Raw genomic sequence first — 56,621 nt, forward strand, 5'->3', positions numbered from 1 at the left:
TAGTCACCTGAAATTCAAATGTTGTTTGATGCCTGATAGGTAACATCTCAACCTTTGATTTGTTGACACCTGTTTATTGAAATATAACTATTGGATATTTTCCATTTTAACTGTCCAATAAATGCCACCAATCCAACAATCAGATTATCAAAATGAGCTTGATGTTTGATTTATATGACATGCAAAATAAAAACCATAATATGGATAGCTACCAGAGTATCAAGGTTTTCCTTGAAAACATCAATGTGATTTTAGATGCCACATGGCATGCGCATTGATTGATCATATTAAGGGTGAATAGAATCTGCTCTGTCATTCTCTTGATACTCCGACTCTGTACCATGCTGGAGATGTACACACTAACTGTGCGCTTGGTATGCACTAACTCAAATCACCTATTGAAATGTGGAAGACAAAGTCACCGAGTTGTAGTCCCAATATCAGATTTCTTAGACAAACCCCTTATTCGTGGACACATGTTTTCTGAAATATAATCCGAGAATATCTTTCATTTCTAACCGTCTAATAAATATCCACCAATCCAATTGTCAGATAAACAAATCATCGCCATCCTTTGATCCACAATGACACATCTAGACCCATGTTTTGTACAGTTTATTTGGAATTGCTTGAATTCCATATGTACCATTAATAGATGATCCACAAGTGCCTGTGTATGATTCACCATGCTCTGACAGAGCATAAAAGTTTATTCTTTCTATTTGGACATACTCATCTTAATTGAGAGCGCTGACTACCACTGTTCCAGTATGCATGTGTAACTTGTGATATATCCAGGACGTTGATATGGACCTCCTTATATAAGCAGTGATATATTGACGCAGGGGAGGACGTGAGGTCGAGCACCATCTTCCTCAAGAGGATAACTATTCCGAATCAACGGAACTTCTCTGGACTCCTCACAGAGACTTCTCGAATCCACGAGGAAAGAAAGCAGAAAATAGAAATAAATTCTAATAAATTCGAAATTGATTAATGAATAATTGATAATCGTCTAATGCGTCTCCTTACACCATTAATAAAGAAAAAATAAACTAAAATTCGTAATTACTAGAAGTAGCAAAATTCTAACTCTAATAAAAATCTTAATTCTAATAAAATTCTTATAATGCCTAATTTCTAAAAATAAAAATTGCAAATAAACTTTCTCTAGAAGAGTCCTAGTATAACTAAAAGTTATTTCTAAAAGGAAAGAAAATTTAAAACTCTAAAAATATTTTAAAAGCGGAATTACTAAAAATAGTAAAATTTTCCTAAAAAATCATTTTTGAGCTGAAAGTGCCCGTTTTCTAACGAAACGGATAGATGCGACCCACTTTATAAGTCAATTCACCTCGGATGGCCCATTTCAGTAAAGATTGATAGGTTGTGCACCCCGTAACGATCCCCGGATCAAAAGTTATGGTCAATTCATGGTCCATCTTCTTTTGGCTTAACCATGCTAGGAACGTGTCTGTGACAGGTTCTACATCATACCCCTCCACTTGAAAAAACTCGTCCTCGAGTTACGCAAGAGACCTGACACATGAGTTTGAGATAACATCTGACACCGATGTTCATTAACCCTTTTTTTGTACTTGGCATTAAGCTCTTGAGCCAACACAACACATATACTCATGCTTTCCTTGACTTGACTAATATTGATTAGTTCCTTCACATCTGTCTTCAAGATTTCATATTTTTTTTATAACGTGGGCAATTAGGTGGACTTGCCCTTGAGACGGGATCAACGTGATTTTGTATATCTCCTATGGGAGGTAATTTATTAGGGAGTTCATCGAGCACAACCCCCTTGAACTCTTACGATACTGGTTCCAAATCTTCTAAGATATTCATAGGCTCCACATATTTTTTCTCTTCAACTAATGCATATATATCTCTTATTTCCTCAGATTGTTTAACAAAGGCCTGTTCAGTCATGAGAGATTGTTTCTCTACTTTAGAAGTCTTGAGTTGGTTCATCGTTCCCATAGGGGTCACATGTTCGCCACTGATGAATCCCGTGGTCTGTTGCAACTCCATTTTGACTCAGTCACCTCTCTCCGACAAATAATAGGATTTCTCTGCATAACCCTTTAATGATTGGTTATCTTGCCAATAATTTTGATTTTGTTGGAATAATACCTGATCGTAATTGGTAGGGAAGAATAGCATGCACAATAACTTCTTCATTCATGACCACATGCGGATTGACGCCTTCATCCGTCTCGTCCGCTTGAGTTGAAGTTGTTCCCACTAATCTGAAGCTCTGCCTGTCAACTTATAGGCCACGAGTTTAACTTTCTTTTCTTCTACAATGTTCATGTAGTTGAAGAAACGTTCGACTTCAAGCAACCAATCGAGGAAGTCCTTGAAGTAGAGTTGGCCATTAAAACTAGGAAAATCGACTTTCATCTTTCACTGATAATATCGCTCTACGATCAGTATAATTACGAATTCCAGTAATTCCTAGTGGTGGATCACCACCATGAACATAGATTTACCTTAGGGCCTCCACCAAATGATCCGCCATGCGATCGATAGAAGCCTGCAGCCCTTGCATGGCTTGCCGATTCTCTCGTCATGCTACTTTGAAAGCTGCCGCCGTTAAAGGTAAATTCTCCCGAGCACCGCCTATGGGATTGTTGCCCGACCCGTCGTTAGAAGCCATCAATCCGAGGAGAAACCTTAATTTGATACCAAACTGACATAGAGGAGGATGTGAGGTCGAGCACCGTCTTCCTCAAGAGGATAGCTATTCCGAATCCACGGAACTTCTCTGGACTCCTCACAGAGACTTCTCGAATCCATGAGGAAAGAAAGCAGAAAATAGAAATAAATTCTAATAAAATCGAAATTGATTAATGAATAATTGATAATCGTCTAATGCGTCTCCACATTAATAAAGAAAAAATAAACTAAAATTTGTAATTACTAAAAATAGAAAAATTCTAACTCTATTAAAAATCCTAATTCTAATAAAACTCTTCTGAGGCCTAATTTCTAAAAATAAAAATTGCAAATAAACTTTCTCTAGAAGACTCCTAGTATAACTAAAAGTTATTTCTAAAAGGAAAGAAAATCTAAAACTGTAAAAATATTTAAAAAATCGGAATTACTAAAAATAGTAAAATTTTTCTAAAAATTCATTTTTGAGTTGAAAGCGCGCGTTTTCTGACGAAACAGATAGATACGACCCACTATGTGGGTCGATTCACCTCGGATGGCCCATTTAAGTAAAGATTGATAGGTTGTGCGCCCCATAACGATACCCGGGTCAAAAGTTATGGTCAATTCACGGTTCATCTTCTTTTGGCTCAACCATGCTAGGAACGTGTTCGTGACAAGTTCTACATCATATATTCAGAGGAATAAGTGCCTTCTGATAGTGAAGGCAATATACACGAGCTTCATATGACCAAAAGCTCTGAGGTCCTTACTCCTACCTAGGGTTGTACATCGAGTTGAACCGAGTCGAGCTCGAATCGGCTCGGCCACTAGCTGACCTTAGCTTGAACTCGGTTCGGCTTGGTCCTCGAGCCTGACTGGCCAGCTCGACTCCGTTTGGTCAGCAACTCGGGCCAGTTCGGGCCGAGTTTGAGCAAAGATCAAGCCGAGTTAGCCATTGAGGCATTTTCACAAGCACCCGGACTACAACTTCAAAATCCCACTATATGTAAAATAGAAGTAATGGTTTTACAGGTATTTTATCAAACACCTTCTATGCAACATAAAAACTAAGAAAAAAAAGGGTATTCGTTTCATGTACATACCTTCCTTGCCACCAGCCACACTTGGTTGAGTCATTTCATCAAACACTTGGTGAGCAACATCAATAGCAAAGCATCCGAGTCACCGAACTAGTTCGATCCAAGTTCGATTTGAGTTGGATTCAATCTGAGTCTAGTCGAGTTGGGGCCAGCTCGAACTCGGCACGAACTCATTTTCGAGCTAAAAAAATCAGCTCGACTCGGCTCGAACTTAGCTTCGAACCGAGCTTTTTCGAGTTGAGTCGAGCGAGCTAACCGATCTAGCTCGGTTCGTGTACACCCCTACTCTTACCTAGGTGGTAGACTCACGAGAGTTTCAACTTGAGGTCATAGTTTCGAATGCCCATTGGGGTGAAATCTCATTGTGAGGTGAGTATGTTTGTAAATAAAACCAAAAGCTTTGGGGAGCCGACCAAGATATTCATGTGCATTAACCTACTCATATTAGGATGTGAACCTAAAAAACAAGAAATATTAGACACAGGAAACAGCGGGAATAGAAACACTCTCCATTGAATTGGAGCCCGCCCATCCATCATATTCATAGAGTGATTGTAAATAGGATGAATGGAAAACAAAAATATCATCATGATCCAAAACTTCAATAGGCTCCAGAAGGTTTCAATGGTGGGCATTCAATCCATGTTGGTTCTTGCAATGTGTCCAATTGAATTTAGGATTTACCTCGTTTCTAAGAACACTTCCTAACACGAGCTAGCGAAACTAATGGACATAGAGCGAAAGTCATGAGGACGGCTTGGTCGGCACATGTCTTTGACTTTTGTAATAGGAAACAGAAGTCCCAATCGTTGACAAACATTTGGTATTGTGAACGATATATGTGGGGCCTTTATCCCTTAAATGTTGGTCATAACACCATGATATAATCTATGTATTTGATAAGCCTCAATCTATGATAGACAGCAATAGCTTTCAATCGGATTATTTCAACCATTTGGTACTGGGGCTCTTTTGATTTGGACATGAATGATCACCATAGCCTATCACTATATCCTCTGCATAATTAAAGGACAAAATTTTCATTCCGAGAGTTTTTTGAGGCATTGCCCATCCCAAGGAGCCCCATCAACTAAGCAGTTTGGGTCATTGATAAAAACCCATACCCAACGACCAGTGTTTGCATTGAGCTTGGGATGCATTTGAGTAAACCATCTTAGAAAAAAAAAATATTTTTTAACACCTCCGATTTAAGGATAGGATGGGCCAGGTAGCTTGCCTGGCCTGATGAACCCAACCCAACTTTGGGCCTAGCTTTAGCTTCGCATGTAACACCCCATACTTTCCTGTACTCGAGTGTTACCATGATAATCTGACTAGGTATAGATGCAATCCCGATTTAAGTGAACATTCACACACTATGGCCTAAATCCAACCGTTAATGGTAATCTTCATTTGAGGACCAACCCATCTATCATTAGCTTTAGAAATGGGCGTGGATGATACGTGACTAGACTATAAAAAATAACCCTTAAATCCAACCGTCGTCTTTCAAGATGGACCATCATACTACCAGATGGGCCCGCGTTTGGGGTTTCAGCCCCCTTGATAAGCAAATCAAGCCACCTATTGTCAATGTTGAACTCCAGATGGTAAGATCTACCATGCATTTTATCCTTGATAGCCTAATGATCAAACCATGCCTAAACCATGCAAGCTAACTAATCAACACTTAACAATCCCTTTAAATCTGACTAGGAATCCATAAGAAGCACGAATATCAGATCTAGAGGCAACCTGACTGTCCAAACCGATAGATATCCATAATAAAACTAAAAAAAAAAAAAAACAAACATTATGTGGCTCATCCATGTAATATGACATCAATTTAAAATAGGTAGTGGCCTTAATCGGCTCACTAGTTAGGTGGATGGTTCTGATCACGAAAGTGGACCTCAGATCATCGTAAATTGATGGTGGTTGGCACTTAATGGCCATAATTCAGTTGATATGGCCCACCTAAGACTTGGATCTGCCTTGTTCTTTGGTATAGGCCCTAATAGGGGATGAAAAAATAAATTAACGAAGTGGATTAATTTACTGAAATCGTCATGTTGGACCCCATACGAGGGTGCGTGTGCACGGTTGGAACGCACCAGAGGTGCACTGGATTGGGGAGACCGGTCAAACCGGGTCTGACTCGTGAAATACAAAAGAGGAAGGGATTTCCTCCTTTTCTTTTCGAATTTACATCCACCAAAGCGGACAGACGGACAGACAGAGTCCGTTCTCAGCGAGTTGTGGCCCACCATCAGCATACCATTTGAAGATCCAAACCGTTCACATGATGGAGGACCCAAAACGTGTGTTTCTTTCCATTCCAAAAACAGAGAGACTCTCCCTCACAGCTGGACGATTCCGTGTGAAGAGCTCTCCGTTCATCTCAGCCGTCCAAACGGAGAAGTCCCAGCCGTTAGATCCAATTCACATGGATCGGTCGCTCGTGGATTTAAACGAGGGGATTTTTCACCTCTTTCTCTGCTGGTTTCTCTTCCAATCAATCGTAGCCATCCATTCATATTCATTTCCTTTGCAAAGAAGCCCTAGAAACTGACGGTCGAGCGCAACTTCTCCTTTCTCTGCAGCGGCAACAGAAAATGACTCGAAAATTCCTATTTCCGAACCCATTGAGAAAAACTCGTTGAAGCTTCGATCCTTCACATCCTCAAGCTTCCTGGGACAAATCCTCACTGTCCAGCAACTTCCGATCGAAGAAAAAGGTTAGGATCCCAAATCCGCCATTAACATCTTACTTATCTTCCTTGTTTAAGTGGTTCCTGTGAGATCGTATTGGAGCTCGAATCTCAGATCTGAAACACTCATAGGGTGGTCTCTGGTTCGACATTAAACCCCTGTAGCCATCCCAGGTGTATGAGGAAGATTCTTAGCTTTTGTGGGATGAAACTCATCAATGCTCGTTGATTTGCACCCAATCTGGTCATTGACTCGCTGAACCGAGTCGTTTCGAGTGTTGCCAAGTCAGGTCAAACTCTGCCCGAGTCCAGAACTTGTGGAAGTCCATATAGAGTGACTGAGAGTGACAGCAGAGGGAGAAACGAGAGAGAGAAGGAGAGGAGAGGGCGCAGTTGCCTGTTGCACGCACCCAACTCAATGAGTCAGCATGACTCAGGTGCTGGTTGGGTCCAGGTTTTGCTGGACGATACAAAAAAAAAAGAGAGAGAGAGAGAGAAGAAAAAGAAAGAAGGAAAAGACGAGGAAGAAAGAGAGGGAGAGAAACAGGGGAAGAAAGGGCAGAGAGAGAGAAGGTGGGTGCGAGTAGCACCCTGACTCGCTGCTGAGTTCAAGCCGAGTCTGGGTTCGAGTTGGGGCTTGGACCCGGTCCAGATTTGGGTCTGTCCAGACCGTTGCCGGACATTCCAGCAGGAAGGGGGAAGGAGAAGCAGGGAAGAAGAGAGAGAAGGGAGAGAGAGGTAGAGTTGCTGAGTCATGCCGAGTTGACTCGGTAACTTTCGAGTCCGAGTCCAGCACCAGGAATGTTTAAATGGGAGCTATATCAGCTCAACCATAGGTACCACTACAAAGTGGGGTAGCTGGACCCCTATGCTTGCACGCTGGGTGCATCGCTGGTTAGGATTACTAATTGGACTTGACAATTGCCGAATTCTCTAAGTTGTGGTTGTTTTATCTAAGTTAGGAGTTTGAATCTCTGGGCTCTAAATTTGGGTAATACCAAAGATATTCCCTAAAAGACTACCTTAGACCTTGTTGATTCCAAGTCAAATGGTGTGCACTCTGAGATTGGATTTATGCATTTTGAGGCGATTTAGGCTGATTTTATTCTATATTGATCTAGGTGAGGACTCACCCTTTGAGCTTCCCACTTAAATTCTCCAACCTGAACACAAACGATGCTTTAATTCTATGTAGTCAGTGACTCTAAATTATTTAGTTTACTTATTTCATCACATGAGTATGCTAATATGGTGCATGATTGGCTCATGTAATGTGTGATTGTTGTGTATCTCTAATGCTAATAACATGAATTATTCGGTTGCCACATGTTGTAGAGTTGCTAATTAACCAAATGTTGTTGTTTGTGATTATCTCATGGATTAAATATAACATGTTGAGGACTTACCATCTTGTGTGCCCTATTTGACTTATAAGGGCTTGATTGCATGCCTGCCCAATAACTTAGACCACACTTTTCCTTACATGGATTATTACTCCATGTGGCTTGGACCGTTAATTTGCCCTTAGTGGCCTTAATAGAACATTGGTGCTTTTTGTGGCTAGTTGATTCTCTCTTCATGTTGCCGCGTTCAATTGTATAGTGATTTCTGGGTGGAGCAGGTGTTCGCTTAGCGATTTGTTAGCCATCTTGCGGTGTTCACACACGATGTGACTTCTGAGTGAAGTAGAATTTTGCATGTTAGGTTGCTAACCATCTTGCGGTGTTCGGTCGTACTGTGATTTCTGGATGGAGCGGGTGCTCACTTAGCAATTTCCTAGCCATCTTGCGGTGTTCATGTATGGTACGATTTTCGGGTGGTCTAGAGTTTGTATGTTGCTTGCCTCTTCATCTTACGGTGTTTAGTCGTACCATGACTTCCGGGTGGAGCGGGTGTTCGCTTAACGATTTTTTAGTCATTTTACGGTGTTCACGTATGATATGATTTCCGAGTGAAGCAGACGTTTGAAGCTTGGTTTTCTAGTCATATTATGGAGGTCATAAGATTGACTGCTTTGACTACCTGGACATGTCCCTTTGCATTGTGGTTTTCATTACATTCCTTAAATGTTGAAATTGTGTTAACTAACTTAATTCTGAATGCATGATCATGATTCTTGAATTACGTTGTTTAAGATGCCCATTCTCATATATTACGATTCATGTTGGATTATGAATGATGAGTGCGAAATCTTAGAAGATGCTCCTCGCTATGATAGCCATTGACACTATCAAACCATAACAGTTGATGTAGGTGTAAAGCGAGCCGATGTTGTTCATTGGATTGCTATAGCAGATCGGATAGCTGAGGAGCTAGATGGGGTCCCTGCGGCCCATATTGAGCTCCACCACTAGTTGATAGATTTCTGTTTTGTTTAATGAACTTGGTTATTTGTGATTGTATAAGTCCTGTATGGACACTACATTTAAAATTTCATTATGGTTGGAATGTTTTTATTTAATGCATGGTTTATTCTAGCTTCGTTACTGTTAACTCTGATTACTGATAGGCGGTTCAAATTTACACTGGATTTCATATGCTAACACTTAGGTTTTTGGGAAACGGGTTATATACTCGGGTCCTGAAAAGTCGGGGCGTTACATCGAAGGGATAGGGTAGGATTTAAGTTTTAACTTTTATATATATATATATATATATATATATATATATATATATATATATATATATATATATATATATATATATATATATATATATATATATACACACATGAAATTGACTATCTAGTTCATATGTACTACATACGAACTTTTTTGAGAACTAATCATATCTGATGAGTCTCGAAAATTTGAACAGTCCACATGAAGCAGAGCCTCATGAAATCCCCTGGTATAAAATTTTACTTTGATGCAAAACTTCGGTGGGCCATGAAAAATGGCTCACCAGAATCTTAGATCAGGGTGAAAATTCACCCCCAAGGTTTCATGGGGTTCCGCATCTTATGGACCGTTTGGATTTGACACCCATGACATGTGTGCAAAGGTGCGCACGTGCGTAGGTGCGTAGGTGAGCATGCCTCTCTCTCTCTCTCTATATATATATATAATATGTTTTATATCTTATAAATATGTTATTCTAATTTTTATTTATATAATCATTAAACTTAAATATGGAATGTCCATCTTATTTCTTTGTGCATACTGTCTTACTTAATATAATAAAAATTATAATTTTATCAAATTTTGAGCTAGTTCTAATTCCAACTTTTTTTTCCTTCCTGAATTGAAGGCCTTATTGTTTTAGGCCCATGTCAAGCTTGGGTCTTGGATTTTTAAGTGTTGAATTGATGGTTGTGATCAAACTCGGCCATGCCCCATCCCTACCCTCATGTAAGGGTTATTATCACCATAATAAAAGCATAATAAAAGCCATAAACAAATATAATCTGTATGTAAATTTAATCAACTATATATGTGATGTCTTCCACATTGTCTATGCCATCAAACTTATATATTAAGTGAGTCCTACTAGGATGATAAAATGTCGAAAAATGAAATTGAGGCAATCATTAGGTGGGCCACAAGATGGAAAACAATGGACATCTATCCAAAAACTTCCAAATCACATGGCCCCTACGTAGAGGTGGGCATCAAGTCGAGTCAGACTAGATTGGGTCCAACTCAACTCGATCCGATTTCTCAAGAACCTGACCCGAACTCGATCCAATCCAGGACCGAGTCTAGTAGGGCTAACTCAATCCGATCCGAATCCTTGCTAGAGTCCGACTCAGTTTTGGGAAACCGAATCGAGTCGGATCGAGTTGAGTCTAATGTGAGAGAGAGAGAGAGAGAGAGAGAGAGAGAGAGAGAGAGAGAGAGAGAGAGAGAGATGTGGGAAACTAGGAGAGAAAGAAGGAGTGAAGGAAGGAGATGAGGGAAATCGGGAAAGAAAGAGGGAGAGATGGGTGGGTGCGACGCCTCCTTCGGATAGAGAAAGAGGGGTTAGGGTTCATTTAGATTTTGGATCGGATCAGTCCGGATTGACTACGATTCGAACTCGATCCGATGTACGATCGGATTTAAGTGGTCTTACTCAATTTGCACCAATGCAGGCCTTCCCTTCGGTTCGGATCGGGTCGGATCCACCGGATTGGGTTGGATTCTACCCAGCTCTACCCCTATGCAATGGTTGGATCAGTCTTTTTGGTCTTCCCATTTTATTTGAAGGAGAGATCCTTTGGACGGGTTGGATTTCATGCACAAACCACATGGCAATACAAGTAGAGTTATAGTTAACTGTTTTTATTTATTTATTTATTTTTTACACTAGCAGAGACCTCGAGGAACAAAAATGGAGAAGGTGGCTACAGAATGTCAAAATAAAGTTCCTCCGTGCCAACGGTAAGGACTACTTCTTTAAAATGATCCTTCAATCAACGGTCATGATTGTCGAATTATTGTGAACCTTGGTGGGATATGACCTATCAAATGCGGGGGCTAGCCCATGATCAGCTCGAATCTTGTACACATTTGCCATGTGTACAAGATACAAGGCATTGATAAGTTCAGTGAGGTCACATCACTACGTATGGAGTCGCAGCCTACGGTTAGAAAATGCAAGCCAGAAGTCAAAACACCCAAGTTAGAAGTTGCGGTGACTCAGCCATCATTCAGAGAGGGACAAGTGTTCGGATCATCGGCCATCCAAATTTATGGGATCTACCGTGGATGGGGTATAACCTAAAATTTACACTTATTGAGTGATCTTAACCGTCCGATTTTCTCGTTGAATTGCCCCGCGCTGTCCATCATTTTAATACCGTCTATATTGGATGGATGTGATCGTTTAATCAACTTGGTTGTTGGGAAAAAAAAAGAAGCTTGGTTGTAGGGACATCTCATCTACAACGGCGCCTACAATTTGGACCGTCTGGAACGAATTGCATATATGCCACGTGTAACACAGATTAAACACCCAGGACGGTAACAACGAAAATCCCAAACGTCACTCTTTCTTTCTGTTTTACCGTTTAACCGACCATTTAAAGCCGTTGATCGAGTGGTCTGGACCGTCTAATCCATTTGACTTTCGACACGGGTCCATACAGGGTGGGACCGACAGAAGGAGAGCCCACATCACCATATCGTCACCCACGTCCGTCGGACTTGGGCTGCTGGCTGTGTCAGGGTGAGTCGCCGCTGTCGTGGAAACTACTAACACGCGGGAAAATGCAAAAATGCATTGATACTATGAAAAGGGTGTGATTGATGATTCTGTACAGGCAGCATGTTTAATCTCGAACTAAACCGTCCAGATAGTGGGGCCCACTTTAGATATTTTATTAATCGAAATTTTATAGTGAGATGATACTTTAAACTTTCGATTAGTTGATATCTAATGGACGGTTTAGATGGCAAAACTCAACGGTTCATATTCAATAAATAAAAATTCAAACAGCAGAGATTAAAATCAATTTCTTAAAATTATTTAAAAATTGTAATTCATCTACAGTAGTTTGCATACAGTTCAATTTGAGTTTCGTGTATGTAACGCATACAATGCAAGTGCCCACGTGTCACCGATCTCCTCATGCTGAGAAAACGCAACCGTTTATGATCTTAGCCATCTGATTAGTGGCCACCAGATGAACGGTTTAGAAGGAAATGTTCAATACTCTCAATTCAACTAGGATCTTGCAGGAAAGGTAACTGCTAGGCAATTTCTGTTGTGGGTTCAGATAACGGTCTCGATTGATGTACATGCACAAGCTATGTATGGTGGATGCGTGCATACGTACATCCACCGTACTAAGCTATGGTATGGCGTGAGTTTGGGCGGCCGTCCTTCATTCGGACGCGGATTGCGTCGTACCCCCGCCCGGACGGTAATCCGGCCGGGCAGGGCTCTGTGGGGCCCACAGTAATGTAAGTTTTTTTATCCACACCGTTCATCGTTTTTCTGAGATCATTTTAATATGTGAACCAAAAACTGTGCAGGTACAGGTCTTAAGTGGACCATAAAGTGGGGATTGAACTTCCACCATTAAAAACTTCCTGGGAGATGGAGAAGTTTCGGATTAAGCTGATATTTGTGTTTTCACTTCATCCACGTCTACATGACCTTACGAATAGGTTGGATGGTAAAAACAATATCATGGTGGCCCTTAGAAAGGTTTCAACGATGAATCATTATCACTGCAGCTTCCTTTGGTGTGGTCCACCGGAGCTTTGGACCTGCTCCATTTTTAGGATCATTTCTTAAAATAATCTGATAAAAGGGATGAACGGTGTGGATAAAACATTTACATTAATGTGGGCCCCACAGAGCCCTGCCCGGCTGGATTACCGTCCGGGCGGGGGTAGGACGCAATCTGCGTCCCATTGGCTCTTACGTGCGATTTTCCGTTATGAGTTCGCTGTGCATGCGGGGAGACTCATGCCCAACCAGCATGCTCGGGGCCTACAGGATGGTGAAGTACAGGTGATCAGAACCGTTCATCAGCTGCGGAATGGATATCCAATGCGGAACGTTCACTTTCTGATCTCAACAGTCCATCTGAAACACAACTAATTGATGGCCATGATCTACTCTCAACCCCTTTTTTTTTAACATGGTCCACGGCTGTACTCCCAGAACACGGACATTTCTGATTCATGGATGGGACCCACAAGGATGGATTATCCAGTGACTGGCACTGTCTGCATTCCGGTTTCCACCCTTACAGGGCACGGGAAGAAAACCAGAATGGATTATCCTGACCACCATAAGTTTTGTGGAGCATAGGCGAATGAAAATTCTTTGGATCATGACTGTCCAAACTAGGCTGGAGACAATGGACGGTTCCGATTATTCAACCATCTTACACATGGGCTCCATCTCATGCTAATTATTCCAATTCCTGATGTGGGCAAAAGGAACTCTTACCAGGTGGGTGGTCGACAGATGACCAAAAGGCGGTGTTGTGAAGTCCAGTTCCGATGTGGTTCTGAACCAGGACGCTCGTGATGGCTCCCCTGATGGATGGATCATATGTTCCACACGTGTAACTGCTTGAAAAAAAAAAGAGATCTGGAGTAGGCATGCTCCAATTTTCCTTTATTTTCAATCATGAACAGCCATTAAAATCTCAGCTGCGATTTGGATGGAGCCTTTTTCATCACCCATACACGTGTGCCAGGTGTGGCCCACCTTAAGGGTAATGCTAACATCCTCAACCATTGCTCCAAGCTGGTTAAGAAAATTATCTCATTTAAACATCGATGCGTAGAACTGACAATTTACAATCCACGAGCAGCGAATAACTAGAGTGAGACTTCGTTGATTACGAACACCTCCGCAAAAAGTCGTATTAGTTGAGCTTCACATGCCCAGAAAAAAATGCGCCAAACGGATGGTGGAGGGCGTCTCGTGGCCCACCATCGGTAATGTAGCGTGGTCCACCTAAAAGCCTATACATCCAACCTATAACAAAGGATTTTAAACCATTGAGTTCAAGCAATTAGTGACGGTTTCGCCCGTCACCAGCCCGCCAAATCAACGGTCTAGAATTGCCACACCATTACACCTGAGGTTTTCCATGTTCCGGCAGTGTAATTGTTCGATTGTCGCTACCCCAAGAGCTCTCTAATCAACTAGCAATGGCTTCCCATATATGGAGCTGTTTTAATCTGTAGCAACAGTTCCCGATCAGCAAACCCCACCGTGGATGGGCCACACCTATGTTGCAGAATATCTGATGAACCATGGTCAGTATTTTCCATTCCCCATTTTATTTAGCAGTATCACCATATCCACATGTCGAGTTCTATTGCTTCGTGATTCATCCGCCGTGTGGCCCACCAGTTCAAGTTTGGGCCATTTACCAAACATATATAGCATGCTGGATTTTTATCCCCAGATTATCAGCCGATGCAACAATTAAATTGCAGGAATATCTAAATGCTTTTCCCTTAGTGGTTGATGATAAAGTGTGGAAGACCCAGAAACGTTTCGGACGGCCATGATTGAACCTCATCCCCACATGGGCCGCACAATATGGTCCCACTCGGCTATTCTCTATGATCGCACACATCGTACACCTCCCTCCACCACACTTCATCATTTCAGATGGTAGTTTGAGAAACGTATCCAGTTCTTGATTAGGGCGCGGTGCGTTTGGTTGCACCAAATATCATGATATCGCCTGCCTTCAGCCAGCGTAGGTTAACTTCATCTACTCATCTTTTTTTTTCTAAAAAAAAAGCGTGGCTCTTTGAAACTATATAATACTCTCAGGGGCAAAAGTGGAAACCAAAAAATTGAAGCATAAAAGACGGTGGTATGATGTTCTCATGCTTTGGTTGTAGGTAATTAGTTCTCTAAGGTGCGGAAAAAAGGCTGCGCGTTTGGGTGACACCGGCCGTCCGAATTTCTTCCGGCAGCTCAAATTGTGTCCACTGATGTGGTCCACCCGTTTAACGGACCGGCCAGAATTTGGCCGTCCATTTCGACGCTTTGGATTGCGCCGCCGGGAGTGGTAAATCGCCACCGCCAAATGATTTTTGCAATGACCATAGGAAGGTACTCTTTTATGGCATGATTGGGCGCTATCCAAACAGGCCCTGAATATTCCACACCGAGCTTATCATATACACACAACACACGAGGAGAAGATGACTGAGAGACTCATGTTTACGCCTTAGGAATTTTTATTTTTCCAATCTTGCCCCTGAAAATATATGACATTTTCAGGGGTGATACATGCTTATAAAAAAGTGCTGCAAGGGTTGTAAGTTGCAAGCTATCTACACCAGGATGTAGGTGTACTTTCCCTTATTCCTGCACTGAAAAGAACCCAAACACAGGCTAGTAACATGAAAAAAAAGGTTTAGGGCATGTTTGGATACAACCCAAAATGCGAATTGCAGCCCGAAACGGGAAGATACGGATGAACGGTGACATTCTCATCTCAGGCAACGGATGGCCATCGGGCCATCAGCGAATTAGTACAGTGAAAAATTAATTGTAGAGCCCACTTGAATGTGGAATGACGCCTCGGCATCTTCACAATCGGAAGGTGTTTGGTGCATCGCACGAAATGCAGATCGAAGGATGTGCATCATCTTCCCACCTGCAACAAAGAGCCAAAAATTGGAAACTGGTGATCAACGGCCAGATCTCATATCACAGCATTCTCATTTCAAGCGATGGACGGTGGTCATGGGTCAATTGAAAAAGCATCACATGAATCAAGCACGAGGAGAGCCCGTAAGAAACAAATTAGAGGAATTGATCAAACCAAAGCCTCCGAGCCCAAGGGCGGTGCTCGTGCTGGGTGCTCCATATCCCACAATCGATATTCCGGTTCAATCCTCACCGTACATTTAGAAGAAAATTCAAAGAAAATCTACTAAAAAGATTCAAATAAGAGGAAACGAGGAAAGATGTATCAGTGACCCATCTTTGATGTCAGTGCAAAGAGAAAAGAGTGACGTCATCCGGACCATTGTGCATCGAACCAGCCTCGCCATGGTTGTGGGGTCAAGCGAATCCGGACCGGCGATCTTCTGGGTCGCTGTCCATGACCCACCAAATGGACGATCACACGTGCATGATGAATGGCCAGCATCAAATCAGGACCGGCTCCCCTGAAACCTCTTGTTCACCTGAATCCCGCCCGCTATCATTGAAAGAGAGAAGGAAAGAGTACCAGTCCCCGCGCACGGAAGAATCTGCTAATTTGCGCCTCGATCGTGTCCAATTGAGCGTCGTAACCCACACCTTCCCATTAGAAATAGAAAATCCAAACCATCGAATTACCAAATCTTCCCTACCGAAAACCACACCGCCTTCCAAAATCACCAAACACGTAAACGATTACAACCTAACATAGCACGCGCAAGTTAGAATCAGGCACACATACCAAACAAAAGTCAAAAAAAAAAAAAAAAACAAGAAAAATAAAAAACTACGAGCAGCCTCCCATTTCCTTGTTACGACCACTTTCATCACACCAAAGCTCTACAAAAACCCATTGATACGTTAGAAATAGAAAATCGAAACCATCGAATTACCGATTCTTCCCTTCCAATTCTTATCACCGAAATCCGCATCGCCCTTCCAAATTCACCCAACATGCGTAAACGATTAGAGCCTAACATAGCACGCGCAAGTTAGAATCAGGCACACATACCCCAAAAAAGTCGAAAAAAAAAAAAAAAAAACTACAAGTAGTCTCTTATTTCCTTACTACTGCCACACTCATCACACCAAAACTCTACAAAAACCCAATAAGCCATGGAGACGAAGTCTCATTCCCAGCGACACGGCTCAAAAAGGGCCCTGCGCATAGGATTAGACGCTACCCATCCAATGCGCAAGTTAGCATTATTAAATATAAAAAATAATAATTACGCCGGCCTTTCTCCAATAAATTCGGTGTATAATACCCATTCCCACACGAACCCAAAAATCTCCCTTTTCCGCCTTCTAACCTTCTTCGCTTCGGATTGGGATTTTTGGAACAGAAAAACCAAAGAAAACTCGAGAAATGAAAACGAGATAATATATTTTATTTCTTTACGCATATATACACCGAAACTCCTGTATATCTTCGATGCAGAGACAAAAGCAGCGGTTCCGACCCATTCGCGAAAATTCCCAAATCTCAGAATCCTTGAAATTCGGCCGCTGCGATTCCAATCTGCGGCTGCCTGTGGCGATTTCCACTTCTTCGCCAACGGAATTCCGACGCGTTTCCTCTCCGGCATTCGCCGGAATTCCCGCCCGCTCGATCTCTGCCATCAGTACCGAAATTTAGGGTTTTGATTTGTCGAAAGGGGAATTAGGGTTTCCTTTCGGGGGCTTTTCAGGATGATTATAAAGCGAAGCCAGAAATCGGAAATGCCGACTATGAAGCGGTGCAGAGTTGAGGAGTCGGACGATGAATCCCCGAAGAACCGGAAGAAACGGAAGAAGGGGAACGGATTCTACCCGCTCGATCTGCTCGGACGCTTGCCGTTCGCTTCCAGCGGGCTGCTCTGGCCCAGGTTCTGCCGAGACCATGAGGATTTCAGCAGCGCCATCATCGCTGCCGCATCTTTGTGCACCGAGGTGTCGTACACCTCTGGTGAAGTGGAGGCGGATTCAAAGGAGCGTGGGGAAGAGAGGAACGCCTGCGAGGCCCCGCGGCCTCCACTCGTGAAGACATCGAGGGGGCGTGTCCAGGTACTCCCGTCCCGTTTCAATGATTCTGTGCTCATTGATCCCTGGAAAAAAGATAAGACGAGGTCAAAAGATCCTGACCCGCTGTTTGACTCCGAAATTGAGGTGAAAGAATGCAAAAAAGATAAATTTGGCTGCAAGAAGCCAAAATCTGATGTCCGGACTGTCAAATATCAGCTCAAGAAGGAGAAATTCTATGCATTGCATGAAGAAGATGAAGAATTGGGTTATGTGGGGTTTAGAAGTCACTATGATGTCAAGAAGAATTCGACTTCGCGTAGTACTCTTACATCCATTCACGAGCACTTGATTGAAGTCGAGGCAAAATCTCAGCCATTGATTGGAATTGAGGAGTCACGGAAGAGTTTCAATTTGGCACCAGAGGAAAGATTGCCTAGGGAAGGCATTGAGAGGAGAAAGGATGTCTATCTGCCAGAAGACTTCGCACTGGGTGACATTGTGTGGGCGAAACCCGGGAAGATGTACCCCGCGTGGCCTGCGGTCGTGATAGATCCGATGTTGCAGGCTCCTGCGACAGTTCTGAATTATTGTGTTGCGGGAGCTGTTTGTGTCATGTTCTTTGGGAATGCCGGGAATGAAAATGAAAGGGTAAAGATAAATGTATCCTAAACATGAGTTTTGTAAAGATAAATGTATCCTAAACATGCGTTTCCTCTGTTTTAGGCTGCATTTGAATGCACAACTGAGCTGAGTTGAGGAAATTCAGTTTGGTGAGGAGGAAATGACCAAATTGTAATGATATTTCCTAATATTTACAATAAGGGAGTAACTCTTGAATTGCAATTGTGTTTCCTTCCAAGTCCAACTTGAAAGTAACGTAATTGCAATTTGTGTCCTAAACCCTCGACAATAATTCTAAGATAACACAAATTGGTAATTTCCTCTCTATTGAACTAGAGTATTCTAATTTAATTAAATACAGTTCTATTTATCTAGGTGTGTCGGATCAGTTTCTTACTTCCTTCGATTGTATGGTGACAAACAGGACTATGCATGGGTGAGACGTGGTATGATCTTTCCATTTATAGAATACCTAGAAAGGTTTGTATGTTGTCAGAAGTTACTTTTTGTAGTGCTTAAATTGAGAGTGAGAGAAACTTTTTTGAAGTGGGTTTTTGACAAAATGCCTGTTTGTTCAGGTTTCAGGGGCAGACCCAGTTGTACAAGAGCAAGCCTAGTGATTTTCGGATGGCTATAGAGGAGGCATTCTTAGCAGAGCATGGTTTTCCGCTGACACCGATGGTCGAGGAGATGAATGCATCAGAGCAGCAGGCTTATCATCAGCCTGCCCTTAGAGGGGTACAAGAGGCCACAGATTCAAACCAGGATCAGGAGTGTATTTCTCAGAATCAGGCAAGTTAGCTCAGTACTTAATTGCATGTTGCTTAGTCTTTTGTGTGTGTGTGTGTGTGCGCGTGCGCTGGATTCCAGGGACCACATTATATTTATGATACCTAGAATCAGAATTTCATGAATGGAAGTAAGATTTTGGACCATGTTGCAGAGCAGATTGACTTGGTTAATATGTTGTGCATTGGAAAATTTGGTTTCGGGTTTGGTGTGAGTTAGAACACAAGGAGGGATTTACAGAACGTATGTTAGTTGAGCATGGAAATTGGAAAGATAAAGCCAAAAAATGTTAGCTGAAGTAGGTTCCTAGGTTGCTTTGTCCTATGCTCTACCTAGACCAACATTGTGGTAAGAAAGAAATGCAAGGTGTTTCAGAGGCGAAAGCAAGTTGGTGGAGGGTATATCTCAAAGGGTCAGATTGCTCACTGTAGATTGGGCTTCTAATGTTGATAATCTTAAGGGTTGTAATCCTAATTTTCTTGGGATGTAGATGTGATGCAGGACATGAAATTCAAATATGATGTGCAAGATTTTCAAGCTTTAGATCACGTTAGTTCAGAAACAATTACACAAAATTCCATATCCCACACAAAAGTTCAAGCATTCAATCAAGGGAAATCTATGCATGCCCAGGCCTACACAAGCTAGGGTTGGATCAATCAAAATTGTAGACCAAGCAATAATCAAAGGAGGGTAAATTCATTCACACATGCATAGAAATAATTCCCCAATCCAAGGGGTTCACAGATTTCAATTCGAGGAACCCTAAGGTTGAAGAAAGGGTATAAAATTGGGGATTTGAGTAATTTAGGGTTAGAGTTAGGGATTTGAGGCGAAAGAGGGGTGAAAGAGAGGAGAGAGACGAATTAGAAAAGCGTCACATGCATGGACAACAGTGAAGGCCCAGATGCACGTGTGCTGGAGGTGTCCCGCACGTGTGTGGGGCCCACAAATCGGAATATGGCTAGCTTGGCCTTGGTTGGCCAGGGTGGGCCACAAAACCTCCAAATTTCAGCCTGATTCGATGCACGGTCTGTGCGTGCTACTTCGCTGAAGTTTCAGCCCTCTTGCACGGTCAGTTTCTGGAAATCTGCTGTAGAGAGAAAAACAGCAGCAATAGAGGATGAATTTGAAGCGTACATGATTGTAGGAGAAGAGAAATATGGATGGTTGAAGGTGGGGGCGAATCGAGATAGGTGTGGCTTTGGACCATGGTAGTCAGCCCTTTGAGGAAGGGAGTGTTTCACACCCAATTTAATCTCCACAACTCAGAAATTTAGAGGAGCAGAAAAATGCAGAAATTTTATTAATCTTCAATGAGGAAAAAAAGACTACAAGGGGTGCCTATTTATAATAAAATCCTATACCCCAAAACTCGGGCCATGTGCGCAACCTATTACTTGGAAACGAAGTAATAAAAAATAACAACTAATCAAAGCAATCTAAACCGTCCATGATATTCTTAATAACAATAATAAGCAAAACCCAAAGTACTAGATTAATTAGAATAGTGGGTCACGATCATGAGAACCCATGGTGGGATTCACATGACTATCAGGTCCACTCCAATGAACCAAAACACATCACTCTAACTAGGAGGCCCTCCCTGGACGTCGTCATTGATCCAGATCGATAGTGGGGCCCTCCTCCTCCTTGCGTTTGGGGTGTGTGCGCATGTGCGCGTGATGTCCCCATCAAGATGGATGATTGTTTTTGTCTTCCGTTTGCTTTGCTTTAATAAAATTCTAGTTATCTCTCAAAAAAAATAAAAAAAATAAAATCAGAATATGGGATAAGCTCATCATTCTCAACTGCTTGAATGCCCTAATGCACTTCATGTTGACAATTGACCATAATTGCATGGCTGCGGACCATTTGTAGACCAGCCATTCAGCCAGATTTCTCTCTATTTTCACACTTCACGAAGATCTTAATTTTTGGTCCTGTGTTGGTTGGCTTAGATTTACTTTCAAGGCTTGTAGATTCTAGGAGATTGGGCATATGTCATGGGGGTTATCTTTCTGCTTTATACTCAGGTCTGCCCATTCAATTGTGAGCAGTATTTGATGGGGAACTAATTTATTTTAGTTTTCCTGTGCAGGCTGTACTTAAAAAAAACAAATTGGATCAATGTTGTGAAGGCTGCGGCCTGAGGTTTCCAAAGAAAACAAAGGGTTCTGTGCCTGAAGGCCAGTTACTGTGTAAACATTGTACCAGGGTTTGTATTTCATACCTTATCTAGAGTACTTCAAATAGAACTTTTGAGTACAACACTTTGATTTTTATTGCTATTTTGAACTGTATTCTTGATCATGTCTATTGTTTTGTTCATGATTGCATATTGCATTGTCATTGCAGTTATTGAAATCAAAGCAATATTGCGGCATATGCAAGAAGATTTGGCATCATTCTGATGGTGGGAGTTGGGTGAGACTTTATGATCCCTACACAAGAAATTTGATGCTTTCCTATTCACAAAATAAAACATAATTGTTCATGAGGCTGTTGCTTGGTCCCGTTCACTGAAAATAGGTACGTTGTGATTCATGTAAAGTTTGGGTTCATGCGGAGTGTGACAAGATTTGCAGCAAAGTTTTCAAGGTTTGACCTTATGTAATGCTGATTTCATCCCATGTTCATAACAATGCACAATGTTTATAAATCACTTTCTCTCAATGTTTATCTCTATGAAAAATGTGAAAGACTGTTTACTGACTGAGTTTTTCATACGTGCAAGGATTTGGTGGACACTGATTACTTCTGCCCTGATTGTAAGGCAAAGTTCAATTTTGGATTGTCAGATAGTGAAAAATGGCATCCGCAAATTCGGTATCTCTACTGACTTTTGCTTGCTCATTGTTTTGTTTTAAGAATTTCCTTCAGTTATTTTCTAACTAATGATGCTGTAACTTTAAAACAGATCTAATAAGAGCAAAGGACTATTTGTGATGCCGAACAAGATAGCCATTGTATGTTCTGGTGTGGAAGGGATATACTTCCCGAGTCTCCATTCGTAAGCACTGAACGTTTTATAACCTATTGGTTTGCATTGCTAACTGAAAAGGGATTTTTTTTTTTTTTTTGAAATTTTAATTCTCAAGCATTTATATAGCTGATCACCATTTCTTTCCTCTTACTTCAATTCCTTCTTGAGAATCTTCTTTTTGAGTTTGAAGCATCTTATAAGTTATAACCGTAAAGAGTGCATCAAGCATTAATGTGAGTATATTTGGTATCATGAGTGTACTACTTATACTTTCTTTTATTCTTTTTTCTGTTTCAAAATATTTGCAGTGTGTGAGGTTTGACTTTAATTGTTTGATCCTTAACATGAAAAAACTATGAACTAAAATTGTAGGGTAAGTTCAATCATTCTTTACCTTTTCAAATGTTGAGTGTTGTTCATGCTTGTCTGTGCTGGGACGAAAGATTGTGAGATGGAGTTTCTGATCTGTCAGTCGAATGGAAGATGAGGGGGCAGACAATGAAAGATGCAGCACAAGCCTCACTGTCTATTGCAAACACCTTGTGCCAACGAGGCATCTTAACAAGTGATGGGGCTGGTCATATCCTCGAACTAAGCTGAACCAAGTTAGTCAACTGCAAGGAAGGAAGCTCCCTCCAGCTGGGCTGAAAGTCACAGAGCTGGAAAAGGAACAAAATACTCTTGTTGGCAGCTTGTAGGCTTGACGAAGCACTCCGGTAAAGGAAAGGCTAGTTAGCTGGTAGTCATGGACTTCAAAAACTAGACCAGCCCGGCAGTAATAGTGGGTTGAAACAGAGAAGGGTAGATACCGGTGAGTGTGCAATGAAATGAGGTAGAATAAAGCTGGTCGGCTGGCTCTAGCAAGGCTCAAAAGTGGACCAGCTGGCTAGTGAACTAAAACAGCAAGGAAGGTTAGGACCATTGAGGTTGTTATGAGCTATGACATGAAGCAATTACAAGCTGGTTGGGGCTGTGGTTTTGTAACTGAGTAGATCAATTCAGCTCAATTTCTCAAACTTAAGAGTCGCCACTAGCTCGTGATTTTGAATTGTAACTACACAAGAAACGAACAAAATGACTCCAAATTCGGATCTACCAGAGAATTCTGGAATAGTGACCCAGTCACAAAGGAAGTAGCTGTTAATTACTCGGTCTCTACCAGAAAAGAAATGAGAGTCCAAATAAGAAGCTTTCACTGATTCAAAGAAAATTACAAAAAATTGCAGAAAATTTCAGAAATTGTAGAATGAAACTAAGAATTCTTGCCTGATTTGAGAAGATTTGGGAAGAAATCAGTCTTATCTCTGGAAATTTGAGTGAATCTTCTAAGCACCTTGCTTGATTTCTTGTAATCAAAGCAGAATCTCCGGCCGAAAGTGAGCCTTCCTTATTTTCCTCTATCCCCATCTTTAATCTTCTTTGCTCGTGTCTTCATTTCCTCCCTCAATTCTTCAAGTTACTTCTCTTCTCTCTCCTCTCCTTTACTCGCTCTTTCATAACATTTCAGCACATGAGAATTCACAATATTCTGGATCAAAGGCCCTTCTCTTGAGAATTAGAGGTCTATTTATAGATTTTTTGGATGGCAATCCGGCAAATTCAAGGATTAACAGGGCATTATAAAGGTTATTGATGAAATAAGATGGCAAACTCCTCATCCTTGGTTATAAGGATAGGATTGTAACTGCAAAAATTTGCATGAAAATCTGTTAAAGAGAATCTTTTCAAATTTCAACTTTCAAGAAGCAAAGAGGTCAATTGTATGGGCATATGTTTCTCCGTTTTGTCATTTTATGATATGCACGATCCAAGTAGGGAAAGAGGCCGACTGCAAACATGATATGTATGGATGTATGGAGCTCCTTCGAAGATTGCAGCTTTCAGTTGGCTAGTCAGAAGGGAGAGGATGCTGACAGTGGATAACCTTCAAAAAACGCTCAATGATGATTTCGAATATCTGTCTTATGCATGTGGGAAATGCCGAGATGGTGAACCGCCTCTTCATTCACTGCCTATTTGTGCATCAGCTGTGCTCTAGTTTCCTTAAGAGTTTTCACATCTCGTGGACCATGCAAAAATCTGTTGGAGATCTTCTTATGGCATGGCATGAGGTGGGCCTTTGGAAGCAAGATGAGGCTCTGTGGAGGCTAAGTCTGCTTACTGTCCTCTGGGCTTTATAGGTAGAAAAATACGGGATATGTTTTTGTGATGATAGTAATAGTGTTGATAAGGTTTTGAGGAGCACAATGGGTTTTGTTGCGGAGTGGGCATCCTGTATAAATGGGTTGAGGGATTGTTGTTTTCTCTTTTGGTCTGTCGTTTTGCACATTCTCAATACTTCTTTGAATCAAGGTATTCTAAATCGGTTACGTAACGGTAATGGTAATAACCATAACATGTTATGGGGCCGAAATGGCCATTACAAAAAAAAACAGGCCGTAACGGCTCTATAACGGTCTTATAACAGTTTTTTTTTTTTTTTTTTTTGCGAAACTAAAAAAGGGCCGTAACGTCCGTTACGGCCTGTATCATAACAGTAACAGTGGTGGTCGTTACGGCCACTGTTACCGTTATGGAACACCTTGCTTTTAATAAAATCAGTATTATCTTTCAACAAAAAAGAAAAAAGAAAAAATAAAAAGGAAAAATTCAATTGTTATGGGTTCTAAGCAATGAGGTCCATAAAAATGGAGGGAAACTTGGATATAAATCAATTCAAAATCGGAATGACATTTTTGTTAAAAATAGGTATTGTTGAGCCATCCATCTTGCAGATTGCACTACTCACCACAAACAGATCCAAATCACAAGATCATACTACCGGTGGAAAGCTTATTCAAAGCCCCACACCATGGTACTAGAGATTAAACAAAACACCAATCCACTTCAAAGATATCAAGCTCAAAAATTTGATTCAAGGAAATATTCATATGAAATTGTAAGACACCCTACACGTGTGGAGCCCACAATTCAAAATTAGCCGATCTGTTCCAAGGAAATCCACCACACGTGTGTGGACCTTTCAAAGTACCACACAATGGACCCAAGAAGCATTAAAATCCAATTCAAATTGAGGCAACAATCAGCATAACGAAATCACCAGAATGCCTGACAGTTTAATCCAAACTGTCTGAATTGCATACGGGATTCAGGTTAGGCAGTTTGGGCCAGGCGGTTCAGTTCGATGCGTGTGGGGCTTTTTCCTTCAAAATGTCTTCCCAATAGGTGGTTTTTACTAACTGCCCAGTAGATAAAACCAAATGGCGGGCCACCTAGGGGATTTGTGAGGTGCACATCATCACATTTCATCGTTAGTCATTAAAACCATCAATTAAAATAAATCTAAGCCTAGTTAAAAGTGTGCTGTCTGTAGGGGCACAAAATTAGACTGGTCAGTGATGTGGGGGCATCTTGGTGTGATTCCAAAGATGCATTGTATCTCCAGGCTGGGGTGGGGTGGCTCACGAGGTGGGGCCCACTATGGGACCGTGTGATTCGGGGACCCGTGTGCGAAGTGGGGGTTACCTATGGCGAGGTCTCGCCTAGGTTTGCCTGGGAGGACCTGCATATGAGGATAAACCGACCATTCCCCATCAACTCTGGAGCTTTTGGTGCGTTGATTGGTTGTCCGCTTTCAAGTGGTATCAGAGTAGGAGCTCAGAGATCGAGTATCCTCACCGACGTGGGTGAGTGATGCAGGTGCACCTTGGTGTGATTCCAAGGATGCACCGTATCACCACATTTGGGTGTGTGGCCCATGAGGTGGGGTTGGTGTGATGTATAATGGCCATGAGGTGGGGCCCACTGTGATTCAGGGACCCATGTGAAGTGGGGGTTGCCCACAGGGAGCTCTTGCCTGTGATTCGGGGACCCATGTGAAGCGGGGGTTGCCCACGGGGAGGTCTCGTCTGTGTTTGCTTAGGAGGACCTACATATAGGGATAAACCAGTCATTCCCCATCAGCTCTAGAGCTTTTAGTGCGTTAGTCGGTTGTCCGCTATCAATCTGTAAATGGAGCAGGGTTATTCCTTTCTTGAATGATGTTCAATTGTGTGTAGTAGACTAGTACACCCTCATTCAAATGTTGCTCACGGAGAGGTGTTGTTTGGGTTTGCCTAGGAGGACCTACATATAGGGATAAACTAGTCATTCCCTATCAGCTCTGCGCTGGTCGATTGTCCACTATTAGTCAGCCTATAAAGAAAGCCAAAGAAATGGAGTACTGACCAGAGGTGAAGTTTGCTGTAAATGGAGTAGGGTTATTCCTTTCTTGAATGCAGTTTTATTACGTGTAGTAGACTAGTACACCCTCATTCAAATGAGAGGGCCCTTCTTGTACAGGTGAACAAGGGAGGGTTACTAGGCAAATCACAATTATCCACGTATCCTAAAGATGTTGGCTTGAAACAACTAGGAACTATTGTGTTGGAGGGAGTCGTTATATGGTTCAATGTGCCATCAGTGGTATCCATTATGGATGATAACCTGGCTGCACGAGATTTTGTCATAATCATCTAAAACTTATCCCAACTAATTGGGGTTAGCTACATGAATCCAGCTCCTCCATTCTACTATATCAAACCACATCCTTAGTCAAATAGTAGGTCATCAAGTCTTTTCTTACAACCTCCAACCACATCCTTTTGCACCTTCCCCTTGCCCTTTTGGAGCTTGGAGCTTTCACCGTGAACCGACTCACTCTTTCTAACCTGTGTAGTTCTTGGTCTCCATTGCACATGCCAAACCATGTAAGTCTACTTTCGCTTGTCTTATTATCTGTTAGTGCTTCTCTTATGTTCCATTGAATGCATTCATTTTTAATTCTCTCCTTGTCTTGCCACTCATCCATCTCAACATCTTTGTTATAGCTATGCTCGTCTCCTGATCATGATGGTTCCCACATGCCTCACGTTCTGTCCCATAAAGCATGGCTGGTCTTATAGCTGTCCCATAAAATTTCCTCTTCAGTTTCATTGGTATGCGGCGATCGCCAAAATAGACATTAACCCGATAACACGAGATTTCCTTAGTGTAATTTCAGGCTTGCCAGTACCCATGGCAAGGCTTAGAGGGAAATTCTCCAACAGTGTAGTTGCCAAAAGTCATTATGCAAGCATCCTTAGGGTCACAAAGAGTGGCTTATCAATACAAGCTCTGAAAGTCCCAATCACAGAAGATCAAACCCCCATAGAAATTCAAACAAGGAGCCTCGGAAGCAAAAATCTCATTATCCTTGGATCTAAATCAGGTGCCTCGAAAAAAATGAGAAGTCTTTTGAAGAGAGGGCCATTAGATGATGACATCAACTGTCCTGTCAGAAATGCGCACAGGTCTGGACACTGTTGAAAATGTGTGTAAGGTCTGGAGAGTGGCAACATTAGCCCCATTGAAGTGTTAGTGTTCTTGGATGTGAGGGTTAGCAGCCCAATAACAATGCAACTAGGATGGTTGGAAGAAGGGTGGTTGTGTGTGGAGGACAGAAAGTTCAGCCTATAGCAATTCATTACTTGGTGCAACTGCCCAACCAGCAGGAAGAGCAAGATCTTGTGGAACATTGTGCCTTTTGCTGTTTGTTGGGAGATTTGGAAATAGATGAACAACAGAATTTTCAAGGACATCCATATTTCTACAAAGATGCTGTTAGAGAAAATTAAAGGGTTGATCATTGAATTGAATGTCGTTATCTTCAAAATTCTGTGGGATGTCAATGTCAGAGATTGGGAATGAGTGGTCCAGTCTTGTGTCACAGTCTTCGGGTCTATTGTCTGTAACATTTCGTTTAATCTGGCATTTTTTCTGTATTCCATGTTGTATACTTGTATTGGGCCTTTGATGTTTCCTGCTTTGTATTTTTGGTTTTTCCGTTAGTAATGTAATTTAAGCTAAAGAACAACATGTTCATAGGATGAGTGTTGCTGAAAATTGAAATGAGGATGTTGGGATGGATGAGTGGCAAGATTAGGATGGAATTAGACATGAATGCTTTCAAGGGAATGTAGTAGTAGTACCAATAGGTGATTAGATGAGGGAAAGCAAACTTCGATGGTTTGGTCATGTGCAATGGAGATGAAGAACCGCAGTGGTTAGGAGTGAGTTGGTACAAGTTGAAGGCTCTAAAAGGGCAAGGGGAAAGCCCAGAAGCACGTGGATGTAGTAAGAAAAGACATGATGACCTATGGTCTAACTGAAGGTTTGACCCTTGATAGAGTGGAATGATGGAACAAGATTCATGTAGCTGGCCACAATTAATTGGGATAAGGCTTAGATGATGATGAAGATGCAAAAAAAAGAAAGAAAGAAAAGTCAAAGCAGGTTCCGCCTCTTCGAAAATGTGCAAGAAGGCTTCAAAATCGGTGCTGCTAGATCCAGAAAGTAGCAACCCAATAATTATGTAGCCACAGTGGCCTGGTGAGAGGCAACCCTGTCAGTATGAAAGAAACCATCCTGGGCTGTTGGATAAACCTGTCAGTGCAAAAGACTGTAGCCTGGGTGGTTGGATGAACCCCATTGCAAAAAGCCCAGACCTGGATTGTTGAGAACCTCTAATGCGAAAGAGCCCCCAAACATTGGCCATGGAGCTGGATTTCGTGTGTCTCAAACAAGAATATCAGAACAATGAAATGATCTAACCTCTCTCAAGAAAAGAAGAGAAGAAGGAGGGTTCGATTCCCCTTCTCAACGAGGTTTGGGCGAATGGTCTTCACCGTAGGTTTGCTCCCTACAGGTGAGGGTTCGATTCCCCTCCTCAACGAGGTTTGGGCGAATGGTCTTCACCGTAGGTTTGCTCCCTACAGGTGAGGGTTCGATTCCCCTCATTGGCTTTACTTGATACACGTGGTTGTGGGTGATTGCGTGTATCCGCATGGATTAGTCTCACTTCAAAAAGAGGTGGGGACACCTTGTGTCTTCAAAAAAAAAAAAAAGAAAAAGAAAAAGAAAAAGACAATATCATAAGCTAATGATCAGCCCAAAAATTTCTGTTTTCAACTTGAAGAACCATTGAAGCAGTAGATCAGAATAATGACGTCTAAAGGGAAGTATTTTACTCCAATCTGTTGTTTTTTAATGTCTTGAATCCTATTAACTCTTTGCATAGGTGATGATGTCTGGTGTAAGTTTAACATACTCTGGAGATGCTCGAAGTTGAATTGATGCTAATTACTTCAGACATACAAAACTCCAAAACTATATTCAATCCGAGCCCAGGGATTCAAGGTCTTCTCTTTCATGCTTGTTTTACCCATATGCAGTGTGCTCGTACGAGTACTGATGTTTACTAGTGAATCTAGAGCTGGACCTGGGTTGTATCTGCCTAAATGTTATCATCTAGTCCTGGTCATTCTAAACAAAAAGAAAAGAAAAGAAAAGGTACCAGTCCAGCCCAAGTTATGTAACGCAGGCGGGTTAAGTATTTAGATGGTGGCCTGGATTCGAGTACTTAGTTCATGGGCTGGACTTGCACATACATTGGCTCGACCCTGCCTGTTTGCCACCCTAGTTGGATTGGTTGTTGACATGGTGTAGCAAAATTTGGTTATGTAAACATCTTCCTTGAATATAGTTTGCATCAAATTTGGCAAAATTTACATCAAATTTAGGAAAACTGCTAACAAATTAATGTCATTTGCACATTCTTTCATACTGTCCATTTCTTAAGAAAAAATTGGTGTTGCAATCTCTACAAACTTTCTGCATGAACTCATAAACACCCTTCAGTCTGTTGGACCCTGCAAGAACTCAAATAAAAATTCTGGTAGATTTAACATTGCAGTAGATTTTCCCCCCTCACATAATGGTTCTTGATTGATTTGCACTTGTCATGCGGGAGGGAGGGAAATGCTTAGGTTGACTCATATTAACTTGTTTGAGTGGGAAACTTATTTTATTTACATATTAATATTTTATTTTTATTTTTGCTCCAGAGTTGTATGTGGGTGTGGCTCGTGTGGATCCGAGAAGAGGACGCTTAGTGAATGGGAGCGGCACACAGGTTCCAAAAAGAAAAATTGGAAGTCTAGTGTCAAAGTGAAAAGTTCAATGCTGCCACTGGAAGAATGGGTTTGTACCATGTGGATCTTGTAATTTCTGTATGATGTGTACTATTTTCCTTGTTACATTTTTGCTGCATGGAGCTTCTCAGTATAATCCTTTTCCCCCCTTTTCCACCCTTGAAATTTGCATTGTTTTAGGCATTGTGTGTTCCCTGTTCTATGATAATCCGTTTCTATGATAGGAATGAATGGAGAACATGATTCCTAAATCCAGCTCCAAATAGCTGGGATAAGGCTATGATGTAAAAACTTTATATTAATTTCACACTTCTTGATCAATTTTTTAGATTTTCTTAGCCAGCCAAATGTTTTCACTGAGTGAGCTTCTCCTGACCTGTTTTTGACAGTTTTCAGTTTGATTGCTGGTCCTGTTTTTCTGCCTTGACCAGGCTCAGTATGTTCCTTCAGTTTCCTTAATTTTCTGAAAGTATTAATATCATGGATAATAGAAACTTGTAAGTTTAGCCACAGAACAACTGGTTTCTTGTTTCGGAACATTGATTTATATGGTTCTTTTTGTTAGTTTAATATATATGGTTTTATGATGAAGCAAATCTTGCCCTTTTCTTTTTCTTTCAAATCATCGCGATGGTCTTCATTGTCCACAATGCTGCCCCTCAAGATAATCAGAAATTGAGTATCATTGTTTCAACATTCTACCTTGGATTGAGGGAATAAACAGTTGCTAACTATCTTCTTCTTCTGTTAACTTTTAACTTTACAGATGCTGCAGATTTCAGAATACCATAAAAACGGTCTTGTTGCTGTAAATCCTCCAAAGCGCCCTTCTTTAAAGATACGGAAGCAGAAGTTGCTTGCTTTCTTGCGAGGTAAATTTAACGTGAAATTCTCTTTGCCTCTGTTTGATGAGGTGCTTATCCCATCAAACAGACAATCAGTGCAATTTTATTTTTTTTTTAATTTTAGATTTATCTACATGCAACTGACAATGGTAGTGATTTATTCATGACAGAGAAGTATGATCCAGTGTATGCTAAGTGGACAACAGAACGCTGTGCAGTATGCAGATGGGTTGAGGATTGGGATTACAATAAAATTATCATCTGCAACCGGTAAATATCATTATGCATTGATCCTCTGTCTACTTGGTCAGTTCTTATTTGGATATTGAAGTTGGATTTATTGGTCTGGGTTCAAGTTTACTGAGTATAATTTAATAACATTTATTCCAGATGTCAAATAGCTGTCCACCAGGAATGCTATGGAGCAAGAAACATTCCAGATATCACTTCTTGGGTTTGCAGGGCGTGTGAAACACCTGATGTCAAGCGGGAGTGTTGCCTTTGTCCTGTCAAAGGCATGTTCTCTAAAATTTTAAGAAGATCACAACTTTCTCAGTCTATCGGATAATATCTGCTGCAGTTTTAGATTTAAGGAAATACCCAAATTCTTTTGGCTGTCTTAAAACAGTTACAGGAGATTTCTTCTTGATTTTTGGAACTCTGTTCATTATTTAGTCTGTGTAGGTGTTACTTGAGCACGCAGGATTGATCTGCTTCCAAGCTTATGGTTTCTATGAGTTGGAAATTGTGTCAGTTTGTGCTGAAATATGAATCTTATTTCATTCGATTATTTCTTCTTCAGGAGGTGCTCTGAAGCGAACAGATGTGGAGACCTTGTGGGTTCATGTTACTTGTGCTTGGTTTCAACCTGAAGTTTCTTTCTCAAGTGATGAAAAGATGGAGCCTGCAGTCGGCATCTTGAGAATTCCATCGAACTCTTTTGTAAAGGTTGAAATATTGTCATTGATGGTCTAACAGTTGGAATTGATTGCCATGTCTTCTTCTTCTTCTTTTTTATAAATGAAGATTTTATTAAGAGGGCAAAAAAGCTACAAAAGAAGGGATGTCGAGGAGGCGACCCGAACACTACCCAAGAAAAGCAAAATTACAATCCCTTAGCTTAGGAACACAAGAGGCCCATTCAATGATCCATGTCCTGACTCCATGGGACATGCTCTCTACTGAATTGCTTTCGCTATTGAAACACCTTGCATTCCTTTCTTCCCACACAGCCCACCAAGCTGCAAGCAACGCCCTCTACCGAATTGATTGCCATATCTTAATAGAAACATCTTCATGATATGCTTAACCTGCTTTAGAATAGTGCATATAGCACATATAGGTGCATCATCTATTATTTCTTGTTTAACTTGTTGGGTCTGCACATTTCTTTTACTCAGTCTGGATTTGATAATTCTTCTGGCAATGATGGGTTGTTTGTATTGCTTGATGCCTCGATCTTGATGTAGGAAAATACCCATTCTGTGTAAAGATACTTCTAATGATGTTTTGTTTCCCTGAATATTCAGGTTTGCGTGATTTGTAAGCAGATGCACGGTTCATGCACGCAATGTTGCAAGTGTTCCACCTATTATCATGCAATGTGTGCATCAAGGGCAGGGTACCGCATGGAGGTTAACTACTGAAACTTTGACTCATTTATGATGATCATAAGTAATTGCTCACCATTTAACTGCACTAGCATAAATTAGGAAGCCCATAGTAGTGAAGATAATGTTTTGAGTTCAGTTCTGTATGATATTATCTCGATGCTTATGGATCTACCATTTGTTCATGCTTGAGCATGCCATTATATTTTGCCCTTTAAGATTAAAATTTTTAGAGTGTAAAAATAAATTCAGATGGAATGAGATGAGTAGAATCATGGAAATTTAGGGAAATGAATTTCCTGCACTACTATACTCCTCGTTTTGGGATTTTCTTGAGTCCAGTGCCTTTCTAGTCCTTAACAAGGAGATCACACAAGCTTAACAAAATTTCTGGTCATCATTCCTTATGGTTAATATTGCAGCCAAAGCTAACTTTTGTATTTGACTTTCCATCAAATATGCATTTTTTAAATTTATCATTTCTCTATGGGAGTATTTTTTTCAAAGATCAGCATTAATATATCATCTGAATTTCAGCTTGTTGTGTAAAAAATTATAAGCAGAATAAATACCTTTATGCCTTGCAATATTTTTATCACCTGGAGTTGCCTGAAGGCAGCCTTGATGTTATTTTGAGATGCTGGATGTGTTGTTGTCAATGGGTACCTGTATCCGTGGAAATCCAAACTATCCAATCTGATTTAATTGGATACAGACCAAAATTTGGAGCCGATTAATTATCCGGTTGGATTAGTGTCCACAGACTCACATCCAGTTACATTTCAGGTTGGGTCACATCCTTAGTTCCAGGGAAGTACAATGAGGTAGCCTGTAGGCTTGCTAGAATTGGAGTGAAGAGAGGGTTGCTTGCTATCCTCTTTGCATACTCAATGCTTGTTATCCTGTTTTGGCTTTAATAATATCTCATGGCCTTTCAAATAAAAAAAAGGTTGCATCTGGTACCCAACTCGGGTACCCATTGGCTACCAAGTATGTGATTTTTTTCTTAAATTTGTATCTCAATTATATTTATTACCCAAAAAAACATAGAGAGGCATGTTTCTGGTATGGACCAGAATCTGGATCTGGCCTGAACATGAGTCTGGACCCGATTCCATATCCAGACTCCATTTTAAATCCTAATATGTGCTCGAAATTAGACCTGACAAGACCCAATGAGATTTCCAAATCTGATTGGATCTGGTTGTGATGATTCATATTGTGGTCTCTGAATCAGAACTCAACAGGCCCAAGTTTGATACCCTTAGTGAGGTCCAGAATACAGGGACACCAGTACCCGGCCTGAACCTGACATGTTAAGAGCCTAGCTTGATGAAGTTTTTATTGTACAAGAGTGATGGCATTTGTCAACTGGTTTTCTTCCATGTTGTTTTGGTTATTGGTTATGTTACGCTCCCTGTGTTCTCAGTTTCTGATTTGTAAATCAGAATATGGAGTTAACTCAGTAGAAATGACTATCATCATTATTGTTACTATTATTTGGTTGGTAAGTAGGTTTGAACTTTGCCCCCCCACTTTATGTACTGGAGTGTTGAAAATGCATCAGTTCATAATGACCTTGAACTGATGGAGTCCCATGATTCTTATGTTTGTTTTGGTATGGTTTCACTTACACTTAAGCTTGTCAAACTGCAGTTGCACTGCTCGGTGAAAAACGGGAAACAGATCACGAAAATGGTCTCATTTTGCTCTTTCCACAAGTAAGATTTTATCTTGCATTATAATAGCTGATCATCTTTGTCTGCATATATCTTTCTGCATGCATATATACATGCATATCCTCGTACTATATACAGAGGTGTACATGTACATGTTGCACATGCATGCATATGTGTTTGCATATTTGCCGGCTTTCAGACTGATGCAGAGGTGACAGGTCTTAAGTGGTCACCTCTGGAAATTTGACATGTAAATCCATGCAGCTGAAAATCCAAGTGTGAACCCTTGCATATTTACGATGTTATAAAAAACTTGTAAGGCATTCCTGTCACCAATCATGGCAAACCCAACTACCTTTTTGTGCAATTGCATCAAGCTTTATGGACCTGGAAAAGCCTCGTCTTTCTGTGTAGTGAAAAGAATTTTTTTTAAAAATAAGGATTGGGTCACTGATTCACAGTTGTGATCCATTATTAGAAATATCATCTCATTATGTCCTTCAATCTTTCGCCTGCCTCTATCCTGATGGGTGGAAACCAAAGCTCTCAATTTTCTGTTGAGTTGTAGTTCAAGTAAGTCTTGAATGAGCCCCTCGAAAGGTTGATGCAAATAAACGAATTGTTTTTCAACGTCTCCAAGCTATATATCCTCGTCTAACTTTGGTCATTTAATCAAATTCAACTTTGATGAATAATGAATTGATTGATTTTCTTTCAGTCATTCTTTTCCCTTCTCCTGCTTGTTCCTTCGAAGTTTACCATATGGAACTCCATTAACAAGAACAGAAAAATATTCATTGTTGAGGTAACCCGGGGTACCCATATTTTGGAAAAGCCAAATCTTCATAGGACAGCTGGGGCTCTCTCTGATTGAAATGTGGGTTCACTGAAACTCGCATTTTGATAGTGTGAAAAGAAAACAACATTTGAAATGACACCAACCATATTGATTCCTCTGTGACGGTTGGGGTTCTTTGTTCTGTTATCAACTCGTATACTTGTACTTATGGTCACTTATACCGACAGTGACAGTCACTTCTTATTCTAGCTTTCAACTCGATTAGAGGGCCTTATTTTTCAACAGCTCTTGGCACCTTTGGAGCCTTTTTCTAAACTCGGTTAACTATTCTATAAAAACTTAGGTATATCATGTATTGTTCTATTCTTCTGATTCTGTAACTTCTTGTGCAGGGCTCCAAACCCGGATACTGTTTTAATCATACATTCCCCTCAAGGCATTTTCTCTGCCAAAAGTTTGCTCCAAAGTAAGAAGAGGACTGGTTCAAGGCTAATCTCAACTGTTAGAGCAGAGGTCCAACAGGATTCAACTCCTGAAGTTCAGCAGTTTGAGTCATCTGCTGCAAGGTGCCGGATCTATAAAAAACTTGGAAATAAGGTACACAATATATCTGACCAATCATTTATTCATCTTTTAAGCATTTATTGGTTGCAGTCCTCGCTCCCTTCACATCATGGCCCAAATTGTTAAATTTTAATTGTTTGCTGTGAAGCCTTTAACTCGAAAAATGGCACTAGACTGTGTATTTAAAACTGTCATAAATGTCCTGCAAATGCTCATAAGCTTTGATGATGAATTTGCAAAACTTAATATGACCTTTAGTATGTTCTTCTTTTAATATGGTCTCCTCATCATTTCTTGGGTGAGTTCTGTCAAATGAGACATTGAGGATGGTTTTACATCTTGTTAAGTAGCTGTGTGGTTCTAGAATGTGTTTCATTTAGGCTTTGGTTGGAGTAGGGAGGCAAACTGCCTTAGTGGGAATTTAAATGCTGCCAACTCTCTCTCTCTCAGATGAAGCGATTTATTAGGCGGAGCCAAAAGCAAACCAAACAAATTAAATGCTACCAACTTTAATTTGGGAACGGTTAATTTTGGAAAGTGTTGAAACCCCATTCTACATTGAGTGGAAGGGAGAATGTCCATCAAACCACAGGTTGAAATTGCAAGCGAGTTCAATTTGGCGATGAGCCAAATTGAGCATTATGGCCATTTTGGTCTGTGGCCATTCTACTCAATGGAAGTACAGTGACTTCTAGTGCAGTCTTAGTTCTGATTTAAAATATGAAAGCCATAGAATGAACATAAATTGAATTTGTCAGTAACTCCTGATGTCATACTTTTGTGTGGATGATGCGTAAGTTTTATATTTTTTGTTCTGGTGTTTCTGTTTTTAGTTGGCACATCTTCTGTTTTGCTGTCGAAAATAGTGTAGAATATGTCTTACCTCTCCAAAAAATAAAAACAAAAAACAAAAAAAGAAACAAAAACAATAAAAAAGAAAAATAAAATGGTGTAGAGTATATTCAAATATGCTGTTGCAATCAGTGTCCAAAATGTCGTTATCTTTACATGTATTGGAGACCTGGGATACAGAAACATGTCTCAACATCATAGATAATATTTTAGATACTTGGAAATATATTGCTGTCTGAGGCAAACATTAGGAGAAAGGTGAATTTTTTTTAGTGAAACATCACGAGATGCTAAAAGAAACATGATTACATACTTGGGACTCAAAATATTAAAAAACAACAACTATCTTACCATTGTGTAGGGGCCCAAACTATGTGCCGTTGAGGGACGATAAGTAATAAATATGATTTTAATCCAGTAATAAGAAATAACGCAATTATGCAGAGCATAAAATGCGCCAAGCAAAAACACCCCTGGGAAGAGATCCCGCCAGAAAATTTCAGAAACATATTTTTTTTGGTCTATTGGTTTTTTATTTTCTGAAAATTTGCAGGTATTCATGCTAGCATTGTCACTAATAATATCGGCTGTAAAATGTATTTATTTGCAAGTACTGTCCCCGATATCTCATGATATTGAAACTAACCTGCGATATTGGGGATATTATCGATAATATCGACTGATACAATGTTTTTTTTATAAAAAAATAAATATTACATCCTTTTATCTGTATCACCGACCTGCACTACAGATAATATCATCAATAATATGGATATACAAGGAACACTGGTTGCAAGATCATATTTCATCCTTTATCTGTATACAAATAATATTGGCGATTCCAGGAACGCTGGTTCCAAGATCGTTCCATGTTTAGGGTTTTTTTTTTTTTTTTTAAATTTTAATTTTATAAATGCTAATGAAGCAGTGAATGACACTAGGTAATGCTAGATTCCAAATTTGTGCTCATTTTTTGGTTGCTTTTGAGTATCAATTGAAAGCTTTAAAATATCCATGGCTATATTCAGCACATATTTTCACCTTTTAATAATCTTTGATGCTTCTGTGCCATATATTTTGGGAAACATATTAATTCTGTATAGGAGGCTAAGTTTGAATCCTGATTTGTTCTTGATGTGGTTATTGTTTTCTTCCATTAAAGGCCGAGTGCTTTAGTTCTCCTTTTGGCTTAGTAACTCTCTTTTTGAATAATACCATCATTCAGGCCTCTCATATCTTCCTACATTTCTCTGTTGAATAGAGAACAAGAGAAGAAGCAATTTCCCACAGAGTAGCAGGGCCTTGCCATCATTCTTTAGATGCAATCGAAAAGTTGAATTCATTTAGGGTAACTTTCTCTCTCTTATCACATTACATGGGCTTATTTCGTTTCTTTTATCTTTTTGAGATATAGACCAAGAGATGAAATGATGACTAATGATATGATGTACATGATTGTTCTTTGAACAGGAAGAGAAGGATCCTCTATCTTTTTCTACATTCAGGGAGCGCCTTCACTTTTTACAGGCAAACAATCTGTCCCCTTCAATACTTTTGCTTATTACCACTTTCTGTTCAGTTTTTTCTCATTATATATGTCTGTCCTGCCTCCAGAAAACGGAACAGAAGCGGGTTTGCGTTGGCAGATCTGGAATACATGGATGGGGGCTCTTTGCACGTAGGACTATTCAAGAAGGAGACATGGTACTCTTTTTAACCATCTTGTAGTCTCTAGTGAATCTCTTTCTACTTCCTTTAGCGGGAGGATGTGTTTGTTCTTAGGGTCCTGAAACCAATGGTCAACTTGCAGAACCAGAGAAATAGGTTGAAACCATGAGCTATCAAGGACCTAAAGTATTTGGTTGATTTACATATTGATAAATGTCTGTCTCTGCATATGGGTGCCCTTGTGTGTGTGCACGCGCGCGCGCGCGTGGTATCTGAACCACAGGGAGTTACCCTGCAGTCCAACTCAGGCTTCTCCGCGCGTGCTTGTGAGCTACCCCATGGCCCAACTCATGTGGGCCCCACTATATTTGTGTGTGTGTGTGTGTGTGTGTGTGTGAGAGAGAGAGAGAGAGAGAGAGAGAGAGAGAGAGAGAGAGAGAGAGAGAGAGAGAGAGAGAGAGAGAGAGGCACATGAAATCCAACCCAGATTTTATAAATATGAGGACACATGCTTGTGTGTTTTGCAGGTTCTTGAATATCGTGGTGAACAGGTTAGGCGCAGTGTTGCTGATCTAAGAGAAGCACGTTACCGGTTGGAAGGCAAAGACTGCTATGTAAGTCATCTCTTTCTGCTTCCTTTGTTTCTGTGATCTTCTCCTTTTAATGGTCCCTGGCGTTGCTAGCAGATCTGAGAAGGTTCATAAAACCTAAGCAGAATCCATCTGATATGTTCAGCACAAGTCAGCCAAATGGCCAATCCATGAACATTATGCTCAATTGAACAGAAAACCTTGAATAACATAAAAGTATAAGTACATTTTGGTAGATCACGTTTTCATTCCTAATGTGCAAAACTATTTCTTCTATCTGCAGCTGTTTAAGATCAGTGAAGAAGTGGTTGTCGATGCTACAGATAAAGGGAATATCGCACGCTTAATCAACCATTCTGTAAGTTGCTGTTAGCCATGGCACGCTTCACATGATTTTCTGATTCATTTACCTGTACTTCCTAAATTGCCTTCTGCTCTTGCTACACATGCTTCTGAAAATCTGCTCTGCCTCTCGTTACAGTGCATGCCCAACTGCTATGCAAGGATCATGAGTGTGGGTCCTGATGAGAGCCGGATCGTACTTATTGCCAAGATGAATGTTGCTGCTGGTGACGAGTTAACGTATGACCCCTTTTACCCTCCTCTGTTTCTTGACCTAGTCCTAGGTTTGGGTTTGGCTTGCCTTATTTAAGTCGGTTCAGTCAGAGCAGGCTAAGCCTTGATTGGTTTTTGGGTGAACTTTGGCAAAAATAGCTGAATGGATTAGCTACAATCCAACCCATTTTGTCTGGTTTGAATAATTCTTAGGTTTGTGGGCATTGGTTCTCTGATTCAGTAAAGAGGTCCGATTGGTATTCAGATGGAGCACCATCTCCAATTACATGGTCCTTGTTTATCACTCATCCAAATGATGGAAACCACCTGCAATACTAGGGTGGGTCCCATCATTTCCAACAATCGGTGTGAGGGAGATTGACTATGGTGATCAGATCACTGTCCTATAAGTTTATATAAATGTGTGCACCTGTTCCTGTCCATATGAATCCCCACCCACTGAAAATCTGTCCTCGATTAAAATACTCACTTGGATGGCACCTTTTGTGTTTTTTTTAACAGATACGACTACTTGTTTGATCCCGACGAAGGCGATGACCACAAAGTCCCCTGCCTCTGTAAATCCCCTAATTGCCGGAAATTCATGAACTAGGACCCACAGATCACACCATTATTTCGCTCTAACATGGAGACATTCTCCCATCCCCGTGAGATTTGCTCTTCTTCTTCTTCTTCTTCTTTTTTTCACTGAGTTTTGTAATTTTGCTTTTTCCATTTGTTTTTCCATAATTCTTCAAGCTAAATAAAAGCTCAAGATCACAGGTGGCCCAGCTGGCGGCAATGATGTAAATTGTATATGTTGGTACACTGCTTCTAATTTAATTCAAAGCCATCTTTCATACCAACAAGCCAATCTCTTCGGATGATCTACACATTGTATGAGTTTTATGTGGGCCTTTGATTTAAAGTTCTCTCTTTTGGCTGAAAACATCTGGAAAGAGGGATGCGAAGCCAGTTCAGGACCACATTGTTGTGCGATGGTTAGTTGAGTCCCTAATCGCCAGGGCATTTTTGGGAATATGGAATCATTGCTCAACAACAAACGTTCTCGAGTCCCTTGATGGTGCTTGGCATTCGTCATCAGATGAAAGAGGCCTCGTAGTTGCCGCATTTTGCACCCTCTCCACAATGCACCTTCAAACGTAGCAAGCATGCTAACCTGAAAGTGTAGCAGTTCATGAGTGGGGCCCAATCAGGGCAACTTCTATATGAAAAGAGTAGCAGTTTAAGGAAAAAATAAAAACTGCCAACGGTCTTACATTCAACATACTGTGGTCTTCATGATTAGTGGACTGACCTGATTTTCTTCATATGGCAATCTTGAGGGGCAGACACCATACAAACTGTTCAGATGTACGGGATGCTTGCTAGCATGTCCCATTTTATGTGTGGCTAGCTAACCTCCAGATAGAAAGTAATCAGCTACTTCAATCGGACTGGAATCCTCGACAATGTCTGTTTTACTCGGTGCACAAAACAACCCTATGTCTGTGTGGCCCATCATGTTTCATGCATAAAGCCATTGTCTATCAGGTTCTATCCTCGTTGATGTTAGGCCTTAAACCAAAAATCAACCACATCCACAACTCATGGTCACACCACATGGAACAGTAGGAATGGGATGGCAACCATGGGTTTGTATGGAGCTACCATGGTATCTTTCATCAAACCCGTTAATCAGAATCAGGTGTAACGCACTAGGACTTAGAGAAAATAGGAATATTAGTCTGATTAAAAACTCAGGCGGGCCACTTTGGGAGTAATTTTACATGGTTCCCATTTTTCTGGCCAGTATGAGTTTTTAATCAGTCTTATATTCTATATATATGGAGCAAATAGCTTTTCTCAATAGGTGGAAATGGGCCGGCTAATGGTACTGTACTGCCTTGTTTAAAGCCCAATGGGTGGAAATGGGCCGGCTAATATCAGCCCAGCGCACCTGTGTGTGTATATATATATATATATACACACGGAAAAGGTACTATGCGCTCGACCTCACGAGTCCGTCCCATGAGGTTGAGCTGTGTGGGCCCCACCGTGATGCATTTCAACCATCTACCCCCATCAGTCAGATGCACCATTCCATCGTGGTCTAGGTCTCAAAAATCAAGTCAATCCGTGACTTTTGTGGGCCACACCACGTACAGAAGTGGAGAGGGGTCGTGCACCATTAAAACATTCAAAATCATTTTTTGGGCCCACCGAGATGTGGTTTGCAAATCCAGCCCATCCATTATGTGTGTCCCACTTGGATGAGGGTTCAGACCAAGCTTCAGAAGCATGCAAATTTCATGTGGGCTCTACCAAGTGCTTTTATATGTTTTAACGGTGTCTTCACATGATTTTAGATGGTATGGCCCACCAGTTCTGTATACATCTGATTTTTGGGATATCTTATAATTTAAAGGGTACCCATCAAATGCACGGTGTTGATGGTCGACACGCATCACAGTGGGGCCCACACAGCTCGACCTCACGGGATCTTATATATATATATATATATATATATATATATATATATATAATGTAAGGAGGAAGAATTCTAGCCTTCAGAATAGTAGGCACTTTTTTACCTTTAACCCTTACATATTTCCATTGAAATCTGCGCATCTCAGTTTCTAGAGATCTGTGGGGGCCACCAAGCAGGCCAGTCAAGCTAAATTCTCATCAAGATCAATCCGACGCCCCATCTGAAGAGAAGCAACTGAACATCGGGTTCGTGCTTTGTGAAGTACGCTACTCTCCTTTTAGCCCTTTTCTGCTGGAGTTTAGACCCACTACAAAGCTTGTTAAGTCAAGCTTAACCTATGACATGATGTGTGGCGTCCACCTTGATGTGTGCATGACATCCAATCTGGCCACCATCTGCAACCCCTTGCGTTACCTTGGCTTTCAAAAAAATCAGGCGATCCAAAACTCAGGTGAACCACACCACGTAAAATCATGCTAAAAACTCCTAAAATGACGTGGTGTGGTCCACCCTGAGTCTTTAAATGGCCTGATTTTTGGGATCCGATGAGAACACGAGGGGGCACTTCTTTTGACTGTTTGGATGGTTACAAAACACTGTGGGCTCCACATAGAATCCGGAAGTTTCTTAACGTTTAGCATCTTCATCCCAACCGTTACCTGTCGTTTGGATGGCCTGATTTTGGATACCAAGGATGGACGCGGATCAGGTGGTGTTGCCGACACCACCCCTAGCCATGGTGTGTTGATGTATTGGGCGCTGTAGGGACCAATATAGTGTATTTCTTTTATATCCATGCCGTTCATTCATTTCTCCAGCTCATTTTAGGGCATGATCCCAAAATTGAATCAATTCCAAGCTAAAACGGACCACACCACAGAAAACAGTGGGGATAATGGCACCCACCGTTGAAACCTTCCTAAGGCCACTGTAATGTTTATTTGTCATCCAACCTACTGATAAGGTCACTCATGGCTGGATGAAGATAAATATTACCATGATTCAAAACTTTTGTGGCTCTAAAAAGTTTTTAACGGTGGGCGTTCAATTACCACCGTTGCTTGTGGTACGAACCACCTGAGACTTGGATCTGCACCATTTTTTGAGCTCACTCCCTAAAATGAGCCGGAGAAACGGACGGACGGTGTGGATATAATACAAATACATCACAGTAAGCCCCACATTCAAGGATTCACCAAAGCCTTGTCCTTTTTTTTTTTTTTTGTTTTACACACGCACACACACCCCACCCACTCACGCTAGTGGAAGTTCACCACCCATGGGTTACTCGAACCCTTGACCGGGAGTTGAAACTCCTAGAGTCTACCAACCGAGCAAGAGTAAGGACCCACCAAAGCCTTGTCCTAGTAAATGGGCAGAGAAGTACAAATTCACCAGGCAAAACTCACAAAATATAGTACGGTTACGATCAGCCTATTTTTGCGGATTTCAAGCTATGGCCCATCCACGTGGTGGAACGGTCGATCAGTTGTCTAATCACCATTTCCACTTCCCACCCACATCGTATTTGATACTACGGAAGACTATCACGCTTGATATGCAGGAACTCAGTATTTGTTCACATCGTGTACATTAACTCAAATTAAACCGTCTAAAGTGTGGACCCCACTGCCTCAAAATCACAGTCCAAAAATTAGTTTGGTTGAACGGTACTTTTCACTTTCAACCATTCAATAAAATGTCCTCTGATACATCTAAACTAGGACCCATGCTTTGGACGGTTTTATTTGAATTACTTATATGCCGCGTACGTAGTTTCTGAGTAATTTCGAAGTGCCTGCGTATCACGTGTCACACAGCCAGAGCACTTATTAGGTGGAGAATGAATATTCTGCCCTTTTGATTTACAAGGGAGAGAATGTGCTTTTTGATACGTGAAAGGAGCTTTTTTGTGCATACAAGGACGTGAGCAGTTCACATGGCCCAGCTAAAAAGATGAGAGATATACCGTTCGTTTCCCTTTTCCTGGTACAAACACAGGAGGACTACAAGGACGGGCTACATTATGCAAGAATGACCATTTTGCCCCTCATAATTGGTACCTGAAAAATTAATACCACGTCGGTAGCGAAAAAGCTCGTTAGCTGAAGTCCAGAAAGACATTAAGAATAGGGTTGTACATGGGGCTGAACCGAGTTGAACTGGGCTCAACTCAGCCCGGTCACCGGGCCAACATGTCCAGCGCGAACCCAGTCCAGTCAGCAATCGGGTAAGTTAGGGCCGAGTTCGAGCCAATTTCGGACTCATGATTTGGATGGCCTTGATTTTTTGACTCTGCTCCATCTACTCCATGGAAATAGCTTTAGCAGATAACTTAAATGGTCTTAATTTTTGAAAAGGACTTTTGTCATAGATTTTTAAGACTTTGCTCCATCTACAAAGAGACCCACGATTTGGACGGCCTGAATTGCTGTAAATGATTAAGGTAACTGGGTAAGAATATATATATATATATATATAGACCGAGTCGAGCCAGGTTAACTCGGGTTTCAGGCCGAACTAGAACCTATCTGAATTCAGTTTCGGGCCGAAGAAAATGGCCCATCCTGACCCGAACTCAGTTCCGGGTCGGGCTGAGTCGAGCGAGTTAATTGGGCTAGCCCGGTTCGTGTACAGCCCTAATTACGAAGGACTAGTGCTCCCGTATCCTCGTAGCAGTATTGTAAATATGTTTAAAACGATACCCAATAGCAGAATCTCTCCACCCCTTCCCTCTCGGAAGCGGATTCCGTGGTGTGCAAGACACCATCGGCTTCGGTTGTGTGCTGACGTCACTAAGTTACGTGGGCCCACTATGATGTATTATTATATCCATTTGAATAGATCAATTTATGATATAAACCGAAAAATGAGTCATATCCAAAGAGCAAGTGGACCACACCATAAAAAATAGTAGGACAATTATTCACACCATTGAAAAATTCCTAGGACCCACCGTAATATTTGATTGTCATCCAAATTGTTCATCAGGTCACATAGACCTCGATAAGGATGAAAACAAATATCAGATTGATCCAAAACTTCTGTGATCTCTAAGAAGGTTTCAATAGTATACATTCAATTCCTATTGTTTTCTTTAATGTGGTTAACTTCATCGTTGGATCTGTTTCAATTTTTGGTTTTGAAACCTTTTCACAAATAAATGGACGGACACTTTAGATATAACACACCACAGAATTCGCTTACCTAGGGCTATACACCAACCGAGTTAGCTCACTCGACTGGACTCAAAAAAGTTTTGTTCGAAACTAAGTTCGAGCCAAGTTGAGCTGATTTATTTAGCTCGAAAAAATTTTGAACTAAGTTCGAGTTTGCCTGAGCATGACCCTACTTGAATCGAAATCTAACCAATTCGGAAACTCAGTTACTTTGATATTGATGTTGCTCAAGAAGTGGTTGATGAAATGACTCAAAAAAGTATCGGCTGGTGATAAGGAAGGTATATTTCATCAAATAAATACTCTTTTTTCTTGATTTTGATGTTGCCCTGTTTGATCAAATACTTGTAAAATCATTGTTGGTGTTTTACATACAGTGAGAATTTGAAGGCTGGATCCTTATTCTTGCTCCGGTGGTAGACTCTCAGAGTTTCAACACCCAGTCAAGGTTTCAAGTATCCATAAGTTATGAAATCCCATTGGCGTGAGTGTGTGTGCATGTGTTAAAAAAATGAAAAAAAATGAAAAAAAGAAAAAGAAAAAAGAAAAAAAGAAAGAATTTGAAGGTGCAGTCCATGTGTTTGTAAAAATGTTGCATAGGCGAACTTGACTCGATCTTAGTTTGAACTTGGCTCAAACTGGCTCGAGCTGCTGACCAAATCGAACCGAGCTAGCCAATCAAGCTCGAGGATTGAACTGAGCAGAGTTCGAGCTGAAGCTTGACTCGGTTTGGGCCATGTACACCTCTACTTGTACCTCTTCTTGCTTCCCACCTTTGTACGGTGGACTTTCTACGAATTCTCCTCTTCTCTTATCTCCGATTAGTTACTGCCGGCCTATTCCGAGCTTGCGACGAGCGGAGGCTCGAAGGGTTACCGTGATGGTGCATTCATTTTTCCATATCATTTTAGAATACCGAACCAAAAATAAGGCGGATCCAAGGGTCAAATGGACCACACCGTGTGAATTAAATTCCTACCATTGAAAAATTCATAGGGACCACAGAAGTTTTGGATCAAGATGATATTTATTTTTTCACTTCATCCCTGTGTATATGGCCATATCAACAGGTTGGATGGTAAATAAACGATATAGTGGACCCTAAGAAGGTTTCAATGGTGGGCATCCTTTGCACTGCTTCATTCTGTGGTGTGGTCCACTTGAGCCTTGGATCTATCTTATTTTTGGTAATATATTCTAAAATAATATGAAAAAATGGATGGACGGTTTGGATAAAAATAATACATCACAGTGGCCCCTCAATAGCCATCAGAGGATCCGCCTGTCTCCCACTCCGAACTGGCGGGTATAGTACCTAATCCGCGCCCAATCCTCTCTCTCATATGTACTATAGACTTTCTATAAATTCGCTTCTCCTCTCTTCATCTCTCATCCATCTCTTTTCTGCGCAGTCTCTCTCTCATCTTTGTACTATGGCATTTCTATAAATTCTCTTTTCTTCTTTCTAAAGAGCAATCTTATCTCTTTGTACCATGCCTTTCTATAAATTCTATAAATTCTCTTCTCTAATCTTGCGGATTCGGTCATGTAACACGAGCCATGACCGTGGGCCCACCTTGATGTATATGTTGTATATCCACGCTTTCCATCCGTTTTTCCTGTTTATTTTAGAGAACGGACGGTGTGGATATTTATAATTTAAAAAAAAAAAAAAAAGAAATACATCAACGTGGGCGTGGCGTTACTGTCTTAACCGAACTCGGTGTCAAGGTGTGGCGTTACTGTCACGACTTTTTATAAATTGTCTTTTCCTCTCTCTCCTCTTTCGTTGGATCTCTCTCTGGATGGAAGCCTATTGAAGCCTCTCTCCCATCTTTCGTACGCTCTCTCTAGATGGAAGCCCATTGAAGAAGAGAGAGAGCACAGCTCGACTGCTGAGGATTACACGTGTGCATTCACATGTGTTTGTAGTAGTGCTGTGCTATCTCTCTTCTTCTCTTGCCTTCTATGCAATCTCGTCGTAACAGAAGTATATGTCACGCGCGTCTACAGGTTCTCTCTCTCTCTCTCTCTCTCTCTCTCTCTCTCTCTCTCATATATATATATATATATATATATATAGGCCAGTCTCGATGGACCACACCTGCATGAGAAAGATGAGAGATCAGAAAACGAGACCATCAGTCTTTGTTCGCCGTAGACATGTACATGTTGACCACCATATGATCGGACCAGTCCGATCCTTGTCATGGCGTTTTGCAGTGGACCCCACCAGATGAAGTGGCCACGATCTTGCACACGTGTGCCATCAACAGAGTGTACCACTAATCTTCTCTCATCTGTACTCCGCCATGGCCCTAGCATTTCACTAAGGAACATTAGGGAAATTGACAAAAATTTACTTTTAAGTAATATGTAACTTACACTCCAGTACCTTTTCTCTAAAAAGATTTCAATTAACTACCTCATAATTAAGTAATTATCATTAAATTATCTTCCATTAGATTTCTTAACGGCGGGTCTTCGGCCATGCCAGGCAAAGTGCCTGACGGCTTGGGTATGCCCCCATCACGATGTTTATGGGGGTCGTTTGGCACCATGGATTTGGGAGGATTTGAGGGGGCTCCAGCTGTTTGGCAACATAAAGTTACCAGGGGTTTCAAATCCAGGAGGTTTCAAATCCAAGGGTTTCAAGTCCCCTCAGAGAGGGGATTTGAAATCCAAAGTGAGAGCTTGGATTACACCTAAAATTATTTGAATAGTCGCATGTGTAACATGTGTGTCACTATACTATTCTTCTATTGGGCACATGATGGCCTACTAATGATATCCAAAAACAATTAGAGTATCAATGGCATCATTATTAATTACTTTACTATGATGATCAACACCGTCCAAACATTGTCCATGTAAATCAACAGGTAGAATCGTTGGTTAGTCACTCAGACATGATCTTTTGCTTATGGCTCATCTGAGACTTGGAATTTCATCATTTTCTGGCGAAGCATATATTTTAGTGGGCTTATTACAACCATTGTGTCAAACACTACATATGTCACCAATCAGAGCTATTAAAGGTGATTTACTAATTAAATTCAAACCCTTGTAAATGTACAATGCCAGCTTTTTTTGGATTAAAGTTGATATCTACTCCAGGGTGCCAAACACAAATGGAGGGTTTCAAATTCAGGGGGTTCCAAATCAACGCTCCCAAAACAGGCCTACGTGAAGTTTACCTCAATCATCAAGAATGACATGATCGGGTCCAAAAACTCAGCTGTAATTTCAAGGGACCAGATGAGAGCAGCGCTCAACCTCATAACTGTTTCCCAGTGTAGCCCGTTAATCATCGTATGGGCCTAATTTTTAAGAACCACGTTTAAATTTTGGTGAGGGATTTAATGTTTGGAGTGAATTTCATATAATTAATAGGGTCAACATGGTAGGCCCTATAAAAATTAAGGGTATACATTTCTATTGCAATTGTTTATTTTGGTGTGGTTTATTAAACTACAGGTCAGCCTATTTTTTGTCTTCAGATTGAACTTGAGATTACACATCTAATGGTTGGGGAGGCTTTTAATACACATCATGGTGGCCACCCTAAAAAGTCAAACACAACCTCCCTCTCTAAACTCTTCCTTAAAAATAGATATTACCACCGTATATATTTTATTTTTTAAAAAATAATAACTCACCCTTGATTTTCAAGGGCCCAAGTCCAACCTCTTATTCGCTTGGGCAAAATAATAGGAGAAATCCACTCCAACCATTATACCCTACATTAGGGTAAAAATCAAGCCCGTAAGTAAATTAGGCATTATAAGTTACACCAAAATTTTACATTAGGGGAAAAATCAAGCCCATAAGTAAAACTGGTCTCTGACGCTAATGGAGATAATTTTGAAAGTAAGGTTGCCCTGAATGTCATTTCTAATTGTGTGGTCTACCTGAATCATGGATGGATTTGAATTTTGGCCCTTGGGCCTAACCGGCAGTGACACACCCACAATGGGTGTTGCTTTCACATAAACATCATGTTTGGCTCACTTGAGCCACCTACCCTATGCTCGCAGGCCGACCCGAGCCGCCGTTAAACAATCCCACTGAGATAATGACTAATTGAAAACCTTTTTGGAAAAACGTACCAAAATGTTAATTCTATATTAAGCAGTAGTTTTCTGTAAATTTTGATCAAATAAAGCGAGCAGTAGACCGCGCGATGGTGCACGCATGCCAACATTATACGATCACCATCGGCCGGTTTTGGGAGATCCCGGCCGTTCATCAGGATAGTTCACCACTTACGTGTCATTTCCAGAGATCAGGACCGCGCTGGATCAACCCGTGGGCTACATGAAAAGGAAAAACTCTAGATGGAGGGAGGGCTTCACAGCACATGCGGCATAGATGTGCAGGCTTGGGGCCATTCGTCAGGTGTTCCCATTGTACACACGTGCTGGCCCAAACATAAGGCTCTACTCATCAGAAGAGCCACACGTGTATGAGAAAATTAGTTGGTTAGAATTAAACAAAAGACTAATGCTCTAAATCCAACATACATGTGTGGCCCACCTGACGTCATGAGGCTTCCCACCTGATGAACGGAATGGATTGCATATGAACAACAGGGTGCCCTAAGAAATCTTCTTTGGTGGATGTCCCGGTCTTCATTGTTCCCTGTGGTGTGGATCACCTGAAATTTGGATGTGTGTTATTTTTCGCATTATTACTAAAATGAAGTGCAGAAACTGATGGACGGAGTGGATTATAAGAAAACTTCATGGTGAGCCCACAGAGCTCAGGTATTTCATGTTCTTTGTACAACAGGTGGTGTCGAGGATTTCATTCCACTTAATAAACGCAAGCCTAGTTCGTAGAAGAGGACCCCACCATAGGTGAGTGTTGTGGTGATGATTGGAGTGGGACCCACTTTTTTCTACTTTCAAGGCGTGATGGGAACAAGTGAGGCCCACTTTCCATCCCACTATATGCGGTGTTGAAATGATTCTGCGCCGAAAACCTTTTGAATGTTTTCACAGTTCACACCGAGAGTCATCTGATACTCTGTCACCGCATGACGCTTGATGTGCATGCACTCGCAACATGTACACGTGGAGTACGGTAATTGGGGTGTAGATTGCATTTAGTAGGGTGGTAGAAGCACTCAAGGTCATGTATGATAGGCGCATGCGGCACTTTTTCATTATCACCAAAAGAAAAACATTCTTCTTAAATAGACAACTCAGTGTTACTAGGTCACCATTCCTAGGAAAGATGAGTTCAACCATCCTAACCTCCAATTTGCAAGCACTGATTTGTTATATATAGCTAATTCGTATACCCGGATTGGGTTAACCTGAATCAAGATTGCTCAAACTTGACCTTTGGGATATGTTGGCTTAAAACCCACTCTTCATCGAACTAAGTTGGGGTAGGGTCAAATCCTTAGGTAACCTGAACTTATCTATACTCTAAACCCATTACCCAAAAAGCAATCATTGCACATACATAAAGGCTTTTTTTTTTTTTTTTAATTAAATTTTTTTATCACATGTACACGGTACTCCGCACATGCCCACGCACTCGCACTACAATGGGTGCTTAAACCCATGACCTCAAAATACATACACATTATCTAAAGATAAAATCATGACCTACATGGAAAAGTTCATACAAGTTTGACCTCTATTTATCTATTGCGTTTTTACATTGCGCACTACCTAATGAATGACAATGCACACATATGAGCCAGGTGCATCTGTCATGATTCACATGTTCTACACCCCCATGTGAGGAAACTGATTGTGTGCTGCCTGATATAATAATCTATCCAGGCAGGGCTATGTGAGACCCACTGTGATGTATGACTTTTATCCAAGTTGTCCATCTATTTTGCTAAATCATTTCAAGCAATGAACTCAAAATTGAGGCAGATCCAAGGCTCAAGTGGACCATACAGTGGAGATTGAATGCTCACTATTAAATACCTTTTAGGAGCCTTAAGGGGTCTTTTGGCACCGTGGATTCAAGGGGATTAGAGGGGGTTTCAAATCCCCTTTGTTGTTTGGCAACATAAAGTAACTTGGGATTGCCAATCTATGGGGTTTCCAATCCCCTCTGAGGGGGTTTGTAATCCACGGTGAGAGCTTGGATTACACCTAAAATCATTTTAGTAGATGTAGGTGTAACATGTATGTCACTGTACACTATCATTCTATTGGGCACATGACCCACTAATGATGATCAACACCATCCAAACATTGTCCATGTAAATCGACACCGTCTAAACATTGTCCATATTAATCAACGATTAAAAATCGTTAGTTAGTCACTCAGACATGATCTTATACTCGCGGTCCAACCGAGACTTGGAATTTCATCATTTTCAGGCAAAGCGTATATTTCAGCGGGCTTATCACAACCATAGTGTCAAAAATTATATATCTTACTAATTAGAGATATTAAAGTTGATTTAGTAATTAAATTCAAACTCCCATAAATATACCATGCATAGGTATTTTTGAATTAAAGTTCATTCACACTCCTGTGCCAAACACACCGGGAGGATTGCCAATCCAAGGGGTTTCAATCCACGCTCCCAAACAGGCCATAGAGGTTTTGGATCGAGCTGATATTTATGTCTTTTCTTCATCCCATATGAATGGGTATGATGGTAAATAAACATCACAATAACTTCTAGAAAAGTTTCAACAGTGGGTGTCATGGTCATATCAGTAAAACACATCCATCATGGTGGCCCCCACAAAGTCCAATTAGACATATTATCGTCCAGGCTGGGGGCAAGACCCGACCGGCCTCCCTCACATGAAGGGCTCCTGATTGAATATTAATGAACCATTTTATTAGAGAGATCATCTTGCCTATGCAGTGACATGAGATACATGATGTGCTGTGTTTCTCTACGTTTTTTTGGTTAGCTAGAATTAGTTGAGTTTTCTTTATGACTGGTTATGCCATTGAAATGGTACCTCTAATTCTTAGTGAGATTTTTTTTACTATTTATTTAAAAGTGGTGATTGTAAAATTTATTTTGATAGTTACATATACTATTTTAATATTATTATTTTACTATTAAATATTTTTATTTAAAAGAATGTCGTGCTTTACATATTAATTTATTAATAGTAGGTGATGACCCAAAACAATGCAACCTAATTAAATCTAACCTAACCCAACTAGGATTTTGTTAGAGTTGAATATTGAAAATGTTGGGTGAGTGCAGGGTTGTGTTGAGCCTTGGTCCGACTTTTCTTGAAGTTAGGTTGGTTGTATGTTAGCCATTAGGTGGACCCAACCCACCCGAGTTGACTAAGACCCTTTGATTATTTTATTTTGGCCGTACAATAAATCAAGTAAGTGTAATCTTTGGTTCGCGATGCATCCAGACAGTACATTTGGTGAATTGCACATTTCATGGGCCAAGGAGCAAAGTCATAACACTGATGGATGATCTAATCCGTCCTTGAGTCGACAGTATTTTTATAGCCGTTCATTTTCCAAGGAACATTTAGGATGGTCTACTGGAACTGATTCTTTAGACAGTGGATGCATAATAAGTTCCAACAATTAGATGGTTAAAATTATTGATTGGGCCTGTTTCTCTTATAAATGATTTTAAACCGTCCATTTTATAAGCTATTGATCGGATGCTTAATCGGATGCTTAGAATTCTCTGGTAGATGTGATATTTAGGTGGTAACCCAATGAAATGTAAACTGCATTAAATGGATGGTTCAGATTGTTGATTGGTTTGTCCAATCAAATGGCTAGTGCTTTGAGGTCATGAGTTCCCAGTACTATGTATGTTGGGTTAGGTGTGAGTGTATGTAAAAAGGAAAAAAGAAAACAAAGATACAGTAGTGATTGAATCCCCACCATATTAAATAATTGATAGGGGCAAGGAATGTTTATTTTCCATCCAACCTGTTGATAAAGTTACAAACATCTGGATGAAGAGACCTCACAAATATCAGCTTAATCCAAAACTTTTGTGGCACACGGAAATTTTTTAACAATCGATTACCATTGTTTCCTATATTATGGTCCACTTGAGATTTGAATCTGCTTCATTTGTAAAATCATGCCCTAAAATGAGTTTTCAAAACTGATGGACGGCATGGATATAAGCAACATATATCAAAGTGGGCCCCACGGTCAGGGATCCCACCCACCTAGGTGGATTCGTGGATCCACCAGAGCCCAACCCGTGAAACATATGCAACGTGGACCCACAATTCTCATTTCTTCACTTTGCTGTAAAAGCACTACAAAGAGGGTAGTAATGTAATTTGACCTCTGGAAAACCGCGACACAAGAAAAACAGTTCCTCGACGTACTGAAAGGGGGAGTCATGCTAAAGCCTTTCGGATGGGGAGGCGGGGAAGCGGATTTCATGCTAAAGCCTTTCGGATGAAGTTCCAGAGCGCAAGGAAAACTAGGTGGGGCCCACCCGTGATGTTTGTGAGAAATCCAACCGTTCATCAGTTAGAACATAGAGGCCAAAAGCGAGCAGAATTTAAGACTCAAGTGAGCACAACAACGAAAAAGGTGGGCAGGAAAATTACTACAGCGTCAATCAAGACCGTCCAAATCGTGGACCCGATTATTTCTATGCCTTTCTCTAAAAACCAGGGACGTCCACTAATCCAGAATGTCACTTGATGATGTTAAACACATTTAAAAGCTATCTTGTGAGAAAATCGTCCTAAAACTTATTACTAAATTACATATAGTGGGGCCCGCATGATGATCGGCTTGGATCTCTCATTGATCTGTCACGTTGGCGAGTCTGAGTTCCTTGAGCACAAGCGCACTTAGCCACGACGTTTTTACGGATGCACATCTTTTCTGACACGGTCACACCAGAGCATACGTCATAAAGAAAGAGTGGAAATATCGCTTTCTATTTCTGGAATGTCACAAGATGCGATAAGCATATCCTACTGGGACACGTGGATTGCCTGAAGATGCGGTCACCAGCGAGATCCCTGATGACCAGATTATTTGGGGCCCACCGGGATTTATGTGTTTTATCCGCACCATCCATCCAAACAATTATACCGATCCAAAACCTCAAATGGACCACACCACATGAAAAAGTGAGAATGAGCGCCGACGCTCCTCGAACTCCAGGTTGTACGAACGGTTCAAAAGAGATCAAAGATACATGGCCCCACAACGAAGTATTTATTGTGGATAATCAAAGATACATGGCCCCACAACGAAGTATTTATTATATCCACACTGTTCATCCATTTTTTGAGATCATTTTATAGGATTAAACAAAAAATAATCATATCCAAAGCTCAAATGGACCACACCAAAAATAGCATGGTTCAAATGAGATCAAAGTTACATGGGCCCAACAATGATGTATTCATTATATCTACACCGTTCATTTGAGATCATTTTAGAGTATTATACAAAAAATGAATCATATCCAAAGATCAATTAGACCATACAACAAATAGCAGCGGAGATAATGATTTTCACTGTTAAAAAATTCTTAGGGCCCACCATAACTTTTATTTTCCATCCAATCTGTTCATAAGGTCACGGAGACCTAGATGAAGAGGAAAAGCACATTTGATTGAAAACTTCAGTGACCCCCAAAAGGTTTCAATGGTAGACGTTCAATCCCCTACTTCTTTTTACATTGTGGTCCACTTGATCGTTAGATATGTCTTATTTTTAGTCTCACGCATTAATATGAGCTCTCAAAATGGATAGACGGTTTGGATATAACAAATACTTAATGATAGGACCCACGGAACTTGTTGATGTTAATATTCCAGCTATATAGTTGGTAGAGCTGTACACGAGTCGAGTCGAGTCGAGTATCGCCCTACTTGTACTCGGCTCTTAACGTCCGAGTGCTGCTCGTACTCGGCTTTACTCGGCCAACGAGCATGGACTCCCTGCTCGTACTCTTCTCGCCCGAGTACTACCCGAGTACAAGTAGTAAATGAGTCGAGTCGAGTCTGAGTTTTTGAGACGAGTTCGAGTACAAGCAGAAATCGAGTCAAGTGGAGTGCGAGTTTTCGAGGCGAGTTCGAGTCAATTGGAACTCGAAGATAAACTAAACAATAAAATATATAAAATGCACATAATTTATGATTAAAAAACTTCGATAATTACATTAGCATATTTACATTACATTGTTCACTTCAAAATGACAATTTATAACTAATAACCTCCATAAGAGGAGTGTCTTCCTGTATTGTCATCTAATCCATCGGAACTGCTATCTATTTTTTCATATACAAATTGGTTTACTTCCTCTGAGTCAGAAGGCAAAGAAATTTTTCTTTTGTGCTCTTCTACACTTTGAACTAGATTTTTCAAACTTGCTTTATGTGAAGAATTGTATTTAGTACCCAATGCCCTATAAAATTCACCGAGACGAGTTAGGAATTTGAATTTGTTACTCTTTTTCTTCTTCTTATTTGTCGTACTCGAGTAACTCGACCCTGCTTCAACATCATGTTGTCTTTGATTTGAATATCGCTGAAGTCTAGAAACATCTTCCATACTGCGTTTTAAGGTGAGTTGAAATTGTTCTTCCTCCAAAGCTTTTAATCTGGCTTCCTCCTCTACATATTCTGTGGATGTCATTCGTATATACTAGATCCAGAAGCAGAAGGTTTGGATGGAGTGGAAGGTTTTCTATTCGAATCTAACAGAGCTTGAAAAAGAATTTGGACATCTTTAGGGGCATTAGGGCATGGTTTTGCATCACCATCTCGACATGACAAGTGTAAGCAAAAGCGATTAGTCTTGTTTACAAACTTTGCACCACACAAACCACACTTAATCTTTATTTTTCCATACCTTGGTGGTGATTCAACTAGGGAAGCATAGTCCCAAATGTTTGTCGATGGCTCAGATGACGACATATCTACATTCAAATTTTTTTAAAAAAAAATTAGAATATTGATAAATAAATTAAACTTGATATAGGAACAAAAGAAAGCAATATAAATGTATCAAAAGTCAAAAATAAAAGCAAATGAATAAGCATATGTAAATAAATATCAAAGATTAAAAGTTTTCCAAACCACATTCTAAAAGGACCAACACTTTCGTGTTTGCAGTTACAGTGAAATAATATTACAAGCCATTCAACATTCAACCAAAAAAAAATTGAAAAACTGAAAATAATTACTGATCTATAAGTAGAGACTCGTCACGAATCTCAATCTCCTCTTCTTCATCATCTTCATCATTCATATCTCCTCTCCTTATTGGGCGCAACCAATCTTGCGTACAAATCAACGCTTCAACTGTATTTGGTAAAAGTGAGCTTCGATACTTGCTCACAACCCTGCTCCATGTGCTGAATGCGGATTCTGATGCCACTATTGAAATTGGTATTGATAATATGTCTCGTGTCATCACAGATAATGTAGGGTATTTTGATTCATTAACCCTCATCTTCCACCATTCCAACACATCAAATTCGGATCGCACTACGATTGGCTCCTTGAGGTACATTTCTAACTCTGATTCTTTAGTATCAACTCCCATTTGTGCTTATGCTAAGTATGATATGTATTCATTTAACACATCCGGATTACCAGGTACAAAAATATCTGCATCTTTACTTTCTTCAACACCCGCTGTAGGTAAAGTATTAACATACGATTTGTACAAAACTTCAAGGGCTTGACGAACCTTAGACGTCTCTGCTGCCACTCTTTCAATAGGATAAATTAAGCTTCATAAAAATAAAGCTAACCAACCCCATATTACAACGAGGATTAAGAACAACTGCCAATGACATCAATAGATGACA

At 40.8% G+C, this 56,621-nt stretch overlaps 1 protein-coding gene and 1 long non-coding RNA gene across 4 annotated transcripts; both read left to right on the forward strand.

Annotated features, from left to right (window-relative positions):
- The first annotated feature begins 15,634 nt into the window (after window positions 1-15,634).
- Window positions 15,635-40,041, forward strand: LOC131241218 (histone-lysine N-methyltransferase ATX4-like). Of its 3 annotated transcripts, XR_009168977.1 has the most exons (24): window positions 15,728-18,253; window positions 18,651-18,706; window positions 18,805-19,018; window positions 21,117-21,233; window positions 21,374-21,442; window positions 21,548-21,616; window positions 21,753-21,844; window positions 21,936-22,028; window positions 29,924-30,059; window positions 30,777-30,882; window positions 31,026-31,125; window positions 31,246-31,370; window positions 31,658-31,803; window positions 32,385-32,489; window positions 34,122-34,186; window positions 35,336-35,540; window positions 37,621-37,707; window positions 37,830-37,886; window positions 37,974-38,063; window positions 38,555-38,641; window positions 38,901-38,975; window positions 39,099-39,199; window positions 39,695-39,840; window positions 39,956-40,041. XR_009168977.1 is itself a non-coding variant. In XM_058239954.1 (23 exons), the coding sequence occupies exons 1-23, from the start codon at window positions 17,294-17,296 to the stop codon at window positions 39,783-39,785; spliced, it is 3,246 nt and encodes a 1,081-aa protein (XP_058095937.1). In that variant the 5' UTR covers window positions 15,730-17,293; the 3' UTR covers window positions 39,786-40,041. The 3 variants fall into 3 exon arrangements, 1 of the variants encoding a protein (XP_058095937.1); XM_058239954.1 differs by having other exon boundaries at window positions 15,730-18,253; window positions 39,695-40,041; XR_009168978.1 differs by lacking the exons at window positions 37,974-38,063; window positions 38,555-38,641; window positions 38,901-38,975; ... (1 more) ...; window positions 39,695-39,840; window positions 39,956-40,041 and having other exon boundaries at window positions 15,635-18,253; window positions 37,585-37,707.
- On the forward strand, window positions 27,347-28,942 carry LOC131241221 (uncharacterized). The gene is made up of 2 exons (XR_009168979.1): window positions 27,347-28,684; window positions 28,755-28,942. It is a non-coding gene; the product is annotated as an uncharacterized LOC131241221 (long non-coding RNA).
- Window positions 40,042-56,621: the final 16,580 nt, after the last annotated feature.

Source organism: Magnolia sinica, chromosome 3 (assembly GCF_029962835.1).
Source record: "Magnolia sinica isolate HGM2019 chromosome 3, MsV1, whole genome shotgun sequence".
Classification (NCBI taxonomy): Eukaryota; Viridiplantae; Streptophyta; class Magnoliopsida; order Magnoliales; family Magnoliaceae; genus Magnolia; species Magnolia sinica.

Excerpts from the sequence above, each read along its gene's own strand:
- LOC131241218 (XM_058239954.1), top strand. The coding sequence starts at position 17,294 with ATGATTATAAAGCGAAGCCAGAAATCGGAAATGCCGACTATGAAGCGG. Across the intron at positions 30,883-31,025 it reads GTTGCTTGCTTTCTTGCGAG|AGAAGTATGATCCAGTGTAT; the intron begins GTAAATTTAACG and ends TATTCATGACAG. Across the intron at positions 34,187-35,335 it reads TCATTTTGCTCTTTCCACAA|GGCTCCAAACCCGGATACTG; the intron begins GTAAGATTTTAT and ends CTTCTTGTGCAG.